This window comes from Rhineura floridana, chromosome 7, assembly GCF_030035675.1.
Source record: "Rhineura floridana isolate rRhiFlo1 chromosome 7, rRhiFlo1.hap2, whole genome shotgun sequence".
In the NCBI taxonomy this organism is placed as follows: domain Eukaryota; kingdom Metazoa; phylum Chordata; class Lepidosauria; order Squamata; family Rhineuridae; genus Rhineura; species Rhineura floridana.
The window spans coordinates 86512100-86569516 of record NC_084486.1 but is presented as its reverse complement, the minus strand read 5'-3'; the positions used below and the strand labels follow the sequence as shown (position 1 = coordinate 86569516).

General features: G+C 43.5%; 2 protein-coding genes across 6 annotated transcripts; both read left to right on the top strand.

Moving 5' to 3' along the window:
* Positions 1–341: 341 nt before the first annotated feature.
* Positions 342–7790, top strand: NPM3 (nucleophosmin/nucleoplasmin 3). 5 transcript variants are annotated; one of them, XM_061636228.1, is made up of 6 exons: positions 352–717; positions 1954–2039; positions 3492–3611; positions 4095–4188; positions 4554–4676; positions 6431–7790. In XM_061636228.1, the coding sequence occupies exons 1-6, from the start codon at positions 567–569 to the stop codon at positions 6469–6471; spliced, it is 615 nt and encodes a 204-aa protein (XP_061492212.1). In that variant the 5' UTR covers positions 352–566; the 3' UTR covers positions 6472–7790. The 5 variants fall into 5 exon arrangements, with proteins under 5 accessions (XP_061492216.1, XP_061492212.1, XP_061492213.1 ...); XM_061636229.1 differs by having other exon boundaries at positions 355–717; positions 4554–4703; XM_061636230.1 differs by having other exon boundaries at positions 397–642.
* A 26477-nt stretch (positions 7791–34267) lies between these two features.
* Positions 34268–52671, top strand: FGF8 (fibroblast growth factor 8). The gene is made up of 5 exons (XM_061634399.1): positions 34268–34299; positions 34462–34498; positions 36621–36801; positions 47856–47962; positions 52188–52671. The coding sequence occupies exons 1-5, from the start codon at positions 34268–34270 to the stop codon at positions 52473–52475; spliced, it is 645 nt and encodes a 214-aa protein (XP_061490383.1). The 3' UTR covers positions 52476–52671.
* The last annotated feature ends 4746 nt before the right edge of the window (positions 52672–57417 follow it).

The window sequence follows — 57417 nt, the reverse complement described above, 5'->3', positions numbered from 1 at the left end:
GGGACCATATTGCATTTCCTATGTTCTTTCTGAAATGCCGAGATCACTCTGGGACTTACTCTCTCCCCAGAACTAAGACTAAGGCTGCATTCACGCTGTACATTTATTCCACTATTATTCCACTTTAAACAGTCATGACTTCCCCGAAAGAATCCTGGGAAGTGTAGTTTGTTAAGGGTGCTGAGAGTTGTTAGGAGAAGTCATGAGTATTTAAAGTGGAATAAATTTCTGGTGTGAATGTGGCCAACATAGATTCGTAAGTGTTCGAAAGTGCCGTGCCATCCAACCACCCCACCCCGAGGAAAAGCATTTAAGCACAACCTCTCTCCTGAAAGAAACTCTTAAAACGAGACTCCTATAAAACTTCACCAAAACAAATACAATCGCCCCTCCGCATCTCCTAATTGGAGGGATTCTTGTCACAGCCTACCTTGTCCAGCCGGGGCCTCCCATTGGTGGAAGAAGGACTGCGTGCCCGGCTGAGGCGGTCTTAGTCAAGCCCGGGCAGTGGGTGGTACCGCGACGCAAGCTTCTTCCTGTCTTCTGCTCGCTCGTTCGGTGCAGGCATGGCTTCCTGCTTGGATCTGGAGACCTTCGTAGATGGAGTTAAACCGCCGGTTTGCACCAGCAGCTTCGTGTTCGGCGAGTTAAGGAGGATTGGCATTTTACTGTCTGGAAATTGGGACCGGCGTCCATGTTTGAGGGATGGGTTGATAGGTGCCCTTTGCAGCGAAAAAACATTTTGCGGTGTATAGCAGTATCTGCTATTGGGATCTTTGTCGATTAGGGGAAGAGCTTGGTTGGAAGGGGATTTGTTTGAACGGGGCTTCTATATTTTGAGTTTCTGGCCCAAAGCCCGGCAAGCACGTGGCGGTCGCTGCCTAACAAGCTATCCTGATCCAGCGTGTGCCTTTAAGACGAATGCTATTGAACAGTGCTTGCGGATTTCAACCAAATTATAACTTTGGCTTTAGTTGTTTCGTTCCGTAAATCAAACTAAAACAAAAAGCACTCTGATCCTTCACTCCTTTGGCCTTACAAGAGCATCCAAAGGCGGTGTTCCTATCTTTCCAAGGAAGGGGAATAGAGGCAAAGACTAAACTTCCCACAAAGGTTTCCCACAATAGTGACCAAAGGGCTAGCCAATGTTATGCCTTCCAGATATTACTGGACTGCAACCAACCTAAGCAAGCATGACCAAACATCAGAAGACCACCATGAACCACAACTGTTTGTGTCATCATGAAGAATATCTCATTGGTTGAATTGCATACTTTTCCTCATCCCTCCTTTTTCTTTTTCAGTATCAATCTGCAAACCCCTTAAAAATCCTATCTGGAGAATGATGATTTGTGTGCTGTTCAAAGTAGATCATGTCTAACCTAAAAGCCTTAATGTTAACTTGCTCATTGGACTATCAGGAATAGCTGGAGGGGGGAAAAGAAAGTAAAACAAGTGCACACAAAATATGGCTAGGTGAAATACTGGTCTTAGAGTAAAATAATGGAAGAGGTCCAATGTACCCAAATAGGGGCCTCCATCCCACTGGACCTTACAAATAATTTTTGCAAGTTGCAGTTTGCGAAAAAAGTAATTTATGATAAAGGCAGCATGCCAAGTTATTTTTCCTGCCCCCTTTTGAGAAATTGCTGTGGATAGAATGGACCCAAATAGCTTATCCATTTGGTTGTTTCACTTTCCCATTCATTTATACAGGGGTAAATCTGATCCCTGATAGCTTAATAACAGAAACACTTTTTTAAAAAATTGAAAAGGGGGTGGAGGAAATGCCATTGAAAAAGTTTTACAAATATTTCAAACACCTGCTGGGATTCACAGTAAGCCCACTGGTTTGGTAAGGCTAAAAAGGAAGTAGTTTGGTTTCTTGGAAAGTTGCTGCAGCTTTGCTGTGTTTTTATTTGCTTATCAGTTGCAATGTTTGTTTTCCCTCAGGATGCGAGTTGAACAGCAGTGCCCGATCCTACACTTTTAAAGTATCTGAAGAGGATGATTCTGATCATATCCTATCTCTGAATATGGTGAGAGAGGTCCCGTCCTGACCTTGGGATACCAGTACCCAGACCCTGTAACTCGGCCTTGTATTTGCAAACACAGGTGGTCACCAAAGGTGACCAGGAATTCCATGCAGGCGAGTCTCTCTTCAAATATTAGGCCCTACTTGGTTTCTGCAGTAGCTGTTGTGGAAGAAAAGGCCCTTTTTCAGCAACATGCATGGAAATGCAGGAGTCTGGCAGAGGATTAATGGATCCGAAGTTCCGTTCTCTCCTCTGTCATTAGGAGGCTTTTTAGCCAGAATTTCTATGCAGGTTACAGAGGACAGGGCTTCCCCTCTTCCAATATGGAAACACAGGCTAGTAACTTCATTGGTTTATTTAAAAGGCTGCTTAAACATTCCATGCCTTCCTCCAAGGTTGCAGAGCCTAGGTGGAATCTCCCCGGGAATTGATCTTTATTTCTTCTTTCTCTGTCATGACGTGCCACAAAGGCATTGAGTGGTTTGTCCAGAAGACTGCTTGAGGGGCAAGTCTAAGTGAGAGGAGAGCCAGAGAGTCAGTGCCTGTTGGGCTGTGAGATACAGATCCTTTTGTAGGATCTGAAATTCTCTTTCTTTGAGAGAGACCTTTGGCGGCATGGTGAGGGCACTGTTTTCTCAAAACAGTTGAGGGTCATGTTGGCAGGTGACCATATACAGCAGAAGTTGGCAACATGACACCCATGGATGTGTCACTAAGTATCTGTGGCAACTGTAGAAGGTCACTAAGTATCTCCTCAAAAATCCACAATGCAAGATAAACTGTTTGCTCTTTCTGCTCAGTTACTGTTTGCACCAGCTGAGCCTCTCCTATATTGAACACTATCCGTTGCATTGGATGTCAGGATGGAATGCCCACTCTCTCATCTGTTTTCAGTAGAGGACAGATGCAAAGAGCTGCTTCTCTGTGAGCAAGTGTGACAGTGGCTGATGTAGGTGCCTTTTCCCATTAATCGAGAAAGGGCAGTCCTGAGCCATTTTGTGGCCCTGTTTCTTTTCCCGCTCCTTTAGATGGGGCAGCCATTTTGTGCTGTGCCATACCCCCATAATAGCCATTGTATGACTGGCACCATCAGCAGTTTCTTAAAATTTCAGATCTGCCCACTAGCCCAAAATGATTGGTGACCCTTGCTGTAAAGGAAATAGGGGCAGCTGAATACTTCCCTTGGAGCTAAGCTTCACAGACCAGGAGAAATCTAAGCCTGCCCGTTCTCAGGCTGTGAATTGACAATTGGACTTTTTATTCTTTTTTTTTTTTAATAGGGACCTAAAGATGGGAATCTTTAGATCTTGAGAGGGTAGGGAACTTATGTTTTTTTAAAACCTCTGGTTGCATCTGTCACTAGGTGATTTTACACTCTGCTTCTTGCTCCCAGCTGACCACTGCTGAGACGTTTATTTTTTAACTCTTCTGTCTCCCTTTCCTCCTGTCTTCAAGGTTTGCCTGTCAGAAGGGGCCAAGGATGAGTGCAATATTGTGGAGGTTGTGGGGCATGACTATCACAACCACGAGATTGTTGTGCCAGTGGCCAACCTGAAGCTGTCGTGTCAGCCCTGGGTAAAATGATCTGTTTGGACTAGGCATTTGGGCACTTGGGAGGAGAGGGAGTGGTGGCTACAGGGCCTGAAAGAGCTAACAAGAAGACTGGGAAAGGTGAGGGAATGCTGGGTTTGCAAGGCTGGGAGACGTTCTCTTCAGAGTGTTTTCTGTTGTCTATCCAGAAAGTCTTTGTTCACGCATGCCAGTTGATACAAGTCATTCGTTCAAATGACTGGTTTGATGCAGTATTTTCACTACAACCAGGGCAACTGGGGGTATATATATTGATCTGGAATTAAAGGCATCAACAAGAACTGAATTTGCAGGTTGTTCAGTTGTGTGTGAGAATTTCATGGCTTGGATAATGGGAAATAGACTTGCTAGTGCCCTGGTACTCTTTCTCGGTAATAGAGACAATGTAACCCTAGAGTCCAGTTGAGCTAAATGGGATCTGGAGACATTCCTTCCTCTATCACATTTGCTTCTCTTCTCTTTCCACAGTTGTGTTTGGAAGATTTTCAGCTGCAACCCCCGGTGACCTTCCGCCTATGCTCAGGATCTGGCCCTGTTCACCTTGCAGGACAACACCGTATCTGTAAGGAGCTATGACTGGGATTTGGGGAGCTACTCAGTTGTATTAAACATAGTGCAGTATGCTCTATTCATGGTTGTGTGTCAGTTATGCGTCCTGTCTACCTCCAAGCGGCAAGGAGGACTTTGCCACACTTCAGATGCAGGAATGTGTGACAGGATTGTACACAGTCCTCCTTTGGGGCACAGGGCAGAGAGCTGGGGAGTGCTGTGTGGACACTTTGGTAGGCATGGATCATTCATCAACTTATCTGAGACATGCGTTCACTCTTAAGGATGGGGTGAGGTTGGCTGGTAATGGCAAGACAAGGAGCTTGGAAGCATTTCCTAGGTCTGCTGTCAGATAACAAGCCTGATTGTTTTTCTCAGTTCACAGAAAGGATCTCTCGGATGATAAGTTCAGTGAAGAGGATGAGGAGGATTTTAGTGAGGATGAGGAGTCCATAGAAGAGGAGGAAGAGCTCTCCCCTATCAAGCCAGCCAAGAAGCAATGTAAATCTTAGCCTGGCTTCCCTGGAAGTACGTGGTATTGGGGAGAGTTGGGCAACTGAGAGGTTAGAGCAGCTTTCCCCAGTCTGGTGCCCTTGAGATGTGGTTGGACAACAACTCGCACAATTCCTAATCACTGGCTATGCTGGCTAGGGCTGTTGGGAGTTGGAGTCCAACAACATGTGGATGGCACTAGGTTGAGGAAGGCTGGGCTAGAGTACATGCACCACAGTGAAGCACCATTTTGATTTTTAGAAATAGGCTTGTTGCAGCCCAACAGAATGTTGGTCCAACTGGCGGGTCAGGACCCACTGCTGGGTCACAACTTGATCTAAGATGAGTGCAACACACCATAATACAAGCATATGGTTAAAATTTTCAGAAATGTGTCTCCAACTGCATTTTGGGTGCCAGGTCTGAAAACATTAAAGACTGCTGCAATGCTCCTTGGTTCATAGCATCACAACAATAATATTGACTTCCAAATATGAATCTCCCTTTCCAAATAAAGCTACAGGGCAGGGAGGTATTCCCCAACAGACTCTTCTGCCCCTGCTCCCAGCTTGTCAGGCCCAGGATGTGACTCAGGAACCAGACCAACGGCTGTAGTTAATTCGTGTTTTATTAGGGTAATGTCCAAACAAAGACTGCGTTTTCTCATGAAGCAATACAGGGATACAGGTCCTGTGGCATTGGGAGAAAGTTGACAGAGCAAGGGACTTCTTCCCGCCTGTTCTTTAAGAAGGGGCCAAACGGGCGCGCAATCTTTCGCTCCTCCTTAACTGCCCCTCAGGTACTGCCCGCCTTCCCCCCCCCTTCTCTCCTGTCTTTTCAGCTGTCTGCGTGTGCGCGGTGAGGGGGGAAGCATCACCCCCTCCTCTTCTGAAGTTTCCGATTCCAGGATGGGGGATAGGGGAGGGGCTGATGGTAAACTGCCTCCCCGCTTTTCGGCTGTGAGCAGCCCTCCCTCTTTCCCCTCTTGCTCTGAGCCTGAAAGAGGGGGAGGCGTGAGAATGTCCAGGGAGGGCTCAGGCTCCCCGTTGCTAAGCGACCTTATCACTGGCAGTTCCTCTGTTTCGTCTTCGCTCCAAAGGGGGGAAGTTCCTCCCCCTTCCCTCTGCCATCCATCCAAATACTCTTCTCCCAACTCTCCGGGATCCAGCTCCCCGGGATTGGGACCCCAGCCCTGCCTTCCGACACAGCTTCAGTAGTCCCAGGGCATTCTTGCCTGCTGCAGAGCTTGAGTTCTGTTTGCTGCAGCAGGTTGAAAAAGAAGATGACCAACTGAGCCACTGCAGTGCTAAGGTGAGGGACATTGCATGTGCAATGTTTTTGCCCTGTCTTAGTGTTCTTAACAGTCACAGGAGCTGACTTTGGGATGGTACCCTCATCTCCGGAATTGCTTTGTAATACAATTGGATCTGCCAACCCTACTTTGGTGTCTGTTTTCTGGCCCTAAGAGGAGATAGAGCAATAGGAAGGTATTTTGTACTGAGTCCAGCTAGTTCAGTATTGCCTACACTAACAGTTCTCCAGAGTTTCAGATGGAGGACATTCCCAGTCTTACCTGGAGATGCTGGGGATTGAACCTGGGACATTCTGCATGCAAAGCAAATGTTGTACCATTGAGCAGCAGCCCTCCCCTGTTTATGTGTTGCTAGCTCTGGGGAAGAGAGATGAATGACTCGCCCCCTTGGTGTGCACGGTGTATGGAGGCCTACACTGCCATGCATAATTGCACTTTCTCTTCCTGCCAGGTGCTGCTGATTTTCTTCTTCCTGAAATGCAGTGCTACTAATCTGTGGCTGAACTTCTTGAAAAGTTTGTTCATATTTTCTGCCTAAAGTTGACGGCTAGCTAGCGCTGCTGACCCTGTGGTTTTTGAGGAGTTGTTGGAGTGTTCCCAAACACATTTCTGGCACACGTTTTGCTTCCCAACTGGGAAAACTGGTAGCTGCTTTCCCTTCTGGTCAGATTTCCTTGGTACTTAGAAAAGTGCCCAAGCTGACTGCTGCTACTGATATATATAAAGTTGTTTTCTCTAGGTGAGGCAGTCAACAGATAAGCATAATGCCTGTGTTCCCTATGCATTTTACATCTTTAAAGGACACACTCCCTTAAGAAAAAAGTAAACCTGTGCAATGTAAGGTGACTGTGAATACTCCATACATGTTTGGATTTTTCAAAATATTTTAAGCTTTTTTAAACAAAAATCTGTGGTTGACTAGTTTGTATATTTCAGAAAGCAATAAACATTTTTTGAAAAAAGAAACCAGTAAAACTACTGTGTCTACTTCTTAGAACTTGTTCGTCTCTGGAGCTCGTTTGTGAGTGTGTAGATATATTTATGCAGAGTCCCACTTTCTGAAACAGTATAGATATATTTTATTTCTTTTAATTTGTTTTAATTTAAATTTATTAAGAAAAACAAAAAGGGAGAAATAACACACAAAAGAAAGCTACAACCATCAGCTCATAAAAGGTCATGAACATCCACAAATATCAAAGATTTTGCTAATATAAAGAGCAACCATATTAACTGTATTTTCTTACAGGGTTAACCAAATTTTAAACCTCCATACTGTCAGATACCTCTTTGTATTGCATTAAGCCCATTTTAAATATCCTTGGGGTTTTTTTTTCAAGAATTGCTTACAGCTTCAGTTTACACCAGTGAAAATGAGAACAACCTGTGTATGTTTGTCCCTTAGTCTCATTCTGTATATGCCAGCAGTTCCCCAACTTTTTCTGCCATGGACTACTTGAAAATTTCTGAGAGTTTTGGTGGACCACTTCATGATTTTTCTGCCTGTTTTAGCAGTTGTAATGCATTGTCTAGGTGCTGTGTGATTTTTAATTGTATTTTTGTTTCTTTTAGTTCTTGTATTTTATTATATTACAATTTGCATTCCATAGAATATGAATATTTAATGTGGACATCTCGTATGCCACCTCAGTGAAGCTCACAGACCACAATTTGGGAACCCCTGGTATATCCCAAGAGCTGTATGTGATTTGGTCATAGGGCATGAATCACAAAGTAGTTGTTTGCATATTCTTGTGCTATCTCTTTTAACATATTGTTTTGCTCTTTCAAATAAATATATTTGTAATCTATGGACTACTATGAATTGTTTTCTTGGCAGGAGGGGTGGAATTGAGAGCCTTGGACTACCATTGTTCTACTTTCAATGTATAGGATCTTATGCATTCTGCTCCTCCCCTTGAAATATATAATAGGTATGGAAGGAACTCTTCTGCTTTCAAGCAGTGATCCCAGCATTGCCAGTTTGCCCGATTTCAAGAACTATGAGAAATACCATCTGATTTTTCACTTACTTTTCTTCTATTTACATAACTGGCAATTCTTACTTTAAAGTAAGTCAGTAAAATTAATGAAAGAATTATAGGAATGCCAGTAATAACCAAGAAATACATAATTAATATGCAAGTTTTAAGCAAACAGAACCAGTTATCAAGACTGCAGTCCTGTACCTGCTTACCTAGGAGTAAGCCCCATTGAATTAATTGAATTGAATTTATTTTAATTCGGTCCAAGACCAGCAATGAATTAATTGAACTTCCTTTGGCGCAGACATAGGATTTCCCTGTAAAGATTCTAATGCCTTAGCAAAATTAATCGGGATTCCAAACAATGTAATATATTCCTAAAGCAAGGTTTAGCATTAGCATAGGTTTCTAAAAGGTTACATACCTATAAAATATTTTATCTTCTGGGTGATATTTCAAGAATTGCCTGCTTCGCACAAAACTGTAAAGTTGTCCCATGGCCTGTTTCTCCAATGTTAGGTTTTCCAGTTGCTCTTGTGACTTGGTGAGTATCTGAGGATGGAGTGGTTAAGGAAGGGTGCTGAATGACAAGCCATAGTTAAAACAAGATGTGTTTTAACTCAATAAAACCATAGATTGTGACTTGTTGGCTGAAAACAAAACAGTTAAGTTGCTGCACAGGGTTCACACAATGGTAAGCCATAGTTTATTGTGTGTGAACCAGGCCAATATCTATTCCATTAGTCTATTTGTTCCAGCTCTGATAGGAATGAAAAAAATTAATACATTTCAGAAAGCCTTTCATTAAACACTTGTTTGAGAGATGGCTTACAAGAGCAGAAGAGAAACTACTAGATCAGAGACTTGTCTAGTCCATCCTTCTGTTTGCATGGCCAACCAGATGCCTATGGGGAGAATACAAGCAGAATAATAGCATTTTCCCCACTTAGGAATCATGATCCCCAGCAGCTGCTATTCAGAGGCATACTGCGTCTGATACTGGAGACATTATTAATTACTCTGATAATGGTTACTAACAATCATGCCTGCTCTAATACAGACCCATCACGATTAGTAACCTTTGTTAGCCTTATCCTCCATGAATTTGTCTAATCTCCAGTGCTAGTCCACTCAGGGTAGATCCGCTGAAGCAATAGACAAGACCAGCTTAGGTCTACTCTGAGTGGGACTTGGTTGACTATAACCCATCTTTATTGCAACCCTGTATCTTGTGAGAACAAATTCCATAGCTGAGCTCTGCAAAGAAGTACTTTTTGTCTGTCCTCAGTCTCCAGCATTCAACTTCATTAGATGACCCCATGTTCTAGTATTAGGAGAGATGATGAAAAACCTCTTTCACCACACCATGCATAATTGTGGGGCCTCCACCATGCTTAATTTCCCCCCTAAACTTAAAGGCCCCAACTGTAGCCTTTCTGCATTGGAGTCTTGGCTCCAGCCCCTTGATCATTCTGATTGCCCTTTTCTGGAGTGTGAGTTTAGGAAATGCTCCATCTTCAACTGTAGTTCACCAGGGATGAGACATTTTGCACACAGGTGGTAGGTGTGGGTATAGCTGATTTTTCCTGCCTTGGCTGATCTGGCCTAGATAGCCTGTGCTCCGGTTTTATCAAATGTTTGTGGGCAGTTCACTCAGTCCCTAAAGCACAAAAGTCATGTTAATAGTCTTACTGGACCTTGAAGGGAATCAAGAAGTCCATGGTCACATCCCCGCCATACGTTTAAAGCCCGTGGCTTCTTCCAAAGAATCCTGGGAACTGTAGCTTTGTAGTGGCTAAACTGCAGTTGCAAGGATTCTTTGGGGGAAATCATGTGCTTTAAGTGTATGGTATGAATGTGACCTATGTCCAGCTTGGGAAAGTGGTTACTTTAGGCAGTTTCAGAGAACGGTGATGCTGGTAGTCATTAGGAGTTGGTAAGGGGAGAGCAATGAAAGATACTGTTAAATTTTTACTCTCTTAGATCCAAGCTAGACATTTCTAGCGTTTTTTCCCCCTTAATTACAGGCCGGGCAGGAGAAGAGGACCATCTCCCCAGTAGGATTGAAATAACCCTCTCTTTGGAGAAAAATGGGGACATTGGAACATAGGGATGGTCCATCTCCCTCAGTATTGTTAGCACTGGCTGGCAGCAGTTCTGCAGGGTTTTGGTCTTTCCTAGCTGTACCTGGAGACACCAGGGCATGAGCCTAGGACCTTTTGCAAGCAAACGTACTCTGTTCCCCAAACTTTTCCTTAAAGTGATATTTCCTTAAGCTGATATTTATTTTCTAGTGTGGGTGAGTGAAGACATAAGCTTCCCCTTCCTTGTGTGTTGATCTGTTATGAAAACCAGATACACATTCACATATCCAGCAAATGATTAGGTTGGCCCTTAAATACTGTGATCCTGTTTTTTGGGAATTCTAGTAGGAAGCAATGTGGGTTTATCCACCTAAAATATTACCAATAGTTCTTAGATGGCTAGTTTTTGAATGGTATGTCACCATGTCCCTCCCCTCATAAGTAACTATGACATCTCTCTCTTATGCACACATTTACCTTGTTGGAAGGGTCTTTGGGCAATGCAGTAGGGAGGCTGAGAAAAACCCACAAGCATGTTGCAGAAGCAGTTGTTTTCCCCTCTAAGGAATGGAGAATCCTCTCCAGATGAGAGGAGTGTGGTCAATATCCCCCCCCCTTGCTGTAAAAAGCTACCTTCTCACTGTCATCCACAGTGGTTACACTGATGGACTTTCAGTGCAGCCACAAGATGGCAGTCCTGTTCAGCATGTTAGGAGCCCAGAGCCTTCTTCCATTGTTGTATCACAGGGGAGTGGAAAAAAGGATTTTGTTTCACACTTTCATTGCAAGTGCTGGGAAAACTGCCTCAATCAGTATGTATGACAGCAGCGATAATGGTTTGTCAGTTCAATGGCACCCTATATTTGTGCTGGGAGGAATGAGATTTTTCTGCTAGGCTACCTTTTGCCAACCTGATGCCTTCCAGATGTTTTGGACTACAGCTATGCAGGCTGGGGCTGATGGGAATTGTAGCCCAAAACATCTGAAGGGCACCAGATGGACAAAGGCTGTGATAGGCCATAGTAATAGTACAGGACTTGTTCAGCAGTATTAGGAGCACGAAGTATCAAATGAATCTTGGAGAAAATTTTTGTTGCAGATTTTGAATCCTTCATAGTCCTAACCCACTGCCATGCAGTGAGATTTGTCAAACACATCTGTTAAACGTATTTTGGAGAGTCGCATGGATTTAAATGTCTATGCTATCTTCTGTCTGCCTGTTGCCTGCCCTTTGGGCACATCTGATCTCGTAAAGCTGCTTCCAGTGTCTCCACTTTGAAGAATCATTTAGTAATATCCCTCTGAGCTGGATGGATGGAGCAATGGGGTGAATCTTATATTGTCGATTCCTATATTAAAGCTAGAAAAAGGCCTTACAAAGGCTACATCAATGAGACACCCACCCCCATAACCTCTTTTCAATTATATCCAGTTGCCAATTATTTACAGGACTGCTTATGATATTACAGTGCACTCAACAGAATGTTACAGTCCCTCTTTGTGACTTTGTTGTGTTTTGGGTGGCAATATGCTCAGCAGGAGAATGTATGCCTTCGCCATTATCACTAGATAATGGTTTGTCAGTTCAATGGCACTCTGCATTTGGGGTGGGAGAAACTAGCTTTTTCAACCTTTCCTGCTTCCTAGCTACTTCCTAGAAAAGCAGCTCTTTCTCCCCTTCTTCCATAATCCCCTTTCAGCTGTTCTCCCTTGTTCCCCTAGCCCCCATTGTATGACATCTTTTTCTCATTTACTTCCCTTGAGATGTTCTATTCCAAGCCAGGCATGGCCAACCAGTACCTTAGGAGCTGCTTCTGGGCCTCAACACCATTTTCAGCATCCTTCCGCCTCTTCCATCCCTGCACTATGATTTACAAGTACCACTTCTCATCTGCCAGGATGTAGTAGTTTACAGGCCAGAATTAAAAATCCTGGGATCGTGGCAGAGAAGGGATGCCATGATGGAGAAGAGAAAGGCAGTGAGTGACCTGGCCATCACTCCATCCAGACAGTGTGTTGTACATGAATGAAGTTTAATCTGTTGAATTGTCTCACCTTTTTTTAAAGAGATCTCCAGGAACACCAGACTCAAAAGCTTGACTTTGCTAATAGTGAGTGCAGATAGCTTGGTAAGTGCTCCTGGTGGAAATGCTACCACAGAAAGGGCCAATGCAATCCCTGGAAACATTAACAAAGTTGTAGTTTTATACCCCTAATCTTTGGAGAGGTTCTGGAGTTCTGATATGAGTGACCACATTTTTAAAAGGATGCTGGCATCTTTCAAAGGCTAGAAGAATAAACTGAAAGCTGGGATATATATCTGGAAGCAAGAGATCTGAGAAGCTGACTCAAAACTCAATCATCTTAAGAAGGTAGAAATTAACTCTGCAGAGGCAGGTAGAAAAAGAGCCAAGCTCCACAATTCTGAATTAGGAATAAATGTTTTACAAATTTGGTGCAGATAGCAAGGGCACTGGGTGATATCCCCCCCCCAGCACTGATGACTTGCATTGCAAAACTGTCCCCCGCCCCACCCTAGAGAGGCCTTGAGCTAAGACAGATGGATTTGTTCATTAAATTCAAAATTCTGAATAAATTAAGCAAAGTAGATGAATATGCATATGTACTTTTATCTTACTGTGCTGTACAAAGTGTGTGCATGTGAAACCTGCAAATTTTTGTAGATTTTTTGTTGTTGGAAAAAGAATTTAAGAATGGCTAGGGAAGGCAAATTAGGTAGTTTTGTCCTCCCACTGGCAACTTCAACATTGGGTTGAAGTGGGGCTTCTTCACCACCCTTACCGCCGCACAGTAGGCACGGTTATGATGTTTTACTTGTGCCCGATCAGCCTCATAGCACGTCTTTTGCTTCTTGCGCTCTAGCTGTCGTCCAGCCTGTTTCATTGCCCTTAGCTCACTGGCATACCAAGGTGCAAACCGGGCTCCACAATGCCAGAGAGGGCGCTCGGGGGCAACCGTGTCAAGAACCCGATGCGCCTCGCTGGTCCACAGCATGACAATGGCTTCAACAGGGTCACCTGCTCTATCTACTGGGAACTCCCCTTGCACATTCAGGAATCCAGTGGATTCCATTAGTCTCCAGAAGCGGACCATCTTAATCTGTCCACCACCCCTGCAGGGAAGGATTGGAACCATAAGTCTAAACTTCTCAAGGAAGTGGTCTGACCATGACAATGGGATGACATCCACCCTCCATCTCCAGACCACCCTTTCCTCCATCTGGAGCAAAAACCAAGTCGAGGGTGTGCCCTGCCCTATGTGTCAGGCCGGTGACAACTTCAGATAGCCCTATGGTCGTCATGGAGGCCATGAAGTCCCGAGTCGGAACACTAGAGGCAGCCTCAGCGTAGACATTGAAATCACTTAGGACTATCATTCTGGGCTCCTCCAATACCACAGCCGAGATGGCCTTCACCAGCTCAGTGAGAGAAGCTGTCAGGCAGCAGAGTGGACAGTACACCAGCAGCAACTCTAGTTTACTGTTTCCTTGGCCCCACACCAGGTGCAAGCCCTCACAGCCAGCTCCAAGACAGAGTGATTTCTGGTGACAGAGATGGAAGTTCTGTAGACCACAGCAACTCCTCCCCCCATCCCTGCAGCCTGTGCTGGTGTTGCACCGAATATCCAGGTTGGCAAAGCTGGGTCAGATCAACTCCTCCCAGCTCACACACCCAGGTCTCGGTAATGCACACCAAATCGGCACCTTCATCCACAATCAAATCATGGATGAGTATGGTCTTATTGTGTACCAATCTGGCATTAAACAACAACACACACAGGCCAGTGGGCACAGCAGATGAGCAACGAGGAACATGAGAGGAGTGGCAGCAAGGAACAAGGCGTAGATAGCCTTGCCCTCATCTTCTATGGTAATTCACCACATCCCCATGGCTATACTTCCCTCTACCCGTGATCACCAAAACTGGGGTGGCATCACCCATGTTCCTCCTTACTAAGACTCCTCCTAAACACCTGATATGGACCCAACAAGAGCCCACCAACAAAACCTACCTGAGCCAATTATCTTAGTAGGCCTCTGTGATAGAAACATGTAGATAACAGAAGTGGGCATGCAGATAAACCTGCGGTGGTATTTATTAATTAATTAATTTAAAATATGTATTTGCATATTTATTTGTAATATTTCTAAACTGCTCAGCATTACAAAATACCATAGCAGTATCGAACAATAAAAATAAAACAAGTAAAAGTTCTCAGAAAAGGAATCAGATACCTTCTGTGAGTCAACTTGACCTTCTGGGAAAGCCTGTAAAAATTAAGGTTTTAGAATCTGATGAAATGTGGACATTGTTGAAGCCTGTCTAGCTTCAGTGGGTTTAGTGTTTTGCAAGGCAGGTGCTGCTGCGCTGAAGGACTTGGACTCACTTCCAGTCCAGACACGCTGTTTATTGAGCATTCATCCTGATGTGTTGGCACAAAATTTGTGAGGAGGTTAGATGTCAACTGTTTAATGAGCATTCATTCTGATTTGCTAACCCTCACTTTCCAGTGCAATTTCCCATTATTTTCCATATTGCAAAAAAGTCTGATTTGGGGGGAAAGCAGGCTTGCTTCACATGAACACCCAATCAACTTTCATTCTGCAGCCTGAATTTGTCAGAATGAGATTGCTGCTATTTTGAGGGGGGATTCAGTCTGGAAGCATCTCTAGTCCAAGCAACCACAGAATGAAGCTTTGCTTTTCACATTGCAAAGATACACTGCTTTTTACATAGCATACCAAAACAGTATACAGTGTAAATAAAATAATATCATAAACTTCATTCAAACAAATGGTACAAGGAGGAAAGAATGTTATGGATTACATAGAGAGAAAAGAGGGGTAACTGGAACTGTGGAGAGAAATCGTTAGGTAAACAGAAAAAGGAGATAAGGGGAAGAAGAGTAGTGCAGAGGAGAGAGGAGGTTCAGAGAGTGGGGCTTTAGAAGGACCTGCTACTGTGCAGAAAGAAGAGTGCTATGGGGTACAGAGAGGGAAAAGGAGCTAACAGACAATGAATATCCTGTTCAACCGTTAACATAGCAACTTGGTCCTCAGTTAGCAAAACTATAAAAACAGCCCTCAGAATTATCTGAGTTGTGCACCACTCTCCTATATAAAATATATATGTATATAAAGAAGCTTCAGCCTCCTATTGGGTCCATCTCTATTTCCATCTGAGGATATCTAGAATGCTACAGTTTTGTAGCTCTTAAAACACTCACATAAGATCCTATAAAGCGCCTTTTCAGCCCATCTAGTGCTGTTTATGCCATATAGGGATGTTGTTATGAAGCAAAACAATACGGGATTCAATGTCCTCACCAAAGTAAGCATTATAAATATGCTCATCCCTTTAGCACTTTAATGACAGGCAGAGGTGCTAGCAAATCCACAAGGCCTGCCCAAATGAGCACCTCACTCATACAGGACTCTGTATTGCCGATATCCTTCTCCTCAAAGGCCTCTCCTTTTAAAAACAAACAAAAACACACTAGGCTAGCTAGCTGGCCTTTGTTGAAATAGAGATGTGTTTGGATACTTTGGAAAACCTTGCCTCCTCCTGCCCCCAATACACACCCAACATGTACACTCAGCATTTTCCCCACTTTGGTGTGAGGAAATTGAGGTAAGCACCATGAATTGGGCTGGGCAACAGGATATTTCAAGAAGCAGCACCTCGAGGCTAGGATGTCAAGAGTGTAACCCCAGTGTTTTGCCAACTCTCAGGGTCAGTAGTTCAGCCACTGCTAAGCCAGAGCCCTGAAAGCCATGTGGTAAAGGTTGCTTAGACCTACTAGTAAGTAAACAAACATGTCTAAAATTACAGTGTCCGTCCACTCCCCTCTGAAGTTTGCCTGAGTCACCTTCAGTTCCAGATTTGATGGCATACCTAAACACTGTCACCTTGACACAGTAAACTCCATAGAAGGTCTTCAGTTGCTATAAACGCAGCTGATTCTGTGAGATGGATTTAAACCACTTCCAGGGTTTTGTCCTGAAATCGATCTAGGATCCTTGTTGGCAGGGGCCAGGAGGTAGATTGATTATTCTTGTGTATCCGTTAATGAATTTCACGTGCTTAGATTGCTTGTCCAAGATGGAAACAGGATTATTAACTAGCCAGTTTTGGAGGCTCCTGGTCATTTGTCAAAATTGTCTGTGTCCTGGTTTCCAACCTTGGGGCTAATTTTATTTTTACATTTAAATGTTATACAAACTTTGTATGTGTGTGAAATACTAGATCTGGACCATGCCATGCATTTAAAAGGACATTAAACGCACATTTAAAGCAGACAACTTCCCCCAAATAATTCTGGTAACTAGTTTGTTAAGGGTGCTGGGAATTGTTGTTCTATGAGGGGTAAACTGCAGTTCCCAGGATTCTCTGGGAGAAGCCATGTGCATTAAATGTGATTTAAATGTATGTGGTGGCTGTGACCTCAGTGAATAGTTTAATTAAATAATTATTTAAATAAATAAACAATAGGAAATTGTCTCACTTGCTTAGTGCTTGGGCATCCCGCCCTTGTATAACAACGCTGGTTCATGTTAGGATAGCTCACACCCCTTTTACTGCCATCCACCAAGACAGAACAGTGTGGAGAGAGAAAGCAAGGCACTTCTACCTTCTCAGGTGGCTGATGCCTTACCTGGGAATTGCTGCTTTTGTGTTCAGCTACTGATAATCAAAGAGTGTAAGCAAGGCCTGCTCCCATGCATGGCTGCTGCTGCCCCTAGGCCAGGTTTGTGCTGTGGGTATAAACAAGAAAGTCATTCCCATGGAACATGCCCTGGAAAGCTGGGTTAGGGAGCTCTCTGAGCCTGGGAGAGAGGGGATGTTAATTGGGTCCCACCGTGTTGCCTGGGGCAAGCCAGAGCCACCCAGCTGTGGCAAAGGTGGCGTTGTCACTATAATGCTGCATTAATATGGGTTCCCTCTGTGGAGATGGGGGGGTGGACTCTGCCTGTGCTGTGAACTCTGAGATTGTTGTTTTCATTGACCAAGTGCCATTGCCAACTGAAGTGCCTTCCTTGCTAAGGTATAAATCTGCCTAGACCTGCTGTTGTCACACCCTCCAGCTTTTTATGGGAGCAGGCTGGGGGTGTGGGGAGAGAGACAGGAAAACACTGACATAATATAATAATAGCTATTGACCATCTATCTCCCTGAGAGCTTTAAGACTGTGGACTGGTAGCTGGGCTAGGCTGAGTGGCTGTGCCACTGCGATTCCTTCTGCTTTTTAAATGTCCACATCCCCCCCCCCTGAGGAAAGTGGGAGGATAGACACATGCTTCTAAAGTTGCATCGATCTGGGCCATATTTGAAACCAGAGTAATTTGACTAGAGTTTCTATTGTTGTCTCCCATAGGTTCCTAGTTTAACAGTCAGCGTGGGGAGACTTGGACTATCAGAGCAGGTTTTGGGGAATATCCTCCCCCTCTCCCCCCCCCCCCCCGGAGCTGCTTTCAGAACTGTTTTACTCATTTCGTAGTGCTTTGGTTGGGCAGTTTTAATACTGAGGTCTTGAAACAGTGCAAGCTAGAAATTTAAATAATTAACAAGAAGTTACTGGTGTTAACCCAGGATTAACTTTGCTAAATATGTCATGAAGCCTTGGTAATGCTAACAAGGATTTTGAAATAAACAAATCTATGCAGGATAGATAGGTCTCTTTAATGTTGTGAAACTGGGGGTGGGGAAAAGATTCATGCAAATACTTGCTCAGACTGTCCATAAATGTGTATCTGCTTGAAATGACCCACAGGAGATGGATCACACTTTACTGTGCAGCTAGACCTGCACACCAAAGATGGATTTTGGATTGTGTTTCTTGAACAGCCTTCCAGTACCCATAATAAACAGCTTTTGAAATGGCAAGGATTCACAAAAACAGTTTTTGATACGATGTGGGAAATCTGTCTGAGAGGTGGAATAGGGTATGCCAAAATCCCTATGGGGCATGCCCAAATCCTTGAGTATAATTGAAGCAGGTCTTTGGTTCTGGCGTTTGTAAGGAGCATATTATTTCCTGTAGAAAGCAGACATATGAGATTATAATCCTGAATTTAAAATTACTTCTGTATAGCAGTCCTGTTTCAGCCACTTTTACCATTTTTGCTTATCCACCCCAACAGGCATGTAGGTTTGATTCATGCATCAGACATGTCACCTCCCACCCACAGCCTTAAAGTGGTTCAGTCCAGCAAAAATCTTTACCTCTTAATTCTGCTACATATAGAAATTGGGTCTGAAGCAAGCTTCCATGGCATAAGAGTTCCACTGGGAGAACCAATAGCTCAGTGGTAGAACAAAATGCTTTGCATGGATGAGATCCCAGGTTCAATTCTTGGCATCTCCAGATAAAACAAATGTGGCCCAATAACACTTGGGTTAGTTAAGACATCTAGCAAGAGCCATCTGCCCCTGTCCCAGCAGCACAGCCCACTGGGTGGGGCAGAAGAATGAGAAAGAGAAGGGAGTGTTGGAAAGAGAAAGAAAAATCAAGAAAGAAGGATGGCAGACAGAGTGAAAAAAGGATTGCCCTTCCACTTTAAAAAATGAGCAGTTAGAGAAGTTTATAACTACATGGTTTCTGCCTTGGTGAACACAAACACCAGAAACAACGGTTTGCTCAAAAGGAAATAGTTTATCTTGAGAGCTGCAGAAGGAAGCAGTGGTGCAAGTTATAACTTAGCTGTGTATGCATGTTGAAAGGGAGGAGGGTTTTTGTTTGCTTGTTTTACATGTAAAGAAATTTGAAGTAAAATAAAAAATGGATGCAAAATGGCTATAGATAATTTTAATCTACAAACAAGACTAAGGAATATGATAATTGAACTGCCATTATCATTATTGTTGTTGTTGTTGTTATTTACATTTGTATACCGCCCCACAGCCGACGCTCTCTGGGCGGTTTACAACAATTAAAAACATTAAAAACTGCAAGGGTGGTAGAGAGTGCATGTAAAACAGAGGTTAAAACAAATGTAGTTTAAGTTTTTCAGAGTGATTTGAGTGCCACCTTGTGGACACAGGTTGAGTTAACAGCAAGAGGGTCTTAGACATCAAAGATCCCACAAAGCCTCTCATGTGTTAGGAAAATGATCTACTCCGTCAAGGTCCTCTAAATGCGAAGTGCCACATACACATAAACAAAACAAGTTCATATGGCAAAGTCTCTCTTGGGAATATCTCCTGCAAGCAGATCAACTGAAGGGGCCGTGGAGATAGGTATAGTTCCTAGGTCCATCACTCCAGGGGATCTAGCAAGTTTGTTTGTTTTGTTAAATTTATATCCTGCCCTTTCTTCCCAAAGAAACCCAGGGCAGCAAACAACAAGCAATAACAACATATTTAAAACTATTTCAATACAGAAGCAGACTGGGATAAAGGTCTTTACTTGTTGGAAGAGGAAGGTCTTGTGTAGGTGTTGAAAAGACAACAAAGACTGAATCTGTATAATATTTAAGGGGAGGAAATTTTAAAGGGTAGGCCACTACACTAAAGTTCTGTTTCCTATGTTGTGTGGAACGGACCTCCTGATAAGATGGTATCTGCGGGAGGCCTTCAACTGCAGAGCGCAGTAATCGATTGGGTATATAAGGGGTGAGACAATTTTTCAGGTGTGCTGCTCCCAAGCTGTATAGGGCTTTATACAGCAAATCAGCACCTTGAACTTAGTCCAATAGCTACTTGACAGCCAGTACAATTCATTCAACAGCAGGATAACATGTTGGCAATACCCTGCCCCACTGAGCAGTTGAGACACCACATGTTGCACCAGCTGCAGCTTCTAGACCAACCTCAAGAACAGCCCCACATAGAGCACAGTGCAATAATCCAGCCTGGAGGTTACTAGCATGCAGACAACACGCTGTCCTAGTCCAGAAATGACTGAAGCTCGTAAAAAGCACACCTAGCTTTTTACCTGGATATTTTAACTACGCTTGGGAGGGACATGAGAGCTAGTGTGGTGTAGTGGTTAAGGTGTTGGACTATGACCTGGGAGACCAGGGTTCAAATCCTCACACAGCCATGAAGCTCACTGGGTGACCTTGGGCCAGTCACTGCCTCTCAGCCTCAGAGGGAGGCAATGGTAAACCCCCTCTGAATACCGCTTACCATGAAAACCCTATTCATAGGGTCACCATAAGTCAGGATCAACTTGAAGGCAGTCCATTTACCTTTTAGGAGGGACATAAGAACATACGAAGTGCCTACTGGATACTGCCTTCACCTGTGGAGGCAGAGCTTAGTTGTCATGGCTAATAGCTGCATGAATTAGTCTAATCTTCTTTTAAAGCCATCCAAGTTGGTGACCATCATTACATTTTCTGGGAGCAAATTCCATAGTTTAACTATGTGCTGTGTGAGGAACTACTTTCTTTTTGTTTGTCCTGAATCTTCCATTGGATGTTCACGAGTTCTAGTGTTATGAGAGAGGGAGAAGAGTTTTTCTCTATCAACTTTTTCTCCATGTCATGCATAATTTTATAAACATCTATCATGTCACCTCTTACCTTTTCTCTAAACTATAATGCCCCAAATGCTGCAACCTTTCCTCATAGGGAAAGAGGAACAGAGCATGAAGCCATTTCTCTTTGCTCAGTTGTGTCCCAGAAAACCACAACCCAGCATCAGGAACCTACAATGCACTGTCCTTTCCTTGAAGAACCTGGTGGCAGAGGAGGAACCAGAACTGGAGAGGCATTTACTCCCAAATGAGCATCAGCTAGTGGGTCAGGTAATTTAAGAGTTGCTGGATTTTTTCTGCCAGGTTCCTGAGACTTTAACAGTTGAATGATGCGCAGAAATTCACCATGTGAAGCTCATCTCCATGCCTCAATAAGCATTGCCTATTTGGATTTTGCTTGTCATGAAGCTGTTAAAGACACAGAATACCTGTAAGTGAAAAAAAGAAGAAGCTGGCACTCTTACGCTGAGTACAGAATCCTGGGAACTGTCATTTACCCCTCACAGAGCTACAATTCCCAACACCTTTAACAACCTAGTTTCCAGGATTCTTTTTTTGAAGGGGATGCTGGTCCGCCCCCAGAGACTAATGCATCCGGATGGTTTCCAAAGGGCTCTGGGAAGTTTTCCGGCTGATAGGGCTGGCACTCCTGTCGAAACCCTGGTTGAACTGTGGAATACAGAAATGACCCGGGCAGTTGACATGATTGCTACTGAATGCCCTCTGCTGTGTAGAGCTCGTACGGCTCCATGGTATACCCCAGAGCTGAGAGCGATGAAACATATGGGAGATGGATTGAGTGCAGATGGAGACGAACTCCTGGTGAATGCAGTTACACACTGGTAAGTGCCTATGGTAAGCTGTATTTAGGGGCAGTGAGGGCAGCAAAAAATGATATTTTGCTGCCACTATCAAATCATCAATCTGCCGCCCAGCAGAGCTCTTCAGAATTGTCCAGGGACTATTACACGCTGGCCCCAAGGACTTGGTAGATCCATCTGAGGCCCGCTGTAACGAATTTGCTAGGCACTTCCAGGATAAAATCTTTAGCATCCCCCAGGACTTAGACTCCAGTGTTATAGCAGGTGAATCAAGTGAGGTATCCAGACCACAGCCTTGTCCCAATTTCTTGGATGAGTTTCAGTTGGTACAGCTTGAGGATGTTGACTTGGACAGGTTCATGCAACCACTTCTGTGCTGGATCCTTGCCCTTCTTGGCTAATAAAAGCTAGCAGGGATGGAACAGCCGGCTGGGCCAGGGAAGTGCTTAATGCCTCTCTGCGAGAGGGCGTGTGGTCCCTGGCTGCCTGAAAGAGGCGGTAGTCAGACCACTCCTGAAGAGACCCTCCTTGGACCCAGAAAATCTTAATAATTATAGGCCAGTGGCAAATGTTCCATTGCTGGGCAAGATCCTTGAATGAGTGGTGGCAAGCCAGCTCCAGACACTCTTGGATGAGACTGATTATCTGGATCCATTTCAGTCTGGTTTCAGGCCTGGTTTTGGCACAGAAACAACTTTGGTTGCCCTGTATGATGACCTCTGTCGGGAGAAAGACAGGGCGAGTGTGACTCTGTTGATTCTCCTTGATCTCTCAGCGGCTTTCGATACCATTGACCATGGTATCCTTCTGGGACAACTGGTTGAGTTGGGAGTGGGAGGTACTGCGTGGCAGTGGTTGCACTCCTACGTGGCGGGTCGGCTCCAGAAGGTGGTGCTTGGGGAGCGTTGCTCGGCACCCTGAACTCTCCAGTATGGGGTTCCACAGTTCTGGCCCCCATGCTGTTCAACATCTACATGAAACCGTTGGGTGCGGTCATCTGGAGCTTTGGAGTGCACTGCCATCAGTTTGCTGATGACATGCAGCTCTATTTCTCCTTTTCATCTTCATCAGGTGAGGCTGTCAGTGTGCTGAACCAGTGTCTGGCTGCGACAATGGACTGGATGAGGGCTAATAAATTGAGGCTCAATCCAGACAAGACTGAGATGCTGGTAGTGGGTGGTTCTTCTGACGAGATGGTGGATGTTCAACCTGTCCTGGATGGGGTTGCACTCCCCATGAAGGAGCAGGTTCGTAGCTTAAGGGTTCTCCTAGAACCATCTCTGTCACTTGAGGCTCAGGTAGCCTCGGTGGCACGCAGTGCCTTCTACCTGGCTTCAGTTGTCCATGCTCTGGTAACCTCCAGGTTAGATTACTGCAATGCACTCTACATAGGGCTGCCTTTGAAGATGGTTCGAAAACTGCAGCTTGTGCAAAATGCAGCGGTCAGATTGGTAACAGGGATCAGATGGTTCGAACATATAAAACCGATTCTGGCCCACTTGCATTAGCTGCCTGTATGTTTCCGAGCTCGATTCAAAGTGCTGGTTTTAACCTATAAAGCCTTACACGGCTTGGGACCACAATACTTGATGGAACGCCTCTCCCGACACAAACCCACCTGTACACTATGCTCAAGATCAAAGGTCCTCCTCCAGGTGCCTACTCTGAGGGAAGCTGGGAGGCTGGCAACAAGGGAGAGGGCTTTCTCAGTGGTGGGCCCCAAATTATGGAATTATCTTCCTGACGAGGTGCACCTGGCTCCAACAGTTATCTTTTCGGCGCCAGGTCAAGACTTTCCTCTTCTCCCAGGCATTTTAGCATGTGTTTTTAAATTGTTTTTTTTTAATTATTTTTTTTTAAGTGGTTTCAAATTTGTGTATTTGTTTTTAATTGTTGTAAACCGCTCAGAGAGCTTTGGCTATGGGGCAGTATACAAATGTTGTTAATAATAATAATAATAATAATAATAATAATAATAATAATAATAATAATAATAAATGTATGGTATATATGCAGCTAGAAAAAGCAGAAAGTGAAATTCATTGTGGCAGCACAAGCAAAATTAAGGCTAGGGATGCCTATAGCGCTAGGCTATAGCATTGGCTACCAGTTGGTTTCAGGCCTGCAGTTCTGGACTCTTTCTGTCTACTAAGACACCTTCACTATTTTCAGAATGAAATACCTGATGCAAACCTCAGGTCCAGGGGCCGAATGGAGCCCTCCAGGCCTTTCTAACTGGCCCTTGGGACTCTCACCAGGCACAGCCCTGCTTCCTGCCCTTCATGAGTGTGTTTGCCTGGCTAGAATGTGTCACTGAACTCTGATAATGCCTCTTGCTTGCCAGGTGACAGGGAGTGAGTGTGGAAACTAACCTATTGTACAAAGGTAAAATTTACGTTTCCTGCCCCACCCACTTTTGTCTCTCAACAAAAACCGATATATATTATATAAAAATACAAATTCCACATTCAGTACAACTGCAGCTGCTAGTACTGAAGACCTTCCTCTTTCAACAAGCCTTATCCCAGTCTGCATCTGTGTTGGAATTGTTTTTTAAGTTATTTTTAAAGATTTTTTAAAAAGATGTTTTGTTTTTAAATTTGTTTTTCAGATGTTTTATAAATATTTTTAGTGTTTTAGCACCTGGTTCCGCCCTGGGATATAAATTCATTAATTAAATAAATAATGATAATAAAATTCCACTTTTAAAGTAATTTAAAGGAATATATTTAAGCAATAAATGTCCCTGTTAAGTACTGTTAAGCTACTATTGAGGCACCTACATCCCAGGAAGAGGGATGAACCATGACGTCCATCAGTCCCAACGAAAGCATGGCCAATGACAGGGATGATGGAAATTGGAGTTCAGCAACATCTGGAGAGCTAATGGTTCTCCACACCTGATGTTGTGTGTGTGTGTGTGAAAGAAAAACTAGGTATTACTGATCACAATATGTGATTATGTAATAATAGTACTTAGGATTTCTATAGTTAATTTCAAGTGGTCAAAGAACATCTTTTAGAGTGTCTCAGTAACAATAGTTCTGCAAGGAGGGACACTATTATCTCCATTTTTGTGAAGGGAGAGGCTAAGATAATGTTTTGCTGAGGTGAAATTTGAGACAGGTAAACATTTCCATTCTTTTTTCAGATAAAGAAGCTAAAGGCAATATGTGGTCACCTTTTATTTGGGGGTGGAGAAAGAAACAAAGCAGCCTTGAAGAGCACAGTGCCCTCCTTTGGCCATGTGTGTGTGTGAGTGAGAGAGTGAGTAGTGACACAGAGAGAAACCCTTTATCTGTCACTCATGGATCAGGCTGACAGGAGCTGTTTAGGTGGCAAAAAGCACTGATTGCTGATCTGGGAAAACAAAATAGTAATTGTAATTATGGGTTTTGATAAGATAAGGTCTTGGGTGGGATGCAGAGGGGAGGGAAGTCCTGAGCCATCACTAGCCATTTACACTGAATTAACAGCTGTCAGCCCATCCTGGACTCAGGCAGGAGTGAGGGGGACATTCTTACTGGGATAATTTCTCTGTAAAGCAGAAGGGCTAAGGGGCATCTTGACCACAAAAATTCTCCTCCTTCCTCAGATCCCCTCTAGGTTTGTGCTTATTGTACCTGTGCGAAGAGCTCCATGCCTGAGCTGTGATAGGTAGATAGATGGACCATGCATGCACTCCTCACTGTCTGTAGGGGCAATATTAGCATACCCTTACTTGATTTTGCATCAGTTCACCAACACCCATGCTGCTGCCTTCTGCTCAGTGATCTTACCTGCATATCCTCGTGAAAGGTAAGCCACCCTCTCTGCCTTTGAAAATGTGTGAGAATCTCTCTTTCTCGCTCCTCTTAAGATTTCTTAGGAGCATAGGAAACTGCCTTATACTAAGTCAGGCCATTGGTTTATCTACCTCAGTAATGTCCACACTGACCGGCAGTGGCTCTCCAGGGTTTCATATCAAGGTCTCTCCCAGCCCTTCCTGGAGATGTTGGGGATTGAACGTGAGACATTTTGCATATGAAGCATATGCTCTGCTACTGAGCTGTGGTCCTTTTGCCCTGTGCAGAGAACGTCCCTGGTCTGGAGAACTTTGTGTCTGAAAGCCAAGGTTCTGCCCTGGGATGGATATACTGGAAGTTGCCAAGTGTTGAGGACGGCAGAAAATTTGATATTTTTATTTTGTTGTTGTGCAGCCCAGTCCTTTAGAGGTAGAGGTAGAGAAAAGGTTATTGTCTGATCTCACCTTCCCAAATTATTTTTCTCTCTCTTGAATTTTACAAGAGGTTGTATTCAGCTAAGTCCTACTCAGAGTAGACCCATTGAAATTAATGAGCCCAAGTTAAGAATTTCTATTAACTTCAGTAGGTCTACTCTGAGTAGGACTAACATTGACTGTCACCCATAAACTGCAAATATGGGTGTCTTGGTGCTTCTGGAGATCTTCTTTCAACCTTTGTCTTACTGTTTCAGATTAATTACTTTTGTATATACCTTAGCTGCTGATGGCGTCTTCTCTTCATTTTTTATTTTTGTAATGTAGCCGGCTGCACAAGCCCATCAATTGCTTGCAAGATCAGGTAAAAGTGTGTGTGTGTGTGTGTGTAAGCCTTGGGTTGCAATCCTATACCCACTTACCTGGGTCTAAGCCCCGCCCAACTCTATTAGTATTGTTGTCATTGTTTAACCCTTATAAAGCCCCTAAACTTTTCTAAGTGCTGCTCATATATCAAATGATAAGTCAGTCCCTTTCTGCAGGCTTGCAAGCTAATAGACATGATACAGAAGGAGAAATGAAGGGGTAGGAAGGAAAGCAAGCACTGGAAGACTCAATGATGAATGGACCAGTTCAGCCTTGCCTTTGTTGTGATGCTCATTCTAGAAGGCAGGGGGTGCAGACTCCCAGTGACCCTTAGTTTCCTGGCTCATGGATGGGGCCAGAGTGTGTCTCCCTTCAGTAACTCAAGGGGACTTACTTCTAAGTAGACATATATAGGATTGCGCTGTTAGACTCTTGGAAAATGAGAGATTTTTTTAAAAAAATATTTCTTTGCCATTGCCCTTTTCTCCCTGCTAGGACGAGTAAACCATGCTCTGTAGGTGTGATTGATGATTCCTTGTATGTCCCAAGGTAGAATATAGAAGGCATTTGCTGTATAAGCAATGAAGGAAACCAACCCACAGCCAAAGTCATTTCAGTGTTTTTGTTTGTTTACAGCACCGATACAAACAACAACAAAACACTGATGCATTGATCTTGGCTCAGCACAAAATGCCACCAGCTCTGACACCAGCTCTGATAACCTTGGTCCCACAATGTACAGTGTGACTTTTTTATACTGGATACATTGGTGCCCATTTTATTATCTAGTTCCTTTATTTACCATGGCTGAGTTCTGAGTGTTTTATAATACTATATACTGTACAAAAAATTTGCACATTTTTAAAAAATAAAAACAAGGGAAAAGAGTAAAAAACAGTACTGCTGCCAGAACAAAATCTAATTCAACGAAACAGCTCTTTGAAATAAAAAGTTTTATCTGCTGCCTGAAACAAGGTTAATGAGGATACATGCAATTTGTGATTTTGCCTTGATAGAATTTGTGATTTGCTCATCGAGTTATGAATCCAAAGGTACAAATTCAGATGAGTTTTCAAGATATATCTCTGATTTTTGAGACATCCTGGGAATGTGGCATGTATAATATGGCATTGTTTTCCAACCCCATGCATTACCACATTATTGGCTGTTTCTGAATAACTGTTTTCACATGTTTTATTGATTGGTTGTTGTATGGTTTCAGATCCAAACTCTTAAACAAATTGGTTCTTTTGGCACAGAGTAACTACACTGTTACAGTAAAATCATTTCACATGCATGTGCATTGCAATTGAACTTTTTAACTTCCTTCCAAAAGTAAAAGGTTACAGCAACCAATATCTGAGCATACATGAAAATCGCGGAGTTTGGGTGCTTAGTCATGTGCAGAAAATGTGAGCACAGAAAATATGAGTTAACCTGTAATCAGTCTCAGCTTGAATTATGAAAATATTGAGTCATTGGATCAACGTCAGGGTTCATTATGCATTCAGGAACTATCAACCTGTTGGATTTTACTTATGAACTGATTAACTTTGAGTTTTGGTGGCATCACTAAATCTAAACCACCTCAGCTTGTTCAAGCAATAGTCTTACTCACTGGTCTACTTGAAAAGCTGTCCTAGTAGAGGTAGCTGTGTGAGATATGTGGAATAGCAGTTCCTACTGGAGAAGCTACCCTAATGTCATAATTTTGTTGTTATGTGCCTTCAAGTCGATTACGACTTATGGCGAACCTATGAGTCAGTGACCTCCAAGAGCATCTGTCATGAATAGGGTTGCCAGGCTCAGGGCCTGAGATTGATCCTGCCCGGCCTCCAAGAGGTCTTCTGTATCTTTAAAAGTTGTTCAGAGGGAAGGGAGAATTCCACCTTGTGGTTTTTCCCATTACAGTGTTGCAAGAACACCTGCACTTGGCTGACTTTCTCTTCTCCTAAAGATACAGGATCAGTCTCAGGCCCTGAACCTGGCAACCCTAGTCATGAACCACCCTGTTCAGATCTTTTAAGTTCAGGTCTGTGGCTTCCTTTATGGAATTAATCCATCTCTTGTTTGGCCTTCCTCTTTTTCTACTCCCTGCTGTTTTTCCCAGCATTATTGTCCTTTCTAGTGAATAATGTCTTCTCATGATGTGTCCAAAGTATGATAACCTCAGTTTCATCATTTTAGCTTCTAGTGACAGTTCTGGTTTAATTTGTTCTAACACCCAATTATTTGTCTTTTTCACAGTCCATGGTATGCGCAAAGGTCTCCTCCAACACCACATTTCAAATGAGTTCATTTTTCTCTTATCCTCTTTTTTCACTGTCCAACTTTCACATCCATACATAGAGATCGGGAATACCATGGTCTGAATGATCCTGACTCTAGTGTTCAGTGATACATTTTTGCATTTGAGGACCTTTTCTAGTTCTCTCACAGCTGCCCTCCCCAGTCCTAGCCTTCTTCTGATTTCTTGACTATTGTCTCCATTTTGGTTATGACTGGGCCGAAGTATTGATAATCCTTGACAAGTTCAATGTCCTCATTGTCAACTTTAAAGTTACATAAATCTTCTGTTGTCATTATTTTATTTTATTTAGCTTTCAGTTAATATTGCTGTTCCAATTCCCTATTGCTTCTTACATAGGAAATTGGTTAAAACTCTGTCCTGATGTAAACTGGAAGCAGAAAGCTATGAGGCTCTTCCATTACAATTTTTAAAAAGTATATATGGGTTCTCTTTTTACTATATCACTATTGGGAGTTGATTGAAAATTTAGGATAATCTTTTCAAAGGGGAGTGCAAAGTATCCCTACATCTTAAGAAGTGACAGCCAATTGACGGGGCTGATGGCCCTGTAGCTTCTCATACATATTATAAGATGTGTCGGTGGGCACCACTGGAGACAGGATACTGTGTGGAGTGGTTTGCATTAACCTGGCAGGAAATATTTCCTTAAAATAACTTTGGACTTGGCAAAACCTTTGACTGAGTTTTGCAAACAAGTTGCTTTGAGTTATACTCTTTTTAATGAGTTTTTGTTGTTTTACCATATTTCTTTTTTTATGGTTTTGGTTTTATAAATAATAGAGGATATTGAAACTTCCAATGTCAAATACAATACTGACTAATTTATCCAAAATAGCCAGGGGGATAACCAAAGCATTCAAATGATCAGATTTGGATTGAAGAGAGTGAATGTTGCATTGGTAAAGAGAAAATAATGAGTCTCCTAACACCTTAAAAGTAATAGATTTATTGTGGCATAATCTTTTGTGGGCTAGAGCTCATACATCTCTTGGTATTTAAGGTGCCACAAGACGTTTTAGGATGTGGCAGCAAAAACAACCACTGTTAAAGGTGACAAAAAGCTACATGGAAGAGATAAGTGAGTTAGATAAATCAATGGTTTGGATAATGGTATTACACTGTATATTTATTAGATCTGGGTTGGGTTTTTTCCTAGCATGGGGGGAAAATGTTACTGCAAACACAAAGTTCACTAAAAGGCAAACTCGTAATCATCTGCCTAGTCCCCTACTTTCCTCTGTTTTTGATGTTCTAGAAGTTAGCAAGGCCGCAGCTTCTGGCCTTATCAGTGAGCAGAGCAGATAGAATTACCTCTTAAGCAGAAGGTGTGCTGCTTTTGAACCCTCCTGAGGCTTTCACCCCTCTAGCTGGCCTGCTGTATTGCTTAGGCTTGGCTTCAGAGAGCAGCAAAGAGGAAAAATGACAGAGTTTTGGAGCACTTTAATAGTTTTGTGGATATTTGTGCCCACCAGTGTTCTTTCCCTCCCACGCCCACCCCCCCCACCTGATGGCTTAGCTTGCCTTGAAAGTAGAGGAAGAGAGGAAGGGTAAGTGGATAATGGGACTTAGTGAAGATAATGGGTACTGTGGCTTATTTATTTGTTTTGGTGGTGTGTTTTTCCCCCTCCTGAAAGTCTTGCTCTTTACTCTAATTCTTTTAATGTCTGTCACTTGCTGTCCTTCGCTTGCACTGCTTGTCCCAATCCACAAAACCAGATTTTCCCAAGTCCATGCATAATAGTTTTAAGTCCGGTCCCATGCTGAATAGTGACAGTAGACTCAGAAGACCAAAACAACAGCAAGTATCACTTGTGAGAAAGCCAGCATTCCACTTGGGATGGAATTGGTATTTAGAGCCTCTTTACAGGCACATGAACACCCCTCCCTAAACACATGGCTGCCAGAAATTAATCACATTGAGAAAACACTGGGCTGCTGTAGGAGTCATGCAATGGGTTCTGAAAGTCATCCGGTAACAACTATGTCTGAATTTATTATCCCACCTGTACTGTGAATGGACTCTTGGAGTCCTATTGCATGTCATGTGTGGGGAAAAAGGCACTTGGCCAGCCCTTTCTGATTTAACAGTGCTGTGTTCACAGGATGACCTCAGAAAGTGATTGTGTGAGCACCAACAATCTTGCCAGAATAACATCACAAACATGGCATCTGTGGTCTGAGGAACAGAATGCTGGGACTTATCCACTACAAATGCCCCTATCTCTGCTGGCTTGTGTTGACAGGATTGTGATGTTTTATGTTCAAGAGAATCAGATTTAATCACAACATAGTTGCTTTCCTGTGGGGAGGGATGCAATAGAAGCTTCTCCCTGATCAGCTTAGAATCTGGATTTGTGAGGATCCTATGATAATCCTTGTACAGCCGATCACATATCACCACTGCTTACGCTTCTGCACTAAATACACGTTTCTTCCTGGGCACAATTTTTTATGCTGAGTTTGACCTGTTTAAAGCCTTAAACCAACCTTCAAAACATCTGGAGGGCATCAAATTGAGGAAGACTGCTGTAAACCATCTGAAACAAGGAATCTGAAGGACCACCTGCTCCTTGAACTGACCAGTATGAGGCCTTGCTTGCCCCCACCCTCCTTAAGTGGTGCAATCAATGGCCTCTTTTGGGACAGAGTCTTTTCTCTGGTGACACCCAGACTATGGAACATCCTTCCCAGGTACTGGGGTGGATCCAGACTAAGTTAATTGAACTAAGTTAATTGAAATTAGATCCCAAGTTAGTCATATCTTGGGATGTCAATAAAAGAAGTTGACTTAATTTTTTAAAAATACAAATAAAATTAAAGAGTTTTAAAAATATACATGCATAGAAATAAATTTTACTTTTTGCAATGTATGTATTCTGCCCTGGCCTCCTTGGGAGGAAGGGTGGGATATAAATGTAATACATAGTAATTAATAATTAATTTATTTTATTGTTATTTGGTTGTCAGCTTCCTTGTGGGGGACGATGCTGGTGGAAAGACAGCATACAATCGTGCTAAATAACCTTTCCCCTAAACAGCCCCATCCATTTATTTGGAGTTTGTTGTCTTTTCTTTATGTATTGGAAATTAGTCCTTTTCCTCCTTTTGCTGATATTTACTGCTGCTTCTGTCACCTAAGAACATGAGAACAGCACCCTGCTGGATCAGACTGAAGATCCATCTAGTCTAGCCTCTTGTTTTTTACAGTAGCCACCAAAAATTGCGATGTTACCCACAGCCAGAGCATGAAAGCAGTACATCCTCTCTCATACGGCTAGATTTTATCTTCATTGTTTTTAGATTTTTAATGTCTAGGTATTGTATGCCTATTTTGTATGTCGCCCAGAGTGGCTGGACAGCCAGCCAGATGGGCGACTAATAAATTCAATCAATCAATCAATCAATCAATCAATCGTTTGTCCCCGTCACCTGCTATACAGAGGTATATTGCCCCAGCCTCCAGCCCCTGGAGGTTTCAGTTAGACCTTACAACTTAGTAACCACTGATGGCCCTGTCCTCAGAGTGTATCTAATTGCCTGTGCCTATCACTATGCCTTGTGCCTGTGGAGTCCATCAAGTCATTTATGCATTGTGTGAAGGAGGACTTGGATCTAATTTTCTCCCATTTATTTATTATCCCAGTGCTTTTGGAATTAGTCATTTTGGCTTCTGATGGGCCAGTGAAGGACAGTTAACTGTTCTTAAGTCACTTGGTACAAATCTCCACTTTGGACCCACCCTTTTCCCTCTAGTATTTTCCTTGTCCGCTGCAGAGATCTAAAGGGGCTTGGCCTCTTGTGTCTCCCCCTTAAAGTGTTTCACTTCCGAAATGATAGGTGCCTGGGGCTCAAGCCTGTCTAGAAGGTGCAGCCTTTGCCCTTCCATCCCTTTCTACCAGGCCGCACTGCCTGGGGCTGAGGAGAGTTGCACTGCCTTGAGGGCACCAGGTGGGGAAAGGCTGGTGTATATATTGCAGAAGGAAGGGAAGTCTGTGGCTGTGTGCTTCACGTGTCACAGGGCTGAGCAGTAGCATTGCAAACAGATTCCAGAGCTAAGTGCCAGCCTTGGCCTACGTAAAACCCTAGGGAAACAGGAGCAGTCATTAGTCATTGCGGGTGCAGTGTATTGCTTCTCCCCCTCCCTCTGTCACACATACGCACAATTAACGAAGCACCATTGGTTGCTCCTGCACTTAATCTGCATACCTAACTTGCCCAGTTTTCAGAAAGTGCACCATCACTTTACACATACCCATTTCTATATTTTTGTTAAATGAGTTTGTTAGCTGCTTTGTACAGTCTCTATAGAAAAGTGGAATATAAATGTATTGGAATATTAAATGGCCATGTTTATACTCTGCACAAGTATCTTTTCACTGGTCTTGCACAGGCATTAATTTTTCAGCCTGTCCATCTATGCAGGCCACATTCTCAGGTCCCGGACAGATTCTCCACTTAGGCTGTACCTATTTTCTCATGCGTGCTCTTTTTGCCCCATGATGGCCTCTGTCTCAGCAGCCCTGGGATCTCTGGAGATAGGGTAGGGTCCCAACGTGTGTTTCTGAATATATCACACCAACAGCCTCCTCACTCACCCTCCTGTATGATGCACTTTTACAATTCGTTACTGTGAAAGCATACCCTGACACTGATCCCACTCTTTGCCAACATCTCTCCCATGTGTGTTTATTAACTATTATTATTATTAACCCCACACACACGCCCCAAAAGCAAGTGCTCAGACACACTTGTATCTATACCCAGCAATTTTACTGTTGTATAGCAAAATCCCCCACAGAGCTACACACACAGAGGCTGGCATACGCTTGAGCATACTGAAGTGCCTCTTTCCCAAGGCTGCCACTATTACAAAGGGGCCTCGGGTGAAACCACTACTCCAGTTTCGTGGGTACACGTACACATACAAGCCCACTCCTGCCGTCTTTTGCACTTTGATGCATTCGGTGATGCCACCATAAGGCAGGAAGACGCTTCATATTCCGTAATAGGCACACACACATCGACACACCGTGCGTGTCTTCTCGAGCAGCCTCCCTGTTCACGCGCTCTTCCCGGCTCAAATGCTGCTGCGCTCGCGCATGTTATCTGAGTGCGAGAAATCCCCCCAGAGGGTGCGTCCTCGACAGCCGGGATGCCTTCAAGCGCTGCCGGCAAGTCCCGCCGGGGGGCGGAGGAGGGGGGCTGCTCGAGGGCCATCCCCGGACAGATGAGAAGGGGCTGGCACATTGGCGAGCAGCGCACAAGAGGAGGGACCAGGGCTGGGCCGGTGCGCACTGCCCCCCGGGCGCTTGGAAAGAGGCGCAACGCACACACCCCCACCCACGCACCGGCCGCCCTCCCTCCTTCGCAGCAGCAGGAGCAGGGCAACTCTCCCAGCACCGCAGCCCGGGATTGGGGGCTGCCAGCCGGAGCGAGTATCCATCCCAGCGCTGCCCTCCTCTGCCGACGGGCTCCTTCCTCGCAGGACCTGTCAGCGCAACCTGCGCGTCGGGTCTCGCTGTCTGCTCTGCCCTCGGATCCTTGCTGACGGGGAGCTCTCCGCTCCGTCCGCTCGCCTGCCCCGCGCCTTGTCGGGCTCCGACATAGCCGGCCTCCTCGCTCCGTCCGCTGCTTGGAAGTTTCACACTCTCTGGATCCCCCGGACCAGTCCCCGGGAAGCACGTCACTTGTCTCTGCCGCCCGGATCGCCTTCGGACACCCAAGGGCATGGGCTGGCTACGCACAGGGACCCCCTGGCTCTGAGGAGCCGCGCTGGGAAGGAGAGCCGAGGGGAGAGCGCCGCGTGGGGAGTGAGGAAAGACGCGCGAGGAAGAGGAGGCAGCAGGAATCGCCGCCGAGCTGCCTCGGAAGCCTGCGAGTTGAAATCAAGGAAAAAAGGGGAGGGGGACAACACTCCCCCCCACACTAAAACCCAGAGCTTCCAACTCCTGTTTCTGCCCGGGGAACCGGTCAAGGTCCAAACCCGCGGAAAACCGCTCAGGATGAATCTCTTCTCTTCCATATTTAGCTATTTGTAAGTAACTGCTAATTATTTGGGCTTTTGCTTCCCGCCCGCCCCCCAAAAACAGCACCCTTGATTTTCCATCTTTATTTCTGCTCCATTTCAAAGGCAAAAATCACCTCACCATCTACTTTGTTTTTTTCCCCTTTCCCCCCTCCTGTTCCATCATTCTAGGCTACTGCACTTGTTTGCTTTCTGCTTGCAGGCACAGGTAAGGAACTGTTTTATTACTTTTTAAATTTTAATATCTCATTTTGTTCAGCTGGAAGCATATAGCCAAACCTTTTCCAAGCTTTTTTTAAAAAATAGTGGTTATAATAAAAGGAGCTTTAAAAAAAGTTTAGATAGCCAATATGATGGGAAGTGTTTGTGCAACCAAACACACAGCAGGGCATGAAATATAAAATGTTTGATATAATTAAACACAGGGGTTAAAGTAAAAATAGAGGCAAACTCTCTCCAAAAATTGAAATTGCTGACATGGGAGAAGCACTGTACAGTGATGTAAAATACAAGACAAGAAATGGATGCTGATTAATTTAAAATGTACTGCAGTGTTTAACTAGACATTATGTATGTGTGTGTAGAGACAGGTAAATAGGTAGATAGATAATAGTATGTTTAAATCCTAAATGCTTTTGCTCAGTTGTTATGATTTTTAAAATATACATATATATCTAAGAGACACAAATTCTAATAATGTTTAACTCTTGATAACTAGTAATCAGAAGTGCAGCTAATATATTAAACAACAGTCTGATGATCCTGTGGAATCTATAACCCTTCTGGTATTGATTGCAAATCCAGAGAGCAAAAGACAAATGCTCACACACAAATTCCCCCACAACAAGGGGAGAGAGAGAGAGAGATAACAGGTGTAAGATTTTGAGTTAAAATTGCAATTATCCCTTGATTCTTTAAGGATCAAAGATCACTCTGAATTTGAAGAAGGAACATAGAGTCATGTTAAAACAGTGTTGTAATATTTTGGGATATTAGATGGAAATCAAAGAGCCGTATGGTTGTCCACATGGTCCCCTCATCAGAGCTAGCGAGAGAACCCAGAGATATTATCAAAAGAACAGTCTATAGGAAATGCGCACACACAAAGGAAAAGAGAGTGAAATTGTCAAGGGAAGACCTCTATAAACTCCAGCTTTGAGGAGGAGGTTACTTTCCCATTTGTATGGAAGAACCTTAGCATTTGACATGGCTGGGGGCGGGGGGGGGGAGAGAGAAGAGGTTACTTCGTGCACTGCCACCCCATGAGGTTGAAAGGAACAAATCTCCTCAACATTTGCTCAGAATACGTCTTTATAAATGTCAGGGGCAAACTAAACCCCTTCAGACTTAAAAGAGGAATTGGAGATGCAGAGGGGGTGGAAGAATTCTCCGAAGGCCAGGCTGTGAGAGAGAAGAGAGAAACAGATTTGAGTAGTGGCAAAATCATTGTGCAACTGCAGTTACACAGCCCCAAACCATTCCATAACGGAATCAACTGCTAACAGGGTTACGATTACTTTGAATGTGTTGGTGGGGGTGGGAAACCCAAAGCTAGCCTCAATGTGTGTGGAAGGGCTCATAAATATTAGCTGGAAAGACAATTCCGAAGTGCCTTGCCTGCTGACACAACTGATCCCTGTTTAACGGGGATAAAATATGGCTGCTTTCCCCCCCTCCTTCTTCTTTTAGCCACTGGTTACTCTGGTCCAGAGCGCACTGGGCCCTTATAACGCCACAAGGCAAACGTCCACTTGAAATAGGCCACTTGAAATAGCAGGAAAGCAAATACCAAAGGAACAGAAACAAGCCCACTAATTAAAAGCCCTGGGATGGTAACCTAGCTAGAAGTTACACATGGGATGGATATGAATGATGGAGCAAGTTAATTTGTGCTTCGGTGGCAGCCTTAGAGAGATTCCTGCACAGCCTTCTTCGGTTTTAATTGGTGCAAGCAGGATTGGGACCATGGCTGCTTGAACTCCATTGTATTTGCAACCTGGTTTAACTTGGCATAAATCTGGAGAAGTCTGAAATCTGAGGAGCCATGCTGGCTGTAAAGCAAGAGAACCAGAGGCATCTGATCCTGCCCAGGTGTTCCAGGATCCTGTATTCCATACTTTTCTCAACAAGAAATGTGTAGGCAGCATTGTAATTTCTCAGTTGTGGCTTGAATCAATATCAGGGTTTCTTATACCGAACCATAATGATCCTGTCTCTGCACTGTACCAGCTCAGTGCGCTCTCAAAACGCACCAGGAACATGCCGAGAGAGCCTTTCTCGGAGGAGTAGAGATTATAATGGTGTGTTGTATATTTTTCAATTTCCTAAAGGTAACTGTTCAGTCCCCACCTAATTTTACACAGCATGTGAGGGAGCAGAGCCTGGTGACCGACCAACTAAGCCGGCGACTCGTCCGGACCTATCAGCTGTACAGTCGGACCAGTGGGAAGCACGTGCAAATCCTGGACAACAAGAAAATCAATGCCATGGCGGAGGATGGAGACGCTCACGGTAAGGCTATATATGCAGGCAGCAGGGCTGGGGGAGGGCCGATGCTCACAGCACAGTAATTGATGATTTCCGTCTTCTTTGTTAGCCAGAAATCATTACAATTGTTCAGAAGGCAGGGGTCTTGTGCTGGATGAATGTGGCAATCAATATTTGTAATAATAGTACATTGCTTTGCCTATGAGGATCGGGACGATAAATCTGCTTATAAGGAGGGGTGTGGGTTTTATATTTTACACCATGATCTTTGACCACTCAGGTGTTGGGGTGAGTTGCATTTGAACACACACACACACACACAAATTGTGGGGCGGAGGGTAGGGAAGAAAGGAGGAATGCCCAAACTGTTTGGAATAGAAATAGTTGGTGCATCCCTGCAACATAGCTCTAGCATCTCTCAATGATACCAAAACAAGGATGGAAGATGTGATGCAAACCATCAGAGTTTCCCAGAGTCTTAGGCAGAGCTTGTTACCAACTGTGTTCAGTCTCTGAATACAGCCAGATCCATGGGATGCATGACAAGACCTGGCAGCAGATCTTGCTCTCTTAAGATAAAGGGGCAGGACAGGGAAATCCTGGGCAGTGGGAAAGTTTAAATACTTTGATTGTAAGTGTTAACTACCTTTTCAAATGCTGAAACCCTATGCTAGCAGGGTGCTAGCAAAACAGACAGGGCGCTAGCAAAACGGTGGCTTCAATAAACTGTAGGCCTTTGACCTTCTCTCTGTAACTTTGTTTGTATACATGAAACACTGTACAAGGTTAGCTGAGATGCTACAAGCTGAGTGTTGCTTTCTTTTCTGGGTATTGGCAAAAATGCGCATCTTCACATTGCACATACATATTTGTACATGATATGCATCATGCTAGTCTTCCACATTAGTTGCAATTTCCCCTTCTCACTTAGAACTAATATGCTGGTAATATGCATCCCCTCATATAGCTTTGGGATGGATGAAGATTTTATGATGAACTTTAACAGCTGAGGCTAAGTAGATTCCACAAATACATATATACAGATATTTTAACATTTCAAGCAATATATCCCAGCCATAAAGCAACCATGATTTGAAGGAGGTTAGTTTGTTGCAAAACAAAACAAAGATTTCCACCCTTAAATGTCTTATATAAAAAGAGAGATTACTTTAGATTTAAATAACAATGTTAAGAAAGGCTAGAATGAAACCCGGAAAGCATCTTGAAAAAGAAAAGACCTCTATTAAAACATAATACAAAGGTTAAGCATTTGAAGAGCTAAGAAGCAAACCGAGCAATGATCTAAAACAGAGAGAGAACACAAGCAGTTTTTCAGATGTAAAGTTTTAAAAGAGTCGCAAGTCTGTAAATGTTAAAATAGAGGTTCAGGATTGTTCTATATGAATCTCTGGAGAGACCCCCATGTCTGGAAGAGCTATTAAAACTCTTCTTACTTTCACCTTTTTTAACATTTCCTGAATACTTTCTCCTCTTCGCAGTCCAGTTAGGGGATCAAGTGTGCCTCGCTGCATTTTTTCTGCATCTACGTAGCTACTTTCCCTTCAAAGTTTGAGTATGAAACATAATTTTTCTGGGATAAATCTGTCACTGAAGTTACAGAATAGAGCTGAAAATGTTAAGCTTCCCTCCCTCCCACCCCCACCCCAAACAAAATCACACCATTAACATATTAAAACCTCAACTCTTTATTTTATTTTTAAAATAGTATTGAAAATTTTTTTTGGCTGAAGATTTTTTAAAAATGTGATTCATTTCTTCCAGTGACCATTTTTTCTGCTGTGACATTTTTACGGCTGACTTAATGTCAGGTCCATTTTTCTCGGTTATCTGTCTTGATTGTCAACATCTGACTCAGTTTTCTAATTAGGAGCAAAGCCCCATGGATCATAAACTTTGGTCCACTGTTTAGCAATCTATAATCTGGATTAAAATGGTCTTTATTTGTATGAGAGGGAAATTGTTCTGAAAGTGAATGATAACGGCTGTGTTGGTTTCTGGCTGTGCTGAGGGATGCCTTTTGGAGACTGGGGACAGACCGCCCTACATATTTTGTTGCTGCCATGGGATTGGGATACATCTTCCACTCCTATGGCTTTTTGTAGGCAGGTTGTTCTTAACTCTGTGCATTTCCTGCCCCACTGTGAACCCACATCTCTGCTTCAGAGCAGAGTTCCAAATCAGTGGGGCCTGCCAAGCGAGCAGCAATTCAGCGCTGGAGGCCAGTCACCACAGAGGCTCGTGTGGCAAGGCAAAGCCCAGCAAACAGGCAATAAATCAGAAAGAGCCTTTGAAAAAGTGGACAAGACACACACATACACACACACACACACAAAGCATGTGTTGTTCTGTCTCCGTTCAGGGCTGCTTTTCTGTGTCTTTCCATCAGTTAGCAGAAGAGAGCATGGAAATTGATGCTCTTTAAACCTTTTACTGCTCTCTTGATTGACCTCCCTCGCTCGTGCCCCCCAAAGACAGATAAATAAGGGGACCTTGTCTGTGTGGCTCAATGAAGAGGAGTCGGGGGTCCAACTGCTGTTTGGCAGGCGGGGGGGAGGACTTACAGATGTTAATCTTTTATAGGCAGGAGAAGTGCTAAAATTAAAGGGGTTGTAATGGGTTGGAAGAACTGATGTGATGTTGTAATTCATATATAGCCCAATGTGCAGTCAAGGAAGAAGAGTAGCTAGCCTACCAAGGTTTGGAACACCAAGAGCTGAAAGGGTTATGTTAAGGCTTCTGGCCTAGTCTCAAAGGTTACTCTAGCTAACTGTTGCCATTACTGCTGGTGAGTCCATGGCTATTGACATGGTTGTTTCTAATCCTTCTTTGTTCACATGTGTTATGCCATCCTCAACTGTTGTTAATATCAGGTGTGTCGGCCCCTGTTGAGGAAATATACTTCTTTGGCCTCAGAGGAGGGGATACATTTTGTGGAGGCCAAGCCTTGTGCAGACAGAACATCCTCGTTGCAAGAGATGGAACCTTTGCCCAAGTGTAGAAAAGAGTAACCAAAATGATCAAGGGGCTGAAGCAACTCCCTGATGAGGAAAGGCTGCTATATTTGTATTTTCTTCCCCACATACAAAAAGGCAAGTAAGTGGGGGGGGTATAATAAAGTTCCATAAAATTATGCATGGTGTGAAGAAAGTGGGTCTCCTTCACTCATAATATTAGAACCTGTTGTCTGAACAGTCGGGTATTCAGGACAGACAAAAAGAATAACTTCTTCACATAGTACATAGTTAAATTCTAGAATTTGCTGCCGCAAGATGTGGCAATGGCCACTAGCTTAGATGGTTTTTAAGGGGGGACTAGGCAAATCCAACTATTAATGGCCACTAGTCATTATGGATATATACAACTTCCAGTATTAGAGGCAGTATGCCTCTGAAAACCAGTCATCGGGGAACAGTAGCGTGAGAGTGCCATTGCCCTTGTGCCACTCTTGTGCGCTTCCCATAGGCATGTGGCTGGCCACTGTGGAATGCAGGGTTCTGGACCAGGTGCAATTGTGGTTTGATCAAACAAGGCTCTTCCTATATTCTTATGAGAATGAGAGCAGAAGAATGATCTGGTGCTGAATATGTAATGGGCTGTGTTTCTGATGGGAAAAGATGTGGATCCCTGGGATTTCCATGATCCATCTCTCCCTTTACCCAAGTCAAATCTTCAGGGCCCTTACTTTAGGATTATGTCTAGCCAAATCTTGTTTTCCTTTTGCCCACCTACACTGTAATATTTGCTGAATGCCTCATACCCCAATTATCAGCAGGAGAGGAAGAGACTCTTTCTCTCTATAATCTATCTCAGGTTTGCTCTAGACCCTCTACCTTGCAGAATGACAATGACAGGTTGGTGGCAGAAATAACAATGTTTGTGGTGGAGTGTGCTGTAGATTCCTGTGAAATAGCACACCCAGAAAATGTCTTTACCTGCCCCTAGTAATATTCACAATGTAGCTTCCATTAGCTCAAGGATACTAGGTTTGAGGCCATTGATTTATCCTCATCTTGGTGACTGCTGCATCTTGGATTTTATTACTCCTGTTTAAAATTTATTTAGCTCTAACAAAGTGTCAGATGTTGGCAGAGCTTGGAAAAGTTACTTTTTTGAACTACAACTCCCATCAGCCAAAACCAGTGGCCATGCTGGCAGGGGCTGATAGGAGTTGTAGTTTAAAAAAGTAACTTTTCCAAGCTCTGGATGTTGGGCAGACCACAGAGCAAGCCTTGTAAGCTGCCTTTGGATTGAAAGCCATGGCAGAAATCAAATAAATAAACAAGTGACACAGTTCCCGTCCTGCAAGCTAAGTAAGATGGGTAGGACAAAAGGGAGAAGGTGGGGTTTGAAAAGGGTTTCAAGATGTCCTCAGAAATTACTAAAAAGAAATCACTGTGGAATGTAGTGGCCTTTTAAGCACTGGCTTCATAGGCAAAGCAATGAAGGATTTCCTATGGTCTCATTCAGATTGGAAATATCTCACTCCTTTGCCCTGCCTGAGGAAACCAGATCACACGGGCAAAAGGAGAGGTTTGTGCACAGCCACAGTCAAGGGCCAAAAGCCTTGTAGAGGCCAAAAGGCAGGGCATAAGTAAAATAAAAAGGTTTACTCCTGCAAGCAAACTGCAGCTACTTCTGAAGTGTCTCTCTGCCAATGAAGAAGGCCCGTTGCTGTGTTAAGCAGATAAAAGAAGCCTCTTCTAGGGCTTTTTCAGACACGTGTGCAGTAGCTGTGATTGTTGCACATGATTTAATCATCTTACTCCAAGGAACTCCCATTTCAGCCACATCACATTTTCATAGCATTCAAATTGTCACAATATATTGTTACTGGGAAAACACAACTTCTCCTTAGCAGGGCCATTGTGATTTGGAGTGCTGCTGTCTGGAATGTAGTTGTGCCATGACTGGCTATTGAGTAGTCCTTCCCCCCCACCCCAGCATTACTCAAAAGTTAGGTGGCCTCAAGCATGTGGTGACCCAAACCCTAGTGCTTAGTTTGCCACAAGAAGGCTTGCATGAGAGCTAAACTTGCTGTGAAGTGGGAAGATGTCCTCCATCAGTTTGATTGCCCACCGCGTCACCTGACAGCAAAGTCTACCTGTTCTAGGCCAATTTCACAATCTGAATAGTTTCCTTATTGTTTCTCTTGAGTTCAGATGAGAAAGCTTTATTGGCTAAAATGAATTTTCTCTTTAAAAATTAGTCGCTTCTTTTTTTGTATCCCACATTACCAGTATTCACATACGATACTTCCCTGATGAAAAATGTTGGTGATAGGGAAGATCCGTGTGTTATCTTTCCAAACACTTTCCTAAACCCACATTTGCTAAGGCAACACTAATACAAAAGGCATTGGGGAAAAACTGGTGGGCAGAAGGAAGGAGTTTAAACCTTCCTGCACCCACCACTCCTTCTTATAATTGCCCCCTCTCCAAATCTGGTTGGGGAAAAGGTGGGTTAAAATGAATGCACCTTCCCTGCATTAGCATTATGAGACAAATGCAAGGATTCAAACCCTGCGTTCTTCTCCTAATGCGTAGTTCTACCCTTAGTGTCACAGGTGAAAATATTGCTTGGTTTGAATTAATTAGCTGAGCTTACTGCTTGAAGTGAAACTGTCATTGAAGTTCTCCAAACTTTGCCCTGAGCTTAGTTAAACCCCCCTCCCTTTTTGGTAATCTGAATGCTCCCCTTCTTTTACAATTGAGTGCTATCATCCAGCCTTTAAAGATGTATGTGTCTCTTATGGAAATCAGTATGGCTTCTCCCTGCTGCAAGGCTATTCCTCCCCTTCCCCTAATACCACACTTCAGGGACTGCAAGGGACTTGCAGAACTACCCTACAAAAGGGTAAAGTGCCTTGAAACTTATAATCTGATTGGTTGAGCACAAGAAGCAGAGCTGGAGAGGTTGTGTTTAAGTTTTGCTAAGTGATTAGAGCAAACTCATTTGAGCATTGCATTTTGGGGTGGGGAATCATCCAGGAACCAAGGTGATGCACAAGAGCTGATGTTTTCCTCAGCAAATTTCAAGTTCTCTTTGGATCCTTCCTTTGATTGCTTAGAGATATATTTGTATTGATGGATATGGTGAAGCATGCAATAGCTAGAGGCATGGATACTATAGATCACACATGGTTTGAGAAGCAGAAGATTGGTGTGAAAAGCTCCACATCGCCTTTTCCTCAGGACTTCCAGCTGAGCACTTGGTGGGTCTCAAACTTTGGAAACTGGGAAATAGGCACTGCCTCAGTGTTTACTTGAAGGATTGCCTTATCCCATACGTGCCCATTGGAATACGTTAATTTGTGGAACTGTCACTTTTACTAGTGCCACATAATGTTCATTCCACACTTGCAAGGAATCAGTCTTTCAGTGTTTCATATTTCCTTCAGGAAGCCTACCCAGGCATGTACTTTTAACATGTAACTTTATTGTGTATAATTGTTTTTAAATCGCATATTTTTAGATTTTGTTGTGAACTTGTTGTGAAGGCTAAACTGTTTTGCTATGCTCTAGGATAGGGGTGGCCTGGGAAACCTATGGCCCTCCAGTCATTGCTGGACTAGAGCTCTCATCATCCCTGACCACTGACCATGCTGGCTGAGGCTGATGGGAGTTAAGAACATAAGAAGAACTTGCTGAATCAGACCAATAACCCATCTAGTCCAGCATCCTGTTCTCACATTGACCAACCAGTTGCTTATGGGAAGTGTTGGAGTGTCTAACAACATTTTAGAGAGTCACAAGTGTCCCCCACCCCTACTCTTCAACAACTTGCTGCTCCCTCCGATTGCCCAAATACATGCCCAACCTTTCCAACCTATCCTCACTCTCAAGGTCTTAGAACGGGTGGTCGCCAGCCAGCTCCAGGTGCTCTTGGATGAAACCGATTATCTAGATCCGTTTCAATCCGGTTTTAGGCCCGGTTTTGGCACTGAAACAGCCTTGGTTGCCCTGTACGATGACCTATGTCGGGAGAGGGACAGAGGGAGTGTTACTCTGTTGATTCTCCTTGATCTCTCAGCTGCTTTTGATACCATCGACCATGGTATCCTTCTGGGGAGACTCACGGAGTTGGGAGTTGGAGGTACTGCTTGGCAGTGGCTCCGCTCCTACTTGGTGGACCGTCTCTAGAGGGTAGGGCTTGGGGAGCATTGTTCGACACCCTGGACTCTCCATTGTGGAGTCCCACAGGGATCGGTCCTGTCCTCTATGCTTTTTAACATCTACATGAAGCCGCTGGGTGCGGTCATCAGGAGCTTTGGAGTGCGTTGTCACCAGTATGCTGATGACACGCAACTCTATTTCTCCTTTTCATCTTCTTCAGGTGAGGCTGTTAATGTGCTGAACCATTGCCTGGCCGCGATAATGGACTGGATGAGAGCTAATAAATTGAGGCTCAATCCTGACAAGACTGAGACCCTGTTGGTGAGCGCCTTCTCTGACCAGATGGTGGATGTTCAACCTGTTCTAGATGGGGTTACACTCCCCCTGAAAGAACAGGTTCGTAGCTTGGGGGTTCTTTTCGATCCATTCCTGTCTCTCGAGGCGCAGGTGGCCTCGGTGGCACGGAATGCGTTCTACCACCTTCAGTTGGTAGCCCAGCTACGTCCCTATCTGGAAAGCGACGACCTCGCTTCAGTTGTGCATGCTCTGGTAACCTCTAGATTGGATTACTGCAATGCGCTCTACGTGGGGCTGCCTTTGAAGACAGTTCGGAAACTACAGCTAGTGCAAAACGCAGCAGCTAGACTGTTGACGAGGACTAGGCGGTCTGCACATATAACACCTGTTCTGGCTCGTTTGCACTGGCTACCTATCTGTTTCCAGGCCAAATTCAAAGTGCTAGTTTTGACTTATAAAGCCTTACACGGCGCGGGACCACAATACCTAGCGGAACGCCTCTCCCGATATGAACCTACCCGTTCACTATGTTCAACATCTAAGGCCCTCCTCCGAGTTCCGACTCACAGAGAAGCTCGGAGGGTCGTAACAAGATCTAGGGCCTTTTCGGTGGTTGCCCTCAAATTATGGAACAGTCTTACCGATGAGGTGCGCCTGGCGCCTACACTTTTATCTTTTCGGCGCCAGGTTAAAACCTTTTTATTCTCCCAGGCATTTTAATTCTATCTTTTAGCTTTTAATGTATATCAGGTCGTTTAATTGTTCAATATGTATGCTTTTACTGTTTTTGTGATTCTATTGTATTTTATCCTATGTTGTGCACCGCCTTGAGAGCCTTCGGGCTGTGGGCGGTATAGAAATCGAATAAAATAAATAATAAATAAATAATAAATTTTACCCTCAGGTTATCAACTTGTGTTTGAGGTTCCTAACGTTCCACTTGTTCATCCCATGCTCTGTTGATTACATCATCTGCTGCAGCTAGTCTGTCTGGCACAACTTCTACCCATGTTAAAGCTTCTGGCCCAGTCTGCAGACCCCATCTTGCAGATGTCTTCATCTCAAGCTATACATGACGGTGGCAGATCTATTTAAATCTGGGCCTGCCTTAGTAGCATAGAAAGTGGAGAGCAAGGGCCATTTCTAAGAGCAAAAGGGGCATGTGATGTGAATGAAGGAATTTGAAACACCCCTCCCCATGCCTTTTCTCTTTGAAGGCTGTTGCTCGAACTCCTTCTGAGCAACAAGGTGGACTTGGGCCAACATTGCTAGAGGAATAACGTCTCATAACTGGTGCTTAATCAGCAAAGGAAATTGAGTACTGATGATGTCTTGTTTATCATTAGAAAAATGGCTAATGTTCTGGCCTCCCTATTTTATTTTATTATTAAATTTATATCTTGCCCTTCCTCCCAGAAGGAGCCCAGGTCATAAAGGGCAAACCCAGATTTTCAGTTCTTCTTTGGAGTCTCGGGCACCTTCAGTCCTAAACCAACCAACCAAAATTTTTGCTCAATTTCCTTAGTCTCTTTCATGCACAATGACAGAGAGAGGATGAAATGGGAGAGATGGCCCTATGGGGCTGGCTGGCTCTTTGGGGTTCATGCAAGAAGGGGACAAGCCATTGATCTGTGATTTGCATAGCTGCTTAGAAAGTTAATCAATGCCTCCATTAAAAAAACTGAAACTAAATCAATACACCCTCTCAACTCTCACAAAGGTGAAATGCATTAAGGGGCTGCCCTTACCCTTCCTGGCTTCCTTTACCAGCTGCTAAGTCAACATCAGTGGAGAGGGAGGGAGAAAGAAAGGTCTTAAACTGATCATATGGATCTTCCTGGCCTACATGGAAAAAATATATAATAAGAGCAAGAGAACCAAATATAACAATACCAAATTGGAAATGAATTATCCTGCTGCTACCCAAATCATAGTGCATCCTTTTAAAGTAGGACAATTTAAGGCAGTTAACTGACCAGGGCTTTATATTGACCTTGTGTTCTGTAGCCTCTCTCTCTTGTGTGCTACAGTCACATACCTCATTCTTTTCTATAATGAGGGGGCTGGGGTGTTTTGGTCTAAATAGCAACTGGGAATCCCTTTTTTAGTTTCAGAAACTGAAGTAATAAGAGAGAGCATCCAGCACTGGGAGACTTGCAGCTGTTACCATTTGTGGCCATCTCTTGAAAATAGGTCTGACTCTTGCTATTGCTTGCTTGGATTTAGGATGGTTGTTTCCTGAATTGATTTGATAACACTTGAATGAAAGCACTATTGTTTTTGTTGTTGCTGCTGTTGCTACTATGGGTAACAAGTCAGGGAGCCAGTACATGTAGCAACTGCATACACCAGGGATGGCTCATCCAGTTTTTTCTGGCTTCCCAAGACCCCACTGATTTTGATGGCAGTGGCAGCAAAAAGAAAGCAAATTTGAAGTAGACACTGTACTGGGGTGGGTGGAGCCCAGTGCCCTGATGAGGATGCAACTTGCCCCCTACACGGTCACTGGCTCAATCATTTGATGAGTGGAGAGGGAGTGATAGCCCTTCTCCTCAGTTGACCTGCATGGAGGGGGCTATGTGCCTCTTTTTGTGCCTGCCTATGTGTGTCCTCTGTAATGCCTGTCAATGTGTGTGAGAGAGTGTGGGTTAGTAGAGACACCCATTTTTGGCCACTCCTGACCCTGGCATGCATCTCTCAGAGGATTGGCCAAGGGTGAATGCAGTACTTGGGCAAAAAAAAGATACATAGTGAAAAAATAGTCTCACTGTTATTTGTGCCATTCTTTTACATGTCAGGAAAAAAAAGGAATGTGGGAAGTGGTCTTTAGTTACCTCTAATGCCTGCTTTCTGCCTGCCTGTGCTTCCACTGTAGTGTCTGAAACTATACACTTTTATCTCAGTTCAGTATTTGCTATATTACAAATTGGGATGATTACTTTCTTGCACCCCACCCCAAAGTAAGATAAAAAACCCCTAGATTTATACATTTAACTTAGTGTATTCCCCACTCCATTTTAGGATTTCACATGATTTGGCTTTTAAAACACACATACACAAACAGGGTAAGGAAAGGGAGTGGGGTTGGGGTTGACCAGATAGTACAGTAAAGGGATGGTCAGGGAACAAAAGCTTCTTCTTGTTTGTAGCCATCTAAGGTCTCCATCAACACACCCTGCATGCTCTTGATTTACAAACTTTGCTCCTCATCAGAAGGGTCATAAGGCTTACACACCTAAACCATCTGAGTTCCTATAGTTGATTCACCCAGATCGTTCCTTTAGGAGAAGGGCCATAGCTCAGTGCTAGAGCATCTGCTTTGCATGCAGAAGGTCCCATGTTCAATTCCCAGCATTTCAATGTAGAGCTGGGAGAGACCCCTGTCTGAAAGACTGGAGAGTTGCTGCCAATCAGTGCAGACAATACCGAGCTAGATGGGCCAATAGTCTGACTTAGTATAAGGCAGCTTCCTCTGTACTACTGTAGCAAACACTATAGGTACGCAGCATCCCTCCCCTTTGTTGTGTGGGTTTTGCTCCCTGGGAAAAATGCTAACTCTAGAAGACAAATTATTCTCTTGGAATGCTCTCTGGTGCCCATCTTGTAACATTCATGTGACTTATTTTCTTGTAAACTTGTTCCCACCAGCCAAGCTCATTGTGGAGACTGACACGTTTGGGAGCCGAGTAAGAATCAAGGGGGCTGAGACAGGCTTCTATATCTGCATGAACAAGAAAGGAAAGCTGATTGGCAAGGTAAGGAGGCAAACAAGTGAGGCTTCTGGGGTATGTTGGTGGAGTGTCTTGCAGTGAGTCAGGGGAGGAGCAGGACAATATTGAGAGAGCAAATGATAGGAAGGGAAAAACAGAAGGTCATGCAACTGAAGATGTAAGTTAGTTTGTTCACATACATTGCCTTTCATGCAGTGCGTTTGCCATTATCATGTGGAAACCACTGCAGCTAGACACAGTCAGAGGCACACATGCAGTGAAATTCAAACAAACCTCTATAGAATGGTACTAAACAGTCACACATTGCATTTTGGCTTCTGGCATCACACAGCAGAATATGGCGGGTTTTTGATTGGAATTCTGACATAGTTTCACATTTTCAATTGTTGGCCTATTTTTTGGTAGGACTAGCTGTTTGATTGAAAGGACTTTTTTTTTTGGTCCTCATGGTTAAGCAAGAAAACTGAAGCTGCAAACAGATTTTGCTTTAATGGTTCAGAAACCTGAAGGCATCTCCATGTGCTGCTGTTATGATTAAGGTTTTTTTACAATGAGAGTGGGAAATCTGTGGTCCTCCAGTTGTTGCAGGGCTACAACTCACTTCCTTCATGGACATTAGCCATGCTGCCTGGGGCTGATGAAGGGAGGGTCCTAGAACAACTGGAGGGCTGTAGATTCTCCAATACACCTCTCTGTTTCCATGGTCTTTTTCCTTTACCCCAACATAAGTAATGGTTCAACTAGTATCTAGTGTCCTATAACTTCCTGCTTCCTTGAGAAAAATGACACACTTACTTAGGAGTAAGACCCATTGAGTCCAATGGGATTGGTTCCTGAGTAAGCATGCATAGTACTGTGCTTTCTGCATAGAAGTTTCTAATTGAAATATATAATACATATGTGCATAATTTTTATCATCCTAAATGACAAAAACATTCCACAACTGAAAATCTGCTATATCAACTCTTTTCCATCATTACTATGTTAGGCAAAAATTTGGAGACCCTCTTTCACATGGCTGTAAGTAGTACAGAGACAGTTTAAAAGTCACACACACACTAACCTCTTGCTGTGGGGGAATCAGATGGCTTTCTTCTTAGGTTATGTCTCCACTGGAGGGGAAGTCTCATTTTCCCAATAGCAACTCTGTATTGCTGAGAATTTCAGTGCTGCTGTCATCAGCTACTGCCCCCATTCCTCTTGAGATTACAGTGCACAGTGTTGCTATACGACTATCATAGGCACCTATTAGATAGTACCTGTGACATTCACAGCATCATAGATTCATAGGGTTGGGGGAGGGGGGCTTGTAGGCCATCTAACTTTTCTTGGTGCAGATCTGTATTATGTTGGTGAAGAATTCTTATTTTACTCATAGTCACATAGGCACATCTAAAATATACATGGTGTAGCACATGGCTTCCCCCAAGTTCCCAAGAATCCTGGGAACTGTTGTTTATCCATAACAGAGCTATATTTCCCAGCACCCTTAACACTATAGTTCCCAGGATTCTTTGGGGGTGGGGAAGCAATGTGCTTTAAATGTATGGTGTGGATGTGATGCACAGCCCCATGGAAAATCCTTCCCATCTGGCTATAGCATTGAGTTTGTGGCTTCTCCTGTCATTTATTCCTAAGGTTGCCTCTTTCCCATAGCTGCTATTTAACCTGGGAAGAAAACTGTCATTTGTGCTTTTCTTCCTGGACAAGTAGAAGCGGGAGAGGAGGGGAGATTCAGATCAAGACCACGGTGGGGACAAAGGGTTAAATCCTCTCTTCCCTTGCAGTGCCATGGTTCAGAAATGGATCGTTCCCCTCCCCCGACTGCTTTAAAGGAAACCAAGTTTGAATGAACAGAATTCAATGAACAATGTATATTCTTCTGGTTAGGGCACTGGTGGTTGGGTGTTTGTTTTTTTGCAACCTGCTTTGTCAAAAGTTGAAGTGTCAATGCAGAAGGGAGAGCAGTGTACCTTCATGGTGCTATGAGACCTCTAATCTGTAGGGATAGATAAGGAAATGTGGAGGTCACAGAAGCACAGACATTTCATGAAAGACGTTTCTAATGGTATTCTAGTGCCTCATTTTCAATGTTAGGAAAGCAAGGGTATAGGACACCATTAGAAACGTCTTTTATGAAGTGTCTGTGCTTCTGTGACCTCCACATTTCTTTATCCATCCCTGCACAGATTTTTTAATTTTCTGTCCCATGGAGTAAGCCAAGCCACAAAATATGAGGAGAGCTGTAGCTCCATGGCAGAGGGCACTCTTTACATGCAGATAGCCCATCCTAGGCTCATCTCCAGGTAGGGCAGGGAAAGGACCCTGCCTAAAACCCTGGAGAGCGGCGGCCTGTCATTGTACAGCCAATGCTGAGCTAGATGGGCCAGTGGTGTAGCACTGTTGAAGGTAGCAGCCTCCTGTGTTCCTCTGTAAGCATGAACTTGCTTTGCCAGCAGTGATCTTGCAGTTTCCCCTCTCTGTAGAATTACTAGCTCAGCCATGGATAATTAGCTATATGACCTTCCATCAACTTAGCTGTCCTTCTAAACCTAGATGTCCTCTTATTTCTTTTACTTTTGTCTTGGGTGCTGCTTCTGTGATCTGTTCTGAATTAGAACCAGTCAGGGGACAGGGGGCTGGGTTGCCGGCATTCAGACATTTTTTTTGGAATGCTTGTTGCCCTTGCCTCATTTCATAGGTATTGGTTGGAATGGTATTGCTGATAGGGCTTGTACTTGAGGTGTCTTCCTAGGAGCCTAAATATTTCCATTAACCAGCAGCATCTATCAGTCACTGCTTGATTGTGCTGGAGTACATGCTGTCTCCTGAATAGGTCTGCACATAGCTGCAGAGTTCTTTGCAATACCCAGGGATGGGGGTGGGACATTTCCAAGAAACCTTAACAGTCTTCCCTGCACAAAATCATACACTTACCAACTGTCTCACACTCTCTGTGCTAGCAGAAGGATGTATGGAAGAGTAGCAATTCACAATCCAGGTGATGCCTCATGGGTCCCCTCTGAGTTTGCCAGTTGGTGCAAAGTGTCAGGTTGGGGATGGATGTGAGCTACCAAACCATCCCATTTGAATCTCTAATGAGTTGGGTTGCATTCAAACAGAGCAATCATTAGCAACATCCCAGGTCTGTCAGGTTTTCTAATAAGTGCTAAGGATACTTTGCACCTTCTGGAGGTGGTATTTTCCCATTATAGATCTACACATAACAGTAGTGAAAGATTCACTTTAGCCAGAGATGTCTTCTTCAGCCAATAAATAGCTAGAGAAAAGTGACAGATGCAAACTTTGCAGTATGTGTGTGCAAGGTGGGATAAGGTAATTTCAGATGTCCTTATTGGATATCCATAGATTTCTGGAAAGGTATGTTTATTGATCTGAATGCTTAAATAGCCAAATGACACTAATTTATTTGTACTAATGGAATATGAATTATAAAACTATGGATACTCCATTTCATGATTCATATTCCTTGTGTTCCCACAAACTTTGAATTTGATGCATTGACTGTTGTAGATTGTACAAAGTGGGAAATAGACTTAAGTGTGCCTTTGCTGCATCATTGGGGAATGTCGGCTGGACTAATCATTTTTGCCATAATAGCATCCAGGACAAACAGTGGCCACCAAACCATGGTCAGGCACTATCACTATTTATGGAGCTTTCCCCCCCCCCATTCTTATACAAGAATATTTTACTTGTCATTACTTTCCAAAACACCATTGTGGGCAGCTATTGTGTCATTACTTTCTGAAACACTTTCATGTTTTCATCCAGACTTTTCTGTCCATTTTTATGTCCTGAAGGCTCCCTGGAAAAGTGTGAGAAAATTCACTCTGGTTGTATGAACAAGATATTGACTAAAATATAAGAAGCTACTAATCTATGCCAAGTTTGATCTTACATAAATTGCTAGTTATGTGCCACTACACTTTGACCTGGCTCCAGAGAGGCTATAGGAATATACACCCCTACCTACAAAGTATTTTTCTTTAGCTAGGGATATCAGAAATTTGCTACAGCCAAATTGCTTGGTAAACCAGATTAGTATTTTTATGCCCTGTTGCAAATACAACCATATGATACCTAAAAATGTATGCTTAGACACTTTGGCTGGCTTTGGAGTTGATGTCTGGACAACCTGGCTCTGAGGCATAGGGAAAAAATGAAGAAGGGAGCCTTCATTAAAAAAAACACACATTAATTTGTCTCCTGTTGTTCCCATCTGCAGAGCAACGGCAAAGGGAAAGACTGTGTCTTCACTGAGATTGTGCTGGAGAACAACTACACAGCATTGCAGAATGCAAAGTACGAAGGATGGTACATGGCTTTCACTCGAAAGGGACGCCCCCGCAAGGGCTCCAAGACTCGGCAACATCAGCGTGAGGTGCACTTCATGAAGAGGCTACCCAAGGGCCACCAAACCACAGAGCCTCACAGACGCTTCGAATTTCTCAATTACCCTTTCAACCGGAGGAGTAAAAGGACTCGGAACTCCAGTCCAAAACCAACCCCCTGACCCATCCCCCCTAGCACCACTCAGGTCCACCCCTCATTTCCCTTTTGCTGGAGGACTTCTGTAGAGACTTAATTGATGGACAATGCTTAGAGACTTAACTGATGATGATAACTAAAAAGAGGGAGGAAGAACAGGGGGGGAAAAACTTGATCTAGTTGTTTATAATTGTTTGTTTTGTGTTTTTTAAAAAACATAAAGAGGCTCTATTTTTCTATTCCAACTTTATTGCTTTTTAAAGAAAAAGCAATCTAATGTTCAAAGACTTGTGAAGCATTGCTCTTCACTCAGAAACATTTTGAGTCCATTGGGAGGGGAGCGTTATGTTTTTAATAGACTTTTTTAATGTGGGGTGGGGGTGGGTAGGAGGTAGTTGATCTAGGGGTGAGCATAGAATCTGCCCTCTTCAATCAAATAAATAAAGTTTTGGGACCAAATTTCTACCTCAAATAAAACATATGTAATAGAACACAATCCTTCAAGAGCTTTTGTGCAAGTTCTCTTTATTTCAGTGGGTCAGTGCAGATGTTCCTGGTACCTTCAGAATGCAATCTTGCTCAGAGTCAAATTAGTGCAAGTCCCTTTAAAAGTGTGGGATCTCAAGTCACTGTTTCCATTTTTGAATGAGAGAGAGGGAGAAACTGAAGGAAGAATGAATGAATATGAATGCCATCACTGAGATGGTGCTGAAGTGAGAGTTGCTAGTTTTGCTTTGTATATTCTTGCCAAGCTTATCAAGTCTCCATGTCTCCAGAGGTCTCCATTTTTTAATATCGCTGTAGACATTTTTTGGAATTATTTGATATTACGATAAACTGCCAATGAGTTAAGATGCTATATTTCCCCACTACACCCCAGTTTCATTTAAGGTTCTTCTTACCTCAGGCTTCCCATGAGGCTGAATTAAGTTCTTGCATACCTTATAGGCATGGAGAAGCTGAGGCATAGAGAATGTTTTTGGTCCCTAGGAAGTCAAAAGGAGAACAAGAGAGGAAGGCATGCTCCCAGTAAGTAAGTGTCAGCAATTTGGAACCCTGTGGCCCATATGTGACCCCTGAGAAGTGTTGCCTGGCTCCTCACTTGCTAACGTGCCTTACAGAACCCTCCTTTGTCAAAGCAACCCTTGAAAGCTAGTCACTGACCAGAATGTTAGGCTGATCAGTGATCATCTTCCCCTTTATACTGTACTGACCAGGTAAATTAGGGTTTCTGTGTATGAGATTCTAATGTTGGCCTTTAATCCCCACTGAAAATATTGCTTGCCTACTGCCTGCATCCCAGTTTATTTCTCTGAAGGAAAGCTACACAAGCCTTGAATGGACTGCTGGATCGCATCTTTTTTCTAATCGGGAATTTCAGAAGGCTTAACTAATACTTTTGAAGCTAAGAGGGAGGAAGAGATTCTGCACCAGACATTTGATTTGAAAAGAGTGCTACTTTGCAAAGGAATATTTAAAAAAACAATAGGAAAATATACTCTTGAAAACTTCAGTGCATGAAAGCTGTGAGCTGGCTTGCTGTCCCAGCATATCTTTTTTTTGTGGGGGGATGGGTAGTTTGTCTTTGTCTCCCCAAGGGATTTCTTTAATGTTACTGTGTACAAATTGAATATGAAATGGTCTGAAATATTTATTTAATATGTGTATTAAAATTTCTACTAGTATAAATGAGCCTTGTTCTCTAGCTGTGTGATTTCGGTGGGGGTGTGTGGAAGACAGAGGTTTGGGACTGGAAAATCTGCAAACAACAGAGGTGAGAAAAAACTCTTGGGTTGCAACTCCTTAAAGGGTTGACACCTGGCTTTAGCTCTCCAGGGACAGGTCATCACAACAGCTGCTTGAAACAGAGTTGTGTTTCTTGTGGACATTTTAACAATGTAACTAATTGTTTTCTTTGAAAAGACTTGGAATGGAAGTTTTTTTTCCCAAGGCTTGCTGTGATGTCCAGATCCTTAACAGCTTGTGAAGCGTAGTAAGCGTGGTTGCAGGAAACTTTGAAATACTGACTTTACATAAGTTCCTGATACATTCTTGTTAGAAACTGAATTTATAATCTATTTTGGCAGTTAAAAGCCCCAAGCATTTTGTTTCAAATTATGAGGAAAGGTCAATCAGTTGATTTCACGTGCATTTATTTAAATTGACAATATATAATAACATACACAACAAGAGTATTAGGCCGCAATGCTATACCACTTATGTGGGAGTAAGTCCCATTGAGCTTAATGAAGTTAGTGTTTGAGTAGACATGCAGTGGATTGTGCTGTTAAAGGAGTTAATAAGTCTCGAATATAAGCCATTAGATGTTGTCACACCACATAGTTAGCTTATGGATTTCACTGCACAAGATGTGGTGATGGTCACTAATTTAGGTGACTTTAGAAGGGGACACATTCATGGAGGATAGGTTTATCAGTGGCTATTTGCCACAGAATCAGAGGTAGCATGCCAGTGAATACCAGTTACTGGGAGAGATAACAATGGAAGAGGGCTGCTGCCTTCACACTCAATTTTTGGGCTTCCCAGAGGCAACTGCTTGGCTACTGTGGGAAGTAGGATGCAGGAGTAGATTTAATCCAGCAGGTCTAATCCAATGGGGGGGGGTTGTGTTTCTATTGAACTACCTAATTTTTAGTCAAGAACAGGTGAATTTCCCAGAAGATGGGAAATGTTGCAACATTTTGTCATTTTATTTATGGGTATGGTGCATCTGTCTGCGTGTGGTCCTCCTCTTTGCTTTTCAGAAAGAACTGGACAAAATGGCTTAGATCAGCCTTTCCCAATCTTTGGGTCCCCAGATGTTGCTGGGCTACAGTTCCTGTAATTCCTGACCTTTTGGCTATGCTGGCTGTGGCCGATGGGATTTGAAGTCCAGCAACATCTGGGGACCCAAAGGTTGGGAAAGGTTGGCTTAGATCATTATTTTCTCATGGTCTACTTAGTTAGGATTCTCCGTTTATAAGTTTGAAGTTTAAAGCTTGCAGGTCAGGGTCCTGGAACATGGGTGCCATGCAAATGTAAAGCTTGCCTGGTAGCAGAGAAAGTTCTTTGTGTTCACATGCAACAGAAGAGTTTTGAGTTTTTATCTGTCTACCAGTTGATTTAGTTTGAATTTTTCTAAACCCACCTTCATCCAAACATGGATTCCAAGGCACCGTACATAAAAAATTACAAATATATATACAATACTAAAGCAAGCAATAGAACTCAGATCAATATAATCAAATCTGATGTAATAAATCAATAACTATTCAACCACCTAAAACAATGCAAAGCCTGGGCAAAGAAAAATATCGTAACCTGATGCAGAAAATAGTACAGTGTTGAGGCCAGTCTTCTCTCCTATGAGAAGGTATTAGAAAACCAGGGTGCCACTGCCAAGAAGGCTCTCTCTTCCATGGATCCATAATTTCCTCATGGAAATGCTGGGTTTCAAAATGCTGATGTATGAATTTCTGGGAGGCTACACAGAAATTCTCCTGTACTAAATTGGCAGTTAGACTCTGGGCTCTTAAAAGAAAAAGTCATTGGGAGCATAAAAAATGGAGACTTGACAGATTTCAGGCTTCAAATAGCATGTACAACTCTGGCAAGGAATAGCATATGGTAGACATAAATAACAGGATCACTACTGAGCAATAAAGGATCTGAGAGTCCTCCAGTCCAGCACAATAGGTCACTTTATTCCCTTTTCAGTGTCATCTTATCTCCATTTAATTCAGTGGCAATCTTTCCCCATCACATCCTACACCCCCTAACTTGCACATGGACATGAATATCATCAGAATGGATTCTGAACATCTAACAAACATGGGGTGTCACCCACCTTTTAGAGGCTCTGGAAACTTTTGTTAATCACCTGAAATTGTCTATAGGCGTGGACTGTTAATAACAATGGCTTCATTAAAGCATCATAAGCAGAACAAACCCAAGTGTCTGAAAAGTTTCTTCACCATCTTGTTTCAAGTCTCCATCAAAACTGTCCTACATGAGTGCCTACATCTCATCCCTTTTCCTTAGACTACATTCAATAACACTTCTCAGACCCAAGCTGCTGTCTGGCAACTGATGCCAACTTCTGATATGCCTTCTGATGTCAAATTCATCCATCCAGCTCTGCCTCTTACCTTCTCTTCCATCCTCTACCATATATAATAATCATTTGTTTATTATACCCATATTAGAGATCAGTGTGGAGATGGCTTAGGCAGGAAGACAGCATCTTGCCAAAGGCCACATTCTCAGTTCACAGCCAAGTTGTGGGATTTGAATCCAGAACTTTCTACTCATTCTCTTACCCACCGTGCTAGTTTTCTCTGCTCCCTCCCCTGCAAAGTTGGATTATTTAAGAACATAAGAAGAGCCTGCTGGATCAGGCCAGTGGCCCATCTAGTCCAGCATCCTGTTCTCACAGTGGCCAACCAGGTGCCTGGGGGAAGCCCGCAAGCAGGACGTATTGGTGATGGTGTCACTTTATATGTGAAAGAAGGCATTGAATTCAGCAAGCTTGAAACCCTCAAAGAGGCGGACTCCTCCACAGAATCATCGTGGGTGGTGATACCATGCCCCAGGAGGGACTTAATACTGGGAACAATCTATCGTCCCCCTGATCAAAATGCTCAGGGAGACCTTGAGATGAGATATGAAATTGAGGAAGCATCCAGACTAGGAAATGTGGTAGTAATGGGTGACTTCAACTACCCGGACGTAGACTGGCTGCATATGTGTTCCAGTCATGACAAAGAAGCAAAATTTCTATATATTCTAAATGACTATGCCCTAGACCAGTTGGTCATGGAACTGACCAGAGGGATGGCAACCCTGGACTTAATCCTCAGTGGGGACCGGGACCTGGTGCAAGATGTAAGTGTTGTTGAACCAATTGGGAGCAGTGACCATAGTGCTATTAAATTAAACATACATGTAAATGGCCAATTGCCAAGAAA

Coding starts and splice junctions, on each gene's coding strand:
- NPM3 (XM_061636228.1), top strand. CDS start 567: ATGGCTTCCTGCTTGGATCTGGAGACCTTCGTAGATGGAGTTAAACCG. Junction 2,040..3,491: donor ATATCCTATCTCTGAATATG/GTGAGAGAGGTC, acceptor CCTGTCTTCAAG/GTTTGCCTGTCAGAAGGGGC. Junction 3,612..4,094: donor AGCTGTCGTGTCAGCCCTGG/GTAAAATGATCT, acceptor CTCTTTCCACAG/TTGTGTTTGGAAGATTTTCA.
- FGF8 (XM_061634399.1), top strand. CDS start 34,268: ATGAATCTCTTCTCTTCCATATTTAGCTATTT. Junction 34,300..34,461: donor TCTTCCATATTTAGCTATTT/GTAAGTAACTGC, acceptor CCATCATTCTAG/GCTACTGCACTTGTTTGCTT. Junction 34,499..36,620: donor CTTTCTGCTTGCAGGCACAG/GTAAGGAACTGT, acceptor AATTTCCTAAAG/GTAACTGTTCAGTCCCCACC.